The sequence below is a fragment of the Megascapheus bottae genome, chromosome 4 (genome assembly GCF_031878675.1).
Source record: "Megascapheus bottae isolate mThoBot1 chromosome 4, mThoBot2.hap1, whole genome shotgun sequence".
Classification (NCBI taxonomy): Eukaryota; Metazoa; Chordata; class Mammalia; order Rodentia; family Geomyidae; genus Megascapheus; species Megascapheus bottae.
The window spans coordinates 86,238,670-86,309,090 of record NC_143512.1 but is presented as its reverse complement, the minus strand read 5'-3'; the positions used below and the strand labels follow the sequence as shown (position 1 = coordinate 86,309,090).

At 46.3% G+C, this 70,421-nt stretch overlaps 4 protein-coding genes and 1 non-coding gene across 6 annotated transcripts; 3 read left to right on the top strand and 2 right to left on the bottom strand.

Moving 5' to 3' along the window:
* Positions 1-2,569: 2,569 nt before the first annotated feature.
* On the bottom strand, positions 2,570-5,552 carry LOC150064739 (DNA-directed RNA polymerase III subunit RPC10-like). The gene is made up of 4 exons (XM_090331066.1): positions 5,438-5,552; positions 4,383-4,387; positions 3,803-3,910; positions 2,570-2,853 (listed from the first exon to the last, which is right to left on the bottom strand). The coding sequence occupies exons 1-4, from the start codon at positions 5,550-5,552 to the stop codon at positions 2,728-2,730; spliced, it is 354 nt and encodes a 117-aa protein (XP_090187192.1). The 3' UTR covers positions 2,570-2,727.
* Positions 5,553-12,279: 6,727 nt separating this feature from the next.
* On the top strand, positions 12,280-12,389 carry LOC150064738 (U6 spliceosomal RNA). Its single transcript, XR_016535354.1, has one exon. It is a non-coding gene; the product is annotated as a U6 spliceosomal RNA (small nuclear RNA).
* Positions 12,390-20,933: 8,544 nt separating this feature from the next.
* Prdm9 (PR/SET domain 9) lies at positions 20,934-37,784 on the top strand. Its single transcript, XM_090332181.1, has 10 exons — positions 20,934-21,490; positions 21,838-21,961; positions 22,257-22,364; positions 27,190-27,239; positions 29,973-30,129; positions 31,028-31,129; positions 31,343-31,614; positions 31,956-32,023; positions 33,800-33,993; positions 36,006-37,784. Exons 1-10 carry the CDS (start codon positions 21,380-21,382, stop codon positions 37,685-37,687), a joined length of 2,868 nt encoding a protein of 955 aa, XP_090188307.1. The 5' UTR covers positions 20,934-21,379; the 3' UTR covers positions 37,688-37,784.
* Positions 37,785-50,882: 13,098 nt separating this feature from the next.
* Positions 50,883-54,366, top strand: Lrrc14b (leucine rich repeat containing 14B). Its single transcript, XM_090332180.1, has 2 exons — positions 50,883-51,784; positions 53,656-54,366. The coding sequence occupies exons 1-2, from the start codon at positions 50,898-50,900 to the stop codon at positions 54,299-54,301; spliced, it is 1,533 nt and encodes a 510-aa protein (XP_090188306.1). The 5' UTR covers positions 50,883-50,897; the 3' UTR covers positions 54,302-54,366.
* A 5,830-nt stretch (positions 54,367-60,196) lies between these two features.
* Positions 60,197-69,356, bottom strand: Ccdc127 (coiled-coil domain containing 127). 2 transcript variants are annotated; one of them, XM_090332183.1, is made up of 3 exons: positions 69,025-69,356; positions 65,795-65,925; positions 60,197-61,483 (listed from the first exon to the last, which is right to left on the bottom strand). In XM_090332183.1, the coding sequence occupies exons 2-3, from the start codon at positions 65,913-65,915 to the stop codon at positions 60,822-60,824; spliced, it is 783 nt and encodes a 260-aa protein (XP_090188309.1). In that variant the 5' UTR covers positions 65,916-65,925; positions 69,025-69,356; the 3' UTR covers positions 60,197-60,821. The 2 variants fall into 2 exon arrangements, with proteins under 2 accessions (XP_090188309.1, XP_090188308.1); XM_090332182.1 differs by lacking the exon at positions 69,025-69,356 and adding an exon at positions 67,887-68,010.
* Between the last annotated feature and the right edge of the window lie 1,065 nt (positions 69,357-70,421).

Sequence of the window (70,421 nt, the reverse complement as noted above, 5' to 3'; positions counted from 1 at the left end):
GCACAGTAGAGAAGGCCATGATTATGAAAGCACAAGGAGGCGTTTGCCCAGAGGTTGAATTAGGACGAGGTAATAGAGGCCAGACACCACATGGGCATAGTTATAGAAGATACTTATACCTGAGCACTGCTGAAGCCTTCATTCTCAGAGAAGTATGGTGCAATGGGATGACTGTTGAAAGATGGACAGAATGGTTTAGTAACTAGGGAATGCTCAGAAGAAAGGCAATAATTCATCCATGCAACTTTCATAAAGCTCTGAGAACCCAACGCACCCCGTCACGCATGTGCTTCTCTTACCAGCGGGAGTGATTACTCCCGTACGTGCACTGGATGTCTTCCCAGGACACCTGGAAGAACACACACAGACGACAGCAGCAGCTAGTTGGTAGCTAGGAAGTATTCAGAGAATACAGGGCTCTGTAATCTTCCCATTAGACTCCTATAAAGAAGCCCACTGTGATGACAGCTGGTGACACGATGCCCTGTATAACAATGTCCTCTGTAATGTCCTCACTCATCTTTAAACTCTTACACTTACCCCCTAGAGTTTTATCTTGCATCTTTCTAATTTCTGGTTTCATACATTTCCTATAGAGCATAAAACATCAAGGCACTGGACCCACAGGACCAGAAACCTAAACACTGAAGCAAGCAGACTTTTAGAAAGCAATAAACCAGCTGGGCACTGGTGGCTCAGGCCTGTAATCCTAGCTACTCAGGAGGCTGTGGTTCAGAGCCAGCCCAAGCAGGAAAGTCAGTGGGACTCCAACACACTACTCAGAAGAAGCTGGAAATGGCACTGTGGCTCAAGTGCTACAGTGCTAACCTTGAACACAAAGAGGTTTAGGGATAGTACCTAGGCCCTGAGTTCAAGGTCCGGGACTAGAAAAAAAGCAATAAATCTAGACAGAGGAACAGCTTTGAACCACAGAACTCCCCAGCTCCTACACACAAAATAGAAGGCCATACTGTGTCTTCAACTCTGTTGAGGATTTACTAGCGATGGCTAATTCAGAACAAGAGAATGCATGGATGATAAGCCTCACCCAGCCAACATTGGAGTCGCTGAAGCAGAACCATTTTCCATCCACTGCATTCCGGATATAAGCACAGTAGTGACCAAAGTCGGCCATCCCGACATGGGCGATCACAGCAAAGCGTACATACTGCCCTTCAGGCAGGAAGAAGACAAGGCTCTCAGTGATTTATCCCACCTTCCCCAGCCCTAGTCTTGAAGGAAGCATGTTTTGCCATGCATTTGTTACTGCTCTGTGCTAGGCACTGGTACTTCAAAGGTACTGGAGAAAGTCCTTGACCTGGAGAATCTCATAGCTACTTAAAAGGAAACATTATAAACCAGAACTGTAATGTCTTGCTTTATATTGCATACATGCATATAGTAAGTTGGGACTGGTCAATCTTTTTCCCCTGAGGAAAGTGGAAACCCCCAGGAAAAGACTTGTTTTAACCCCCAAGAAAAGAAGAGTAGATAACATTGGCAGACCAGTTATCCAAAGGGAATTTGTTTTGGTTTGGTTTTGTTTGGGGAAGGGCTTAGGGAGGGGATTTTGGAGCCTTTGTTTCATCTTGGTTTCTTCTTTTTTTTGCCAGTCCTGGGGTTTGAACTCAGGGCCTGAGCACTGTCCTTGGGTTTTCTCAAGGCTAGAGCTCTAACACTTGAGCCACAGCACCACTTCCAGCCTTTTCTATGGAGGTGGAACCAATGAATCAAACCAGGGTCTTTGTGCATGATGGGCCAGCACTCCACCACTAGACCACACTTCTGGCCACTTTCTTTCTGCTCTTGTGAGACAAGGTCTTACCATGTAACCCAAGCTGGCCTTGAACCAATGATCCTCTGGCCTGTGTCTCCCCACTGCAAAGACTATAGGCAGTGCCACTATAAATAAATAAACAAATACTCTGCCTGAAATACACCTTCGCTCCTGTGACTCACAACAACCTGAGGACCACCTGTCTTCCTCGGTACACCCTTGGCCTGACCAGCAAACAGCGTACATTCTCAGATGAGCGAGGTGCTCAGAGGAGGCAGACCTCACTGCATGAGACGCTGCCCTTCCTCAGCCAGTGTGCACCCAGCACAGCTGCTCACCTCACCCCACAGTGGAAGCCAGCAAGAGACCCAATCACTGGCCTTGGCTGGTAAGAACGTGGAACTGGAGAATTCTTGAGTAGGTGCCATCTAACAGCTGAAGGTTCAGTGACTAATGATGGCTAAGGCTGGGAGGACGGGGATTTGAAGCCAACCCTAGCAAAAAGTTCACACAATACGTTTTGATTACAGTTGAATCAGCTTTAGTTTTTTAATGTAGTAACCAGTGCAGACATTAGAGTGTGGGGTGGTGATCAGGAAATGTCAACTGACCAGAAAATGTGAACAATGAATGAATGCAGAGGACTTTAAACTACATGCACTTCCTCATAGCGCTCCTCTCACCAAACACAAAATCCCACCAGGTGCTGGTGGATTACCCTGCAATCCAAGCTACTCAGTGAACACGCTACTCAGTAAACAGGCATGCACACACACCTCTCTGGACCTGTCTGGTAGATGGACTATGTTTCCTGGATCACTGGCCCTCTGCTTTCAGAAGGTTTAGCTTCCCACTACAAAGACTGTCAGGACTCTCATCTATTCTAGAAGCTGGGAGTCGCTGCTGAGAAAGAAGGAAGGAGACCATGAGGCAGCCGGGCCATGCTGGACCTAATCCCAACAGCGATGTCCACTCTGAGCATTGTAGCACTTGTAGAAGGTGGTCATTGGCTCGTCTGCAGAGCGGGTCTGAAGCTGCATGAAGTAAGCACGAGGGTGTTCACTCTTGGGACACGGCTCTGAAAATTAAAAAACAAAAAAAAGACCATGTGATCCACATTACACTAAAACAACGTGCATAATAAAAATCTCTCTTTTTTTTCTTACTCCCAAGCAGTAAAGTCTGAAAGACTCTATCTCTGAGAAAATAGCAAATTAGAGGCACGGTTCGAGTAGTGGAGCCCCAGCTGTGAGCAAGAAAAGCAAAGTAAGAGTGGGAGGCCTAAAGCATGAGGCCCAGTCACAGCTCAAAAAATTAACTGAAGCCAGGGGCGGTGGCTCAGCCTTAATCCTACTACTTAATCCTAGCTTCTCAGGAGGCTGAGATCTGAGGATTAAGGTTCAAAGCCAGCCTGGGCACAAAAGAACCTGAGACTTATCTCCAACTAATCTCCAGAAAATGGGAAGTAGGGCTTGGCTCAAGGGTAGGGTGGTGGCCTTGAACTGAAGAGCTCAGGGACAGTGCCCAGGCCAACTTCAATGCCCATAACTCACAAAAAAAGTCACACAGTTATCTCACCTTTACTTCAATGTTCCCTTTGTTCTGACTGTAATCTATGTAAGAATTAAAGACAAAGGTGTAGCCCAGTAATAAGAAGACTTGCTTAGTAGACAAGAGGCAATGAGTTCAATCCTCAGCACCACAAAAATAAGTAAATAGAAAGCCTTTATTTTTTGGTGGGCTCTGACCTTTATCACTCATCACTGCTGCTGTCATCAGAGCCGCCATCCGCTGAGTGCCTCTGCCACAATGAGCACCATGAAATCCTCAACCCTTGAGTATTACCCAGGCATCAAGAGACACAACCAAAAACCTTTAATACGAGGTCTACCCCAGGCCTGTACAACTCTAATATTGTACCATTCTTTCTGTAATAAATTTTAAATAGCAAACTCCATTTCCCATTTTTAGCAGCATAGACTCTGACATGGACTGGCAAATCTGTGAGTGTCCACAGTGAGTGACAGAAAGGAACTCCCTCTCATCTGCAGTAGAGTCAACATTCTCCCAGGCGGCTGCTCCCCCAAGGACATCACCTACTTCTTTCAGCTTTGGATATTTCCAGTTTGTTAACTAACAATAAAAACAAGTCTTCAGAATCCAAGTCAGCAAACAGTATCAACACAAACTACTAAATCTGGAGGACTGCCCTTAACTGTCCACTCTGCTTCCTCCTCTACACTAAGGGAGGGAAGGGAGGGATGGGTTCCAAATGAAAACAAAGCTCCTGCTCTCACAGAGCAGCACGCTCCATTGGAAAGCGAAGGTTCAGCCCCAAGCAAGAGAGAGGCTGGGCTGTTAGGACCACTATAAAAACCAGAGAAAGCTCCAGAGCTGGAGTGGGAAAGAGGTTAGGTGTGGCCCATGATTTCCTTCTACTTCTAAGATACTTTTAACCCAAAATGAAGTGGGAAGCCCATGTATTATTATATGAGTTCTCAAACAAGTCACACTTAGATTCTTTCTTGGGTTTATCAGACATTCCTGAAATTTTAGAGTCACAGAAAATTCTTCTTCCTATAACCTCGATATTCTAAACTTGCACCACAGCTGTAAGGGCCACCAAGAATGAGGTAGGAGCTGGACATTCCTATAATTGCAGTTGGGCAAGAAGCAGAGGCAAGTTCCACCATCCAAGCCTACCCTAGGCAAAAAGCTTGAGACCTTGGCTGAAAAATAAATAAATAAAGCAAAATGGCTACGGTGCCTCATGGTAGTGCGAAGTCCTTGAGATCAGTCCCTGAAATGCCCCCCACACAAAAAGATACTATCAACTTGCTCAAACTTACGAACAGTAAATTTGAACTGGTAGGAGAAACTGATCCGTGAACACACAGTGCGTGTCGGTCCTCATAGAACACTCTGTGCCAGGGAGTGCCAGGCAGCTGAGGAGGAGGCATGTACTTGTAGGGGTGTTACTAGAGCTGAGGTCACGCAGACACAGAGAGAACACCAGACTCCACCTAGGACTCTCAAGGGGGGGCCAGGAGCCGGCGGCTTTCACCGGTAACCTCAGCTACTCATGCAGGAGCCTGGGGTCTGAGAATCACGGTTCAAAGCCAGTCCTGGCACAAACGTCCATGAGACTCTCAACTCCAACCATCCACCAGAAACCGGGAGTGGCGCTGAGGCTCAAGGGGCAGAGCACTGGCCTTGAGCTGAAGAGCTCGGGTAGCAGTGCCCAGGCCCGGAGCTCAGGCTCTAGGACCGACCAAAATAAATAAAGAAAGATAGACAGACAGACAACAGATTAGATTAGATAGATAGATAGATAGATAGATAGATAGATAGATAGATACATACATACATACATGCATGAATAGATAGATAGATACATACATACATACATGCATGCATGCATACACACATACATACATACATACATACATACATACATACATACATACATACATACATGGATGGATAGATACATGCATGCATACGTACGTACATACATACATACATGGATAGATAGATACATACATTCATACATACATACATACATACATAGATGATAGATAGATAGATAGATAGATAGATAGATAGATAGATAGATAGATGATAGATAGATAGATGGATTCGATAGGTAGAGATATAGACTCATCCAGATGAAAATGTTGTGCACGCAGGGACAAGTTCTGCTGGCGAAGCAGTGGCCACGCGGTCCCTCTTCCACTATCAGCCTGTTCCCACTGCCGGGGCAGAGAAGCAGCATCACTCCAAAGAGGCCAGGCTGGCCGAGGGGCAGCATGATCCCAGCAGGCCCAGCATGGGGTGCTCCCATTGGTCGGTCTTTCCCTAACCTTAACCCCAACTCTCCCAATCCCAAACCCAAACCCTAACTCTGACCCTAACCCCAACCTCAACCCCAACTCTAAACCCCTGACCCTGACCCTAAACCCTAACCTGACCCTAACCCTCTGACCCTTGACCCTGACCTTTAACTCTTGACCTTTTTTTTCTTTTTTTGTGGTCAGGATATTGTACAGAGGGGTTAGAGTTACATTTGCCAGGTAGTAGGTGCATTACTTCTCACACATAAATACCCCTTCTCATGTTTTTGTCCCCATTTCCCTCCCCCATCCCCTCCAAATCATCTTGTTTCCCTCCTTCCCTTTCCTACTTCAAATAAACAAATAAACATATATATATAATATACCAGGTAACAAAGTCAGATACAGTAAGCACATGAGATTAACCATAAGGGGGAAAAAAGAGAAAAGAAATAACATAGTACATTAAGAACAACAATCACCAAGACAAAGCTCTCATCCTATATGACCTTCTGTACATAGGTTTTGATCTATTGTGATCCTCTGCAAGGAGAGTCCTAGATGTATACTAATTATGACAAATGAGGGAAGCCATGGAGCCTATGTTCCTTTGGGTCTGGCTTACTTCACTTAATATGATTTTTTCCACGTCTTTCCATTTCCTTACAAATGGGGCGATGCCATTCTTTCTGATGGCAGCATAGAATTCCCTTGAGTATAAGTACCACATCTTTTTGATCCATTCATCTATTGAGGGGCATCTGGGTTGGTTCTATATCTCTGACCCTTCACCCCAATCTTTCACCCCTGACCCTGACCCTAACCCCAATCCTAAACTCTAACCCCCCCACCCACAACCCCAACCCCAACCCTACTCCCAAATGAACTTCTAACTCTACCCCTACTCCTAAACCTACCCCTATCCCCTAATCCCAACCCCAACCCCAACCCTCTGACCCTAACTCCAACCCCAGCCCTAACCCTTAATTCCTTAACCTACATCCCAAACACAACTTACCTGACACCACTCAGCGTACTGCATCCTTGGAGGTAGACGGCCTTCTTTGATCAAGCCTGCACTAGTTCCCCACCCATACCCTCACATGTGTACCCATGGCAGGAGAGTGAACAGCACAGCTGACTGTTCATCCCAGTCTCCAGTCTCACCCAAAGTTAGGCATAGTGGGAATTATACCATCAATCAAGGTAAAGCAAGGATTCTGAGCAAAACAGCCCCCACAACTGCTGAAGGCCATCAGAGTGGCCCGACACACACTATAAATCATATAAGTATCCAATCATGTACACCAACATGTACCTCAAACATGCCCTAGCTCTAACCAAAATCATAACCCTAAGAAGTACCCTAACAAGTACGCTAACTCTGACACATACCTGAATCCTAACAAGTACCCTAACATGTCCTGTAAACCACACAAGTACCCTTGCATGCATGCTATATCATACCCTAACATGTGCCCTAACACACACCCTAACCCTAACATGTATCCTGACTCATACTCTAACCCTAACACATAACATCATCACTAACACATACAGCAACAATTTCCTGAACACGTACTATAAACCATCCAGGCACCTTTACATGTACCCTAACATGTACCACAAACATATCTGAACACACACTCTAATCCAAAACCCTACCACATACTCTAACAGGTACCCTAATAAGTATCAAAGCCCTAACATGTACTCTAAACACCAATACACAGATCTTTTCTAACTCTTACATGTTCCATGGCAAGTACTCTTACCATAACCCACACCCAATTCTACCATGTAGCCTAACTGTACCCAAATATGTACCCTAACATATCCTCTAAACATTTACATGTATCCTAACGAGTACACTAGCATGTACTCTTAACAATACATGCACCCTAACACAAATCCAAACATGTACTCTAAATACTAACGCACCCTCACAAGAATCCTAAAAAATATCGGAACCATATAGGGACACTTACATACACCCCCAATAAACCCTCATGCCCTTTTAAGTGCCTATCACCTATCATAACACACTAACACAGGCTATAAACACTAGCATGTATGGTGACAAGTACTCTGATAGCCATACAGTACCCTTACATGTGCCCTAACATGCACCCTAAGCCAAACCCTAAACCTAGCTAATATACTAACACATACCCTAACAAACACCCTAAACATGTACCCAAACCATAGCATGTGTTCTATGATGTACTCCAACCCCTAACATCCACCCTAAACACCCAGATATATTTACACATACCCTAATCCCAAACCAACTCCTAACACATGGTCTAACCCCAACACATAGCTTAACCACTACCACACACTCTAAACCTTCCATGCACCCTAACAAGTACCTCAAATGTCCCAAATCCTACCATAAAACATGGCTTAACTATAACCCATACCCTCTCCACACATGCCCTAACACCTAACTTAACCCTCACACATAGCCTAACTCTCAACACAGTATAGTCTATCACACACCCTAACCAATAACACATACAGACAAGCACCTTAACATGTAATCTAAACTTTACATGCACTCTCACATGTCCTCAAACATACCCCAGTGCATACCCTAACATGTGCCCTAACCTTAACCCAACCCCTAACTATGCACCTTAACCCTAACACCTACCCCAGCCCTATCATGTATCCTATACACACCCTAATGTACTCCAAACCCTAACATGTAAGGTAACAAGTATGCTAACACATACTCTAACCCATACAGGTACCCTTACATACACCCTAACATGTACTCTAAACATACCATAATGCATACATAACCTAACCCTAACACGTACTCTAACAACTAACACGTATGTTAACAAGTAACCTAACAAATAGTCTAGACCATATCGATTACCTAACATGTACTCCAAACATACTCAAACACATAAGGTACTCTAATGTGTACCTTAATCCTAACAGATATCCTAATATGATGTTGTGCTCAGAATTGGGAGGGGGGTCCCCAAAGACCACCAAAGAGCAGAATCTGATGTAAGCACATAAGAGTCCTTTATTGCAAACTCGAGCTTGGTCCTCTGCGCACTCGGTTGCCTGGTGATGCTAAGAGGCCCTGAGCTCAGTTTTACAGCAGCTTTTATAATGCCAGGTAAACAAGTCTAGGGGAATTCAAGCTTAACATATACATACCTGGTTGACATTTAGGTTTTGGACATAACAACATAGTTGATGCATTCTGATTGACTCACAATTCAAATTTGAGAGTCAAACTGCATTTCAAAATCAAACTGCGAAAGCTTCCTTCTTGGTGGGTTAGTCAAGGGGTGGATGCCTTCTTGTGACTTTTCCAGGAAGGCACAGGCAATCTGGAGGTTAACATGGCCAGTTGGGTCTCAGATGGCGTTAGTTTGGCTCTACAATGAATCCTAACATGTGCCCTAATATACACCCTAACTAACCCATACATCCTAACATGCCCATCGCCAACACATACTCTCCACTCATCAATCTTAAGCCTTATCCCAAATGATTTGTTAACTCAAATCCATACAAAACTGCCATGCACAATCAGAAATCCTAACTCATAGTGCCTAACCTCTTCCTTAACAAGCCCTCTAATCTTCACCTGTTCCATGATCCACTTCATAGAAATGCTCCTTAAAACATCCATAACCCGGGCCGGAAGTTTGGCCTAGTGGTAGAGTACTTGCCTGGCATGCAGGAAAATCCAGGTTCGATTCCTCGGTACCATGCACATAGAAAAAGCTAGAAGAGGCACTGTGGCTCAAGTAGTAGAGCTCTAGCCTTGAGAAAGCCCAAGGACAGGACAAGAGTGTAGCTTAGTGCTCGCCTAGCATGCACAAAGCCCTGGGTTCAATTCCTTGGTACCACATACACAGAAAAAGCTGGAAGTGGTGCTGCAGCTCAAGTGGCAGAGCAAAGTGGCTCAAGTGGCTAGCCTTGAGCAAAAAGTGTCTAAGGACAGTGCCCAGGCCCTGAGTTCAAGCCTCAGAACCAGCAAAAAAAATTTTTTTAAAAACTCAGTAGACGGTGGGGAGCGTAGCCTAGTGAAAGAGTGCTTGCCTAGCATGCATGAAGACCCAGTTTCAATTCCTCATACATACATAGAAATAAGCCAAAAATGGTGCTGTGGCTCAAATGGTAGAGCTCTAACCTTGAGAAAGCCCAAGGACAGTGCCTCAGGCCCTGAGTTCAAGGCCCAGGACTAGCCAAAAAAACCCAAAAAAACAACAACAAAAAAACCCAGATAGTCTAACATGTACCCTAACCACTACCATGTAGTACTCTGAACCTTACATAAACCTTCACAAGTACCCTAAACTTATCCTAACATATTGCTTAACCCAAACTATAACCATAACCCTAATACATGCCCATATACCCTAAATGTAACACATACTATAAAACTTAACATGTGTCCTAACAAATACTCTAACATGTACTATAAGCCATGTATGTACCATCACATGTACCCTAACACTGGCATCAAACATGTCCTGTGGGACTAAAAAGCACCCCCATTCTGAGGCAGTAACTATCTTGCTGTTTATATAAACTATGAGTGACCCCAAAACGCACATAAATTAAAAAAAAACAGAACTATGGTGCCATTAAGTCCCAGGAACTGACCTGTCTGTGTAAAAATTAACCAGAACTCCCATAAATTCAAGGGATGCCATTTGTTTTCTAAAGCCATAAAACTACCCTCAGACAGCTAATTAGGACTCTACTGGCATGGCCCTGAAGTGTCCCTAACTCCAACCTTATCTCACTCAAATAGTTGATTGCTGTGTTGCTGTAAATCTGTGGTCTTTGCCTTTAAAAGCCCTGTAAAAATTCAGCTCCTGGTCTCCTCCTAAGCTCCTGCTGGGTGCGTAGGACAGGGCCTGGGCGCCTGCCTGAATAAAACCTTGCTTTTGCATTTCGGAACATCTGGCTCTCGGTGGTCTCCTTGGTGGTCGTCCTCAGACTTTGGCATTACAGTCCTAATGTGTTTCCTAATATGTACTGAAAACATTGACTTATATTCTAACAAGTATCTTAACACAAACTCAAAACCAGACAAGGACGCTTACTTGCACGAAACGTGTAACCCGAAGTAACCCTAACAGGCATCCTAACTTTAACATGTATTTCGACTATAACAGGTTTCCCAATAATTTTATACTTTTGTTGTGATTTGATGTGAAGAAAGGGTTACTGATGTACAGTTTTTCATAATTGGTAAGACAAACATTGGCAGGAGAAATTGTATTATTCTCCTTGCTATAAAATAGTTATTTTGGCTGGGCGCAAAAGCTCAGACCTGTAATCCTAGCTACTGAGGGGGCTGAGATCTGAGGATCATGGTTCAAAGCCAGCAGGGCGGGAGGTGGGGGAAGAAGCATGGCCTAGTGGTAGAGTGCTTGCCTAGCATGCGCGAAGATTCAGGTTTGATTCTTCAGTTCCACATACACATTTTTTTTAAAGCCAAAAGTGGTGCTGTGGCTCACATGGTAAAGCTATAGCCTTGAGAAAGCCCCAGGACAGTGCTCAGGCCCTGAGTTTAAGCCCCAGGACAGTGCTCAGGCCCTGAGTTTAAGCCCCAGGACAGTGCTCAGGCCCTGAGTTTAAGCCCCAGGACAGTGCTCAGGCCCTGAGTTTAAGCCCTAGGACTGGCAAAAAAAAAAAAAAGCCAACCGGGCACTAAAGTCCCTGAGACTCTCATCCCCAATTAACCACCAGAAAATCGTAAGTGGAGCTGTGGCTCAAGGGGTAGGGTGGTAACCTTGAGCTGAAGAGCTCAGGGACAGTGCTCAGGCCTGGAGTTCAAAAAAAAAAAAGGTCCTTTTAAAGCCCATTTTAATAACCCAGTTTTCTTTGATTCATGTACACATGGCAGTGAGGGAAAGTAAGGCACATTGGTTGATGTCACAAACAGCTTTGAAGTGCCTTATTCAGCCAAAACCGGGAGAAACAGCGATTGGTTTGGGGGGCACCAGGGGGCCTGTGCCAACAATTGACTGCCCAAGGTATCATTGACAGGGTTTTTATTGATTATCAAACAAGGCAGTATGTTCAGGAAGGAAGTTAGCAATATTTTTGAAGTTACAGATACAGGCAAATGAAACAATCTCAGGATGAGTGACTTCCTTATCTTAGAAGCAGATGTAAACAGCAAACAATCACAATTTGTTTAGTCCTTCACCTGATTCTAAACTCTAAGGAAGTTTGGATTTTGATGAACTCACATTCAGGGCAGATTCTTGAGTCTCCGAAATGCTAAGATGTGTGTGACATATAAGAACTTGAGCACATTTCAGTTGTACATTTAGTAACAGAGTTCACACAAATATGAAGTCTATTCTTATAAAATACTTAATTTCCACGAAGATCAGAAGCATCCCATATAATATATTCATGTCTTTAATTGCATGCTGAAAAACTACTATAAGAAAATAATACACGGGGCCGGGAGTTTGGCCTAGTGGTTAAAGTGCTTGCCTAGCATGCATGAAGACCCGGGTTTGATTCCTCGGTACCCCACATACATAGCAAAAAGCCAGAAGTGGTGCTGAGGCTCAAGTGGTAGAGCTCTAGCCTTGAGAAAGTCCAAGGACAGTGCTCAAGCCCTGAGCTCAAGCCCAGGACTGGCAAAAAAAAAAAAATAATAATACAGTGCTGGCTTCAACAGCACATATACTAAAATTATTGAAATGATACAGAGAAGATTAACATGGCCCCTGTGCAAGTATGACATGCAAATTTTTGAAGGGTTCCATATTAAAAAAAAAATAGGCCAGGAGTTTGGCCTAGTGGTAGAGTGCTTGTCTAGCCTGCATGAAGACCAGGGTTTGATTCCTTGGTACCATATACATAGAAAAACGCCAGAAGTGGTGCTATAGCTCAAGTGGTAGAGCTCTAGCCTTGAGAAAGCCCAAGGTCAGTACTCAGGCTCTGAGTTCAAGGCCTAGGACTGGCAAAAAAAGAAAAGAAAAAGAAAAAGCTGGAAGTGGTGCTGTAGCTCAAATAGTAGAGCACTAGCCTTGAGGAAAGCCCAAGGACAGTGCTCAGGCCCTGAGTTCAAGCCCAGGACTGGCCAAAAAAAAAAGTAATAACACAATGTCTTGAAATGCATTGAGGTTTTCAAGCATTTTGAAAATATAAAAGAAAAGTGAGTGAGATGAATACATCTAGACAGAACACAGGCATATTTTCAGTACTATGAGTTTCTTTGGATGTCTGATGTGTCATCTCTATAATTTCCTCCTAATTCTGACTATTTTTAGATCTTCCTAAAGAGTTTTAAAACATGCTCTAGAAGTTGGGGAAAATAAAACTAACTAAACATATAAAAGAAAATAATACATCCTCAACCACAGAAATAAATAGTAGTAGAAAGAAAAACAGACAGAAAAAAAGAAAGAAAGATAAATTAAACTTGGTACGGTGGTATATTTTCATTATCTCAGCTACATGAGAGGCAGAGGTAGGAGGACAGCAGCCCAATACCAGCGAGGGAAAAAAATAAGACCCTAACTTTAAATTAAAAAATAAAAAAGCTTTCTTGCCCAGCAAACACAAAGCCCTGAGTGTAAAATCCCATTGCATCAAAAACAAAAAATAGCTGGGTGTGGTGGCTCACATATGTAATCCTAGCTACTCTGGAGGCTGAGATCTGAGGATTGTGGTTCAAAGCCAACCTGGGCACTAAAGACCATAAGACTCTAATCGCCAATTAACCAGTAGAAAACCAGAAGTGATGCTGTGGCTCAAGGGGTAGGGCAATAGACTTGAGCTGAAGAACTCAGGGACAGCGCCCAGGCCCAGAGTTTAAGCCCCACGACTGACAAAAAGAAGAAGAAGAAGAAGAAGAAGAAGAAGAAGAAGAAGAAGAAGAAGAAGAAGAAGAAGAAGAAAAAGAAAAGAAAAGAGAGGAAAAGAAAAATCCCACACATCCTAGTCTCAGAAGTTAGAGATATGGCTGCTCAGAAAAACAAACAAACAAAAAACACCCTTTTTTGGGCCGGGAGTTTGGCTAGTGGTAGAGTGCTTGCCTAGCGTGCACAAAGACCTGGGTTCGATTCCCCGGTACCACATACATAGAAAAAAGCCAGAAATGGAGCTGAGGCTCAAGTGGTAGAGCTCTAGCCTTGAGAAAGTCCAAGGACAGTGCTCAGGCCCTGAGTTCAAGCCCAGGACCGGAAGAAAAAAAAACAAAACAAAAACAAAAAACCCTTTTTCCTCATTTTCCTCAGTGAGACCTGATCTCTCCATCTATAAAATGCCAACCACTATGGGAATTGTAAGTCAGTTGAACTGTTAAATGTCTTTATTGAGCCACCAGAGGGCATTAGATCAACTCTTTCTCAAATAAGAAGAGAAACCAGAGTGATTGGGGTGTAATTGAGTGACAGAGATGCCAGGATGCTTTGGCATGCAGCTAGCTCAGTGTTGGAGCAAATGCTTAGCATGCACAAAATCCTGGATTTGATTCAGAAAGGGAGAAAAAAAATAAGGGAGGGAGGGAGGGAGGGAGGGAGAGAGGGAGAGAGGGAGGGAGGGAGGGAGGGAGGGAGGGAGGGAGAGAGGGAGAGAGGGAGGATGGGAGGGAGGAAGGAAGGAAGGAAGGAAGGAAGGAAGGAAGGAGGGCGGGAGGGAGGGAGGGAGGAAAAGAAGGCAGGCAGTAGGGGCCGGGAGTTTGGCCTAGTGGTTAAAGTGCTTGCCTAGCATGCACGAAGACCCGGGTTCGATTCCTCGGTACCACATACATGGAAAAAAGCCAGAACTGGTGCTGAGGCTCAAGTGGTAGAGCTCTAACCTTGAGAAAGTCCAAGGACAGTGCTCAGGCCCTGAGCTCAAGCCCAGGACTGGGAAAAAAAAAAAAAAGAAGAAGGCAGGCAGTAATGTTAGCATTAAATGATAGTGTGTGGATATTAATATTAAAAAGGAATGTGATCTGGGCACGGTGGCTCACACCTGTAATCCTAGCTACTCAGAAGGCTGAGATCTGAGGATCGTGGTTCAAAGCCAGTCTGGGCACTAAAGAATATGACTCTTCTCTCTAATTAATCACTAGAAAATGGGAAGCAGGACTGTGGCTCAGGGGTAGGGTGGTAGCCTTGAGCTGAAGAGCTCAGCGGCAGCGCTCAGGCCCAGAGTTCAAGCCTCATGAGCCCCCCCCCCCCCCGCCCAAAAAAAAAATGTGGGCTGGGAGTTTGGCCTAGTGGTAGAGTGCTTGCCTAGTGTGCACAAAGACCTGGGTTCAATTCCTCAGTACCACATACACAGAAAAGGCAGGAAGTGGTGCTGTGGCTCACGTGGTAGAGCTCTAGGGTTAAGGAAAGTTGAAGGACAATATTCAGGCCCTGAGTTCAAGCCCCGGGACTGGCAAAAAAAAAATGGCCATTGTCTTAGCTTTAACATATTGATATCCACAAAATGGATATAATTACTAAAGGACACTGGGTATATATTATATTAGTATTGGGAGCTACGGTGTGAGCATTAAAGTAGCACTGGAGGTCACTGTGTGGCTGTTATGTTAGTATTAGGACTCCACTGTGTGGAAAGGACATTAGTATCACAATATCTACATTATGAATATTACATTAGTGTTGGGAGTCCACTGTGTGGATTTAATAAACCTCTTCCTACAATTAATTTATACTAAAAATAATTACCTGGCTCTGGTTACTTGTAATCCTAACAGTTAAGAAAGATAAGATCTGGGGATCGCTGTTGAAGCCACATAGGCACAACAGTCTGTAAGACTTTTATCTCCAATTAACCTGCAAAAAGCTGGAAGTGGAGGTGTGGCTCAAGAGCTAGTGCTTTCATCTCGAGCAGAAAGTTAAGGGTTAGTACTCAGGCACTGAGATGAAACTAGGGATTTGAGGGCTGAATTGGATGAAGTAAATGATTTCCCACTCTAAATTCCTTTAAGTCTCTTTTGCAGATACCAGGTCCACCTCTTGTTGAGGGGAGCAGGGACTGGTGCCATCCAGAATGCCTAAGAGTTCCCCCACCCCATTGTGGATGGTACAGCCCAGCCACCTTGACCTCCCCACCCCCCCAATGAGGAGGGATATGTGGTACAGCCCAGCCACCTTTGCCCTTCTAGGGAGGGGCAACCTTGACCTTCTCCCCACCCCCATGAGGAGGGATATCGCTTGGGTGGGGAGGGGCCTGGCTTTGTGTGGAGACCTTTCCAATTTGCACGCCAATTCCAACTAAGGTGATAGATAAATTCAAACACTGGACTGTGACCCTTTTGGCGACCTGTGTGTGGCCAGAGCTGGTAATGGTCCCTCTGTGTATGTGACTATCCCATTGGCCACCTGTGTGACCAGGTTCGACCGCATGGGTTTTGCCCTTAAAAACCCTGCGTGAGAGCCGCTCAGGGTCACAGTGTCAGCTCCCGAGTCTGCACTGTGACCCTGGCCGGTCAGTTCACCACCATCTATTCCCCCTGGCTGGTCAGTTCACCATCTACTTCCCCAATAAATTCACCTTTTTATATGAGACTGTCTCTGTGTGGTGGACTCTGGTGGGAGGTGGAATCCCCTCCTCTTGACCCCATAACACTCTTCTCTGTTAACACTTGTCATCCCTTGCTAAAAGTCCTCAAAAAAGTCACTCCTGGGACAGCTGTGCTTAAGAAGATGTATATTTCCCATAACTGAATTTGCCTTCCCCTACTAGCTCCTAGTCCTATAACAAAATTAAAATCCCACAGGAGAAAGGCAGGCCAGTGGCTGCTCTTGGAAGGCACACAGGTGTACACAAAAGGATTGAAAAACAATGCTGGTTTTCCATGCTATAAGTGACCTTTTTTGGGGGGGCCAGTCCCGGGCTTGCGCTTAGGGCCTGGGCGCTGTCCTGGGCTTTCTCACAGCTGGAGCTCCACCACTTGAGCCTCAGCTCCACCTCCGGCTTTTTCCAGGTGTGTGGTGCGGAGGAGTGGACCCCGGGTCCTCGTGCATGCGGGGCCCTCGTGCATGGGGGTCCTCGCGCATGGGAGGCCCTCGCGCAGGGGGGTCCTCGTGCATGGGGGTCCTCACGCATGGGGGGCCCTCGTGCATGGGGGCTCTGGTGTATGGGGGTCCTCGTGCATGGGAGGCCCTGCATGGGGCCCTCGTGCATGGGGGCCCTCGTGCATGGGGGGGCCCTCGTGCATGGGGGTCCTCGCGCATGGGGGGCCCTTGTGCATGGGGGTCCTCGCGCATGGGGGGGCCCTCGTGCATGGGGGTCCTCGCGCATGGGGGGCCCTTGTGCAGGGGGGTCCTCGCGCATGGGGGGCCCTCGTGCATGGGGGTCCTCGCGCATGGGGGGCCCTCGTGCATGGGGGTCCTCGCACATGGGGGGCCCTCGTGCATGGGGGCCCTCGTGCATGGGGGTCCTCGTGCATGGGGGGCCCTGCATGGGGCCCTCGTGCACGGGGGCGAGTCCTCCCCCACCAGGCCGCTTTTCATCCGGGGCACCTTTGCCCGGTGAGCCCTCCGACAGGGCAGTGTTAGCTGAGCGCAGACGGGTCCTTCTTACCGGGGTGCGCTTCTGGGGTCCGGACAGCCTCCGTCCCCGCTGCGGCGGAAGCACCGCCGCGAGCCGCCGTTCCACTGGCTTTGGACTCGCGGCGGCACCCTCTCCGGTGCTCCTTCTGACGCGCCCTGCAGACAACCAGCAATGGTGCCAGCACACGCGGGAGGCGGGGCCTCGGGGACGCGGTCCACAGCCAGGGAGCCCGGGCGCCGCCGGAGCCCCACCCGGGCGCCAAGAGCCCCAGGTGCCGGGCTCCGGAGCCCCGCGCTCTCCCCCTCTAGGCCACGTGTGCGCTCGAGTTTCTAGGACAGAGGAGCGACGCGTCCCCTTGCTGGAATAGGCGCGCCGAGGGCCCCTGCGCGCTGGGGGCCCAGGGCCGGTGTCCGCGGCCTGAACCGGACCCGCCGCGGACGGCCTCCCTCCGCCCCGCCGCCACCCCCCGCCGCCACCCCCCGCCTCCCCGCCGCGGACGGCCTCCCCTCCGCCCCCCCGCCTCCCCGCCGCCACCCCCCGCCTCCACCCCCCGCCTCCCCGCCTCCCCGCCTCCCCGCCGCGGACGGCCTCCCTCCGCCCCGCCGCCACCCCCCGCCTCCCCGCCGCGGACGGCCTCCCCTCCGCCCCCCCGCCTCCCCGCCGCCACCCCCCCGCCGCCACCCCCCCGCCGCCACCCCCCCGCCGCCACCCCCCGCCGCCACCCCCCGCCGCCACCCCCCGCCGCCACCCCCCGCCGCCACCCCCCGCCTCCCCGCCGCGGACGGCCTCCCCTCCGCCCCCCCGCCTCCCCGCCGCCACCCCCCGCCGCCACCCCCCGCCTCCCCGCCGCGGACGGCCTCCCCTCCGCCCCCCGCCTCCCCGCCGCGGACGGCCTCCCCTCCGCCCCCCGCCTCCCCGCCGCGGACGGCCCCCCCGCCCCCCCCCCGCCGCCCCCCCGCCGCGAACCTCCCCGGCTAACCAGGCGCCGCCCCCCGCCCCTCCTGAGCTCCGATTGGCCAGGCCTGCCCGGGCGCAGCACTGATTGGCGGCCCGGCGGGCGGCCTGGCGCGCGGCTCGGAGCGCGCGGCGCGGGGAGAGCGCTGGCGGCGGAGAGCCCAGTGCCGCCACGCGGCGCGCTGCAAGACCCTCCTAAGCCTGTGAGACCGCCAGCTGCCCTCCACGCCCCGTCACCGAGAAGGGCTCCACGGCCACGGCCCGCCAGGGCCGCGCCCCGGCCTCCACAGGTCAGGGCCGGCCGGGCGGAGGCGGAGCACAGCCGTCCACCTCCGAGACCCAGAGCCGGCGCCCTGGCGCAGCCCCCGGCCGCCGGGGCGCGGGGGAGACCGCCGCCGCCGGAGCTCGCCGCGCCCCGCTCCCAGGCCGGCACCTCGAATCCCAGCCCCTTGTGGGGTGCGGAGGGGAGCAGGGCGGCCAGCCCGGCGGACCCCGACCACCGCCCACTGGCTGTGTCCAGCGGGCCCTTCAGTGAGGGCCCCGGACCGGCCCTGACGTCTGGGCACCGGCGGTCCCTGAGGGGACCCGTCCTCGCTCCCGCTAGGCTGCAGACAGGCCCTGGCCGCGGTGCACACGGAACGCGGTGGGGGCATGGCCTCCACCCCAGAACCTGGCCCACGGAGCCTCCGAGCCCACGAACCTCCTACCCAGGAGCCCCCAGACCTAGAGGAGCCCCCCAGCCCAGCACCTCCTGTTCACTCAGGGCCTACTTCCCCAGAACCTCCTAACCAGGAGCCCCCAGACCTAGAGGAGCCCCCCAGCCCAGCACCTCCTGTTCACTCAGGGCCTACTTCCTCAGAACCTCCTAACCAGGAGCCTCCAGACCTAGAGGAGCCCCCCAGCCCAGCACCTCCTGTTCACTCAGGGCCTACTTCCCCAGAACCTCCTAACCAGGAGCCCCCAGACCTAGAGGAGCCCCCCAGCCCAGCACCTCCTGTTCACTCAGAACCTCCTACCCAGGAGCCCCCAGACCTAGAGGAGCCCCCCAGCCCAGCACCTCCTGCTCACTCAGAACCTCCTAACCAGGAGCCCCCAGACCTAGAGGAGCCCCCCAGCCCAGCACCTCCTGTTCACTCAGGGCCTACTTCCCCAGAACCTCCTAACCAGGAGCCCCCAGACCTAGAGGAGCCCCCCAGCCCAGCACCTCCTGCTCACTCAGGGCCTACTTCCCCAGAACCTCCTAACCAGGAGCCTCCAGACCTAGAGGAGCCCCCCAGCCCAGCACCTCCTGTTCACTCAGGGCCTACTTCCCCAGAACCTCCTAACCAGGAGCCCCCAGACCTAGAGGAGCCCCCCAGCCCAGCACCTCCTGTTCACTCAGAACCTCCTACCCAGGAGCCCCCAGACCTAGAGGAGCCCCCCAGCCCAGCACCTCCTGCTCACTCAGAACCTCCTAACCAGGAGCCCCCAGACCTAGAGGAGCCCCCCAGCCCAGCACCTCCTGTTCACTCAGGGCCTACTTCCCCAGAACCTCCTAACCAGGAGCCCCCAGACCTAGAGGAGCCCCCCAGCCCAGCACCTCCTGCTCACTCAGGGCCTACTTCCTCAGAACCTCCTAACCAGGAGCCCCCAGACCTAGAGGAGCCGCCCAGCCAGCACCTCCTGCTCACTCAGGGCCTCCTACCCCAGAACCTCCTACCCCAAAACCTCCTAACCAGGAGCCCCCAGACCTAGAGGAGCCCCCCAGCCCATCACCTCCGGTTCACTCAGTGCCTCCTACCCCAGAGCCTCCTAACCAGGAGCCCCCAGACTTAGAGGAGCCCCCCAGCCCAGCACCTCCTGTTCACTCAGGGCCCCCTAACCCAGAGCCTCCCAGCTCAGAACCTCCTAACCAGGAGCCCCCAAACCTAGAGGAGCCCCCCCAGCCCAGCACCTCCTGTTGACTCAGGGCCTCCTACCCCAGAACCTCCTACCCCAGAACCACCTAACCAGGAGCCCCTAGACCTAGAGGAGCCCCCCAGCCCAGCACCTCCTGCTCACTCAGGGCCTCCTACCCCAGAACCTCCTAACCAGGAGCCCCCAAACCTAGAGGAGCCCCCCAACCCAGCACCTCCTGTTCACTCAGAGCCTCCCAGTCCAGAACCTCCTAACCAGGAGCCCCCAAACCTAGAGGAGCCCCCCAGCCCAGCACCTCCTGTTCACTCAGGGCCTCCTAACCCAGAGCCTCCCAGCCCAGAACCTCCTAACCAGGAGCCCCCAGACCTAGAGGAGCCCCCCAGCCCAGCACCTCCTGTTCACTCAGGGCCTCCTAACCCAGAACCTCCTACCTCAGGACTTCCTACCCCAGAACCTCCTACCCCAGAACCTCTCCACTCAGAGCCTTCTAACTCAGAACATTCTAGTTTCAGAGCCTCCTAACCCAGAACCTCTCCACTCAGAGCCTCCTAACCTAGAACCTCCTAGTCCAGAACCTCCTAGTCCAGAACATCCTACCCCAGAACCTCCTAACCCAGAACCTCCTAACCCAGAACCTCCCAGCCCAGAACCTCTCCACTCAGAGCCTTCTAACTCAGAACATTCTAGTTCCAGAGCCTCCTAACCCAGAACCTCCCAGCCCAGAACCTCCCAGCCCAGAACCTCTCCACTCAGAGCCTCCTAACCCAGAACCTCCTGCCCCAGAACCTCCCGGCCCAGAACCTCCTACCCCAGAACCTCTCCACTCAGAGCCTTCTAACTCAGAACATTCTAGTTTAAAAGCCTCCTAACCCAGAGCCTCCTAACCCAGAACCTCTCCACTCAGAGCCTTCTAACTCAGAACATTCTAGTTTAAAAGCCTCCTAACCCAGAGCCTCCTAACCCAGAACCTCCCAGCCCAGAACCTCTCCACTCAGAGCCTTCTAACTCAGAACATTCTAATTCCAGGGCCGGGAGTTTGGCCTAGTGGTTAAAGTGCTTGCCTAGCATGCATGAAGACCCGGGTTCGATTCCTCGGTACCACATACATAGAAAAAAAAAAGAACATTCTAATTCCAGAACCTCCTAACTCAGAACCTCCCAGCCCAGAACCTCCTAAGCCAGAACCTCCCGGCCCAGAACCTCTTCACTCAGAGCCTTCTAACTCAGAACATTCTAGTTTCAGAGCCTCCTAACCCCAGGACTTCCTACCCCAGAACCTCCTAACTCAGAATATTCTAATTCCAGAACCCCCTAACCCCAATACCTCTTAACTGAACACTTCCTAACCCCAGTACTCCTAACCCATGCCTGTTTCTGTGCAGTTCGGTGGGCTCATTCTTCAGTTCCTTCTCAGATGGAAGGAGCCCACTCCTTCATAGGTGGCACTGTCCCCACCATGAGCATACCAGACAGTTCCGAAGAGGACAGCCCAGAAGAAGCAGGAAGACCTGGAAGCAAGCCCAAGGTAGACATGTAGAAAAAGGCAAGACCTACCCAGAGCAAGAGAGGGAGATGGGACAGGAGCACATGAGGACCACAGACTCTCGAGAGCACTAGCTTTGAGCACAGAGAGGCTCAGGGACAGAGCCCAAGCCAAGAGGTCAAGTCCCAGGGACAGCAAAAAATAACGTTTTATACAAGTTAATCTGTCTGTAGATGGCTAGGACAACATCCAGTTAGAATTGCTTAAATTGGCACCTGTGGAGGGAGAGAACATTCTCTGCCATAAGATAGAGAAAAGGCCAAGTTCTCTGTTTTTGATCTCTGCTACTAGACTACAAAGAATATTTTGATTTTTAAATTTCTCCCTAGGTCAAAGATGCTTTCAGAGACATTTCCATGTACTTTTGTAAGGAAGAATGGGCAGAGATGGGAGAATGGGAGAAGATCCACTATAGGAATATGAAAAGAAACTACAATATGCTGATTTCTGTAGGTAATGAGATCCTGAGTTAAGAACATACTTGGAAACAAAACACAAGTCTCCAGTCCCCCCATCAGTTTGTATCTCTCTCAGATGGCTACAGGTGTCCACAGGAGACAAAAGAGAGGGATTTTTTTTTTCTTTTGTGTTGGTAGGGGGCTGAATATTTACACTGGCCAGCCTGAAATCACATCCTCACTCTCCCGGTTTGCCTGGTATTGTGGTACCTTCCTCTACAATTATTACCCTTTGTTCCTCCTCACACTGCTTGATTCCCTTCTAGAAGGAAAGTTTTGCTTCTTTCCAGGTCTCAAAGCCCCACGGCCAGTTTTCATGTGTCATCGAAGGCAAGCCATAAAGCTCCAGGTGGATGACACTGACGACTCTGATGAAGAATGGACACCCAGACGGCAAGGTGAGGGGACAGGATGATTTAGAAAGTATCCCCTGAAATGACACAAGGTTTGGATTTCAGAAATTCCTCAGAAATTGACAAGGAAAGTGTTCCTTCAAACACAGAAATGTCAAGAAACAAGCAAGATACAAGACTATAAATACAGTAAGAGGCTATTCCTATAAAGCTTAAAAAGTGAAAATAACATTTCATTTATAGTATAATCATAAAATGAATTATTATAAGAATAATAGTATAATAATACAATCTGAATGTAAACAAGAAAGATCTAATCCAGAATAGTTACTACCACAAAAAAAAGGAGGAAAGGCTGGGAGTGTTGCTTAGTAGTAGAGTGCTTACCTAGCATGCATGAAGCCCTGGGTCAATTCCTTAGTACCACATATACAGAAAAGCCAGAAGTGGTCCTGTGGCTCAAGTGCTAGAGCGCCAACGCTATCGCTCTACCACTGGGGCCACAGCGCCATTTTCAGTTTTCTAGTGGTTAATAGGACACGAGTCTCACAGACCTTTGTGCCAGGGCTGGCTTTGAACCACAATCCTCAGATCTCAGCCTCCTGAGTAAGTAGGATAATAGGCATGAGCCACTGACACCTGGCAGTTTTATATTTTTAAAATTTTGAAGTAGAAACCATAAGATCGAAGCAGTGATGGCTGAATGCTGAGATACATTAACTGAGTGATGAAAGATATAAAGGTTTTCTGATTTCATTTTCCATGCTTTTCTATAAACTATCATTTAAAAATCATTTATCAAACATTGTTATCCAGGTAGTATATTGTTTTCATTTTTATTTTATTTTCATTTTACAGAATCTCACTATGTAGCCCAGGTTGGCCTTGAACTCAAGATCTTCTTATCTCAGCTTTCTGAATACTGAGATTACAGGTGTTCACCTCTGTGCCAGAATTAAACGGAATAAAGGAACCTTAATTAAAGTACAAAATTTCCCCAAAACTTCCAAACATTAATACCATAATAATTTGATTATTGGAGTAAATGTCTTAAAAGAGGAAATGATTAACATTATATAAAGATAGAAAATTCATTCATTTATCTTTACATTACATAGTTATCTTTCCCCAAAATGAACCTGATTCAATTCTTTTGAATCTGGGAGAGTGTTCAAGAAAGTAATTTAATTTCCTGGGTCTTTCCCACACATCTTGAATTATAGATGGCATCAGGTTAATAAGGCAAAACATACTCATAGAAATGAGATGCTTATTTCCTCTTCTACTACTTTAACAGGAGAGTTTAGGTGAAAAGAATCAATATACCTAAACTGGACATTATCATCTTTGATTATGCCTGTGATTCTTCATCTATGTATTTCAGTTGTACATGGATTTGAAAGCCCAATATCTGGTTCTGACATTAAGACAGTTTTCATGAAAATGTATCTCACATGGTTTACTACATCAATACATCTTTATCTCATAATACAATCTCCAGTGATAGTTGATGTATTGTTTTTGTACGTGGTGGCAGGAAATCATATAACATAATTCTCTTAATAGTTCAAGTTAAAGCATACAATACTGATAAATACATTCACATTATTGAGTAACAGGTCTCTATCCATGAAATAACACTCTATATTCTCTTCTCCCTGGAAAGCATGGTTCCAATTTCTGTATGAATTCAATTGCTTCAGCTGCTTCAGAGCAGGGGAATAGTGCCACATTTGTCTTTGAGTAACTGGCATGTTTCATTTAGCCAATTGTCACCTGCATCAGAATTCTGAATATGACAGGATTTTTTTTCTTCTTTAGGACTGACTAATGTTCCATTGCATGTATAAGACACCTTTTTTTAATTTCAGTTTTTTATTCTGGAACTTGAACTCAGGTCCTGGGCACAGTCCTTGGCTTTTTTTTGCTCAAGGCTAGTTCTGCCACCTGAGCCACAGCTTCACTTTTGCCAAATTAGTGCTTAATTAAAGATAACACAGACTTCCCTGCCTGGGCTGACGAACCACAATCTCAGATCTCAGACTTCTGAGTAGCTAGGATTACAGGCATGAATCATCAGCGCCTGGCTAGCCCATAGTTTCTCTATCCATTAATTGGTAGTATTTACATTGTTTCCACCTCTTGGCTATTCTACCCCTTTACAACTCAATTGTATTCATAATGCTTCAGTGGCAATGAATGTGCCAATATCTTTTAGGACCGACCTTCCTCCCTCCCTCCCTCCCTCCCTCCCTCCCTTCATTCCTCTTTCTATGTATACTAGGAAGTTGGACTGCTAGATCATAAGCTACTAGTTATAATTTTTTTTGCCAGTCCTGGGCCTTCGATTCAGGGCCTGGGCACCATCCTTGGACCACAGCACCACTTCTGTTTTTTTCTGTGTATGTGGTACTGACAAATTGAACCTAGGCCTTTGTGTATGCTAGGCAAGCACTCTACCATTAGGCTATACTCCCAGCCCCTTGCTTTTAATTTTTTGAGTGCTTCTCATACTATTTCCCACAGCAACTGCACTATTTTATATTTCTACCAATAGTGAGCAAAGGTTTCATTTTTTTCCCAGTTCTGGGGCTTGAACTCAGGGCCTGGGCACTGTCCCTGAGCTTCTTTTGCTTAAGGCTAGCACTCTACCACTTGGGCCACAGTGCCATGTACAGCCTTTTCTGTTTCTGTAGTACTGAGGAATCAAACCCAGGGCTTCATGCATGATAGGCAAGCATTCTACACTAAGCCACATTCCCAGCCCCCATTTTTTTGCCAGGCATGGGACTTGAACTCAGGGCTTGAGTACTGTCCTTGGGCTTCCCTCAAGGCTAGTGCTCTACCACTTGAACCACAGCCCCACTTCCAGCTTTTTCCATGTATGTGGTACCGAGGAATTGAACCCAAGTCTTGGTGCATGCTAGGCAAGCACTCTACCATTAGGCCAAACTCCCGGCCCCCAGCTGGGAGTTTTAATAGTAAGCATCTTAAGGAGTATAAATGATGCCATGGAGATTTTTTCATAACTCATAAATTTATTTTAACGAGAAAAAAATCAGAAACAAATCTTAGTCTCATCCAAAGACACTCAAAATCATTTTTCCTTCGGACAGCCCTTCAAACTGCAATTTTGTGACCATGTAATAAAGGCTAGCTTAAGGATTTTTTTAAACTTTCAACCTTAAAAAGAAAGATTAAACAATTAGGCTAGCACAAAAGGTACTCAATACATACTTCCCTTTTATCAAACAAGCTAGTATTTCAGGACAGTGTAACTATGCAGAATACATATAATACATATGTTTACAAAGCAAACACTATTAGGAATATTAGGATTGAATTTTCTATTTTAGTGAAGAATGAGATTAATGTTTTAAGTAAATCACATTAAATGTTTAGATTGCTTTCCATAGTAAAACCATTTTCACAATACTGATTTACCAATCCATGAACATGAGGCTCTTTCCATCTTCTCACATTATCTCAATTCTTTTCTCTGAGGTTTTATAGTTTTCATTATAGAAGTCTATTATCTCCTTAGTTAAATACATACCTAAGTTGATTTTTAAGACTATTATAACTGTTTTCTGATTTTGTTTTCAGCCTATTCATTTTCGGTAGAAAAGCTACTGGTTTTTATATGTTAATCATATACCCTGGCACATTTCCATTAGTGTTTATCAAATCTTAGAAGTTTTCTGTTGAATTTTTTTTTGCTAGTCCTGGGCTTAGGCTCAGAGCATGAGCACTGTCCTTGGGTTTTCTTAAGGCTAGAGCTCTACCACTTGAGCCACAGCACCACTTCCAGCTTTTTTTCTATGTATGTGGTACTGGGGAATCGAACCCAGGTCTTTGTGCATTCTAGGCAAGCACTCTACCACTAGGCCAAACTCCCAGCCCATTCTGTGGAAATATTTAGGATCTTTTAAGTATAGGATCATGTTATCTGTGCATAAGGATAATTTAAGTTTTTCCTTCACCATTTTGACCTAGTTTCTTTCTTTCTCTAGGTTTACTCCTGTGACTAGAGTACAATATTGAAAAAGAGTGAAAAGAACAGACATATTTGTCTCATTCTTAATGTTAGCAGAAATGATTTCAGTTTTCATATATAGCCTTTATCATATAGTTCCCACTATTCCTAGTTCCTTCAGAGCTTTTTTTTTTTGGGTGGGGGGGACAATCCTGGCTTGGACTCAGGTCCTGAGCACTGTCCTTGGGCTTTCTCAAGGATAGAGCTCTACCCCCTTGAGCCACAATAACCTACTCCAGCTTTTTTCTATGTATGAGGTACCGAGGAATGGAACCCTGGTCTTCCTGCACGCTAGGCAAGCACTCTACCACTAGGCCATACTCCTGGGCCCTCTTCAGGGCTTTATCATAAAAAGATGTTGAATTTTGCCAAGTGTTTTTTCTATACCCATTGAATTGATTGTGATTTTTGTCATTTATCTTGTTTAAGTGCTGCTTTCTATTTATTGATTTATGTATGTTGAGCCACCTTCATCACTGAAATGAAAGTAAATTGACCATGATGTGTGTTATTTTAACTATATAACTTTTTCTTCTTGTTCCTAACAAACTCTGAGCCAGAGAAAAAAGATTCCAAAGATGACCCAACGGTGATAGGAAAATGCTTTCTGAACTGTCATTAAGGCTTATCCTTCTACTTTGAGAGCAGTTCTACTTTTCCTTAATTTCTTCAAATCATTCATCTCTTTGTTTCACTCTGTGTTCATAAGCTATCTGTTATAATTTAATTAGCATTTGGTGACAAGAAGCACTGAATGGAGTTTGCTGCCAAAAAGGAGAATCCACAGTTTAGAAACATTTTCTAACCAAAGCACTGCTTTCTCATCATTTTTAGACAAATCTCCTTGGGCAACTTTCAGAACAGACCAGAGTAAGCATAGGAAGGTAAGAATCTTCCAAATCCTGTTGAGAAGTAAACTTTCTTCATGGATCCAAACACAGGTATAAGAAGAAGGCCTCCCTTTCCTGATTTCAGCTGCACATGACCCTTGTCATCATCATCATCATCATCATATTAAGATTCAATTAACATCAACAACAATCACTACCATATATTTTATTTTCATAATAGTTTAGACTTTTTTTAAATGTCACATGAATAAACATATTTGAATACCGCAACAATCCAATAAGGCAGGTAGGAAACTATACTCACTTACTAGATGAGAAAATTGAAGTCTAGAAATGTCAGTTAATGTGCCTGAGATTACATTTAGTGGTGGTGAAGTCTACCAAAACACTTCCTGTAAACACACTTACAAATTCATATACACTTGCATAATATTATAAAGTCTGAGTTAGCCACACACCTTCACACCGTTCACTGAGTAATTGTTCCAACCCAAGATCATCTCTGTTATGCCAAAGTGATAGATGCACCAAGATGAATACACACTGCGTGTAAACTCTGAGGAAAGCTTACCAACACCCAGAAAATTTGTACTGTTGGTGGCTCAGACAAAAAATAAGACTATTCTTATAAGAAGCAGCTCCCAGCCCTAAGGAGTTTCAAATTTTATGGATGAGAAATGACAAATAAAACATAGTTACATCTCCTTCTGAGGCTGATTTCAAATGCCAGTTCTGGGAGGAGGAGGAGGAGGACGAGGACGAGGGCGAGGAGGAGGAGGAGGAGGAGGAGGAGGAGGAGGATTGGTCCCTTCTTTTCAGCTCTAATTAAATGACTCTGGCACTTTCTGCTATTGTTTGTTTAGTAGTTGCCTTTCCATGTGAGTCCTTTGAGTGGCTGGACCATACTTAACTTTCTTCAGAAGTCTCAGGTAGTAACAGACTCCCCTCAATGTTTTTGGAATAAATAATGTTATAATTAATAACAAAATTAGAAACCAGAAATTTAGTAACTAAAATTTTAAGTAACTAGAAAGTTAAGTGCAAGTAACAGGCTCAAGAAATACTGAAGATAACAACTTTCAATTCAATTTCAACTAATTTATTTCAACAAGAGATTTAAGAGGAAGTAAATTTATATTGGGGCTGTAAAAGAAATGGTTAGTTTCACATTGATGCTATATTTAATAACTCACAAGATTCTTTAATAGACATTTTTGTGTGTGTTCTGGGCCTGGTACTTGAACTAAGGACCTAGACACTGTCCCTGATCTTTCCTTTTTGGGGGGGGTGGCGGGGAGGGCTGTTGGGAGCCAGAGTGGAATCAAACTGTACCTTGACTTGCATCAGACAATGGCTTTATTGTCTTATTGTTTTCTGGCCCTATTCTATGTAAATGACCTGAGAATTACCATATGAATGTAACACCTGGAGGTTCCTGGTCCGGAGGAGGGAAGAAAGGGGAGTGAAAAATAAACGCGGCAGTCTTTACCTGGACTGCGGACATCCCGGACCCGGTGTGTCTGTCTCTCTTCTATTTCTTCCTAGTCCTTGCCCCCTATTTCAGGAACCCCAATCTGTGAACCCTGGTTTGCTGCCGGTTGGCCCCGGCAGAGGGCTAGCACTCTACAGTTTGAGTCACAGCTATTTTGGTGGCTCATTAAATATAAGAGTCTTACTTCTGCTTGGACTAGCTTTAAACCTTGATCCTCAGATCTCAGCCTAATGAGTAGCTAGTATTATAGACATGAGCCACTAGGGCCTGGCTAGTGAACATTTTTTTGCCAGTCCTGGAGCTTAAACTCAGGACTTGAGCACTGTCCTTAGGCTCTCTCAAGGCTAGAGCTCTCCTTCTTGAACCACAGCACCTCTTCCAACTTTTGCTATGTATGTGGTACTACGGAATTGAACCCAGGTCTTTGCTCATGCTAGGCAAGCAGTCTACCTCTAGGCCAAATTACTGGCCCTGATGAACATTTTTTACTTTATACTCTCACATCAAAAACTGGCATGTATACCAAGTTATAGAATTATTAAATGGTACCTACTTATTCAAGCAAAATTACATAGAAACAAGTTAATCTAATTTCAAAGTCAGCTATTTTTTTTTCAAGTTGCAATTTGAGACTTCTAGCTTCATATATTTAATTGTCCATATTGATCTCGACCAACAGTATCTTCCTAGTCTCACTATTCTGGCATCTCATTTTCCAGATAAGTTATGTACTTCTCTACTTTTCCATGTGTTCTCTTTTATTAAGTATCTCCTCATTCAAGCTTTAGTTCCTTCATTCACAGACCTTGTATGCTCTTCGGTTTGTATTCTCAGGTGCTCTCACTCAGTCTCATTCATATAGATTTAAGAGGAACCTCATAGGAGACTACAGCCTTAGAAAATGGGTTCTTTTTTTTGTCAGTCCTGGGGCTTGAACTCAAGACCTGAGCACTGTCCTTGGGCTTTGTCAAGGCTAGTGCTCTACCACTAGAGCCACAGCACCACTTCCAGCTTTTTTCTCTGTATGTGGTACCAAGGAATGGAACCCTTCGTGTGTGCTAAGCAAGCACTCTACCACTAGGCCAAACTCCTGGCCCCAGAAAATGGATTCTAATTCAAGATTCACAATCCATTTAGTCTCTTCCTTTTTTCTTCCTGCATTCAAACAACTCAGGATTTTTCAAGAGCTGTTGAAACATTAGCTAAAGTATGCGTATAAAATATGTTATAAACTATAAATGAATGTTATGTTTTATATGTGGCTTTCATTGAAGGGAATGCCCAAGACATCATTAGGTGAGGAATCTAGTTTGAAGAAGTTCTCAGGAATTACAAATTTGCCGAAGACAAGTGGATTAGAACAGGTCCAGAAACCAGTGTCTGCTCCTAGAAAAACTAGTACTTATGGACAGCACTATAAACCAAAATTGGGTAAGAGAAAATAATTTGGAAACTTTGGTGATTTTTGAGGTTCTAGAAATGTTGACGAGGGTACTCTAACTATGTGAGCCAGAAATAGGCTGAACTAAATTGTGGAACTAGTAATTAGGTTGCCATGGAGCAGCATGTAAGAACTTTGACTATGAAATTACACATGAGTCATTATCCACATGGAGGCTCACAGGCTATGGTACATTTTACAATCTCCCTGAGCTTCTGAATGTTAATCTGAAGATCAAAGGTAAAGATGTACAGCCAGGCACCAGTGTCTCACACCTGTCATCTTGCTACTCAGGAGGCTGAGATCGGAGCATTGTGGTTCAAATCCAGCCGGAGCACAAAAGTCCTGAGATTCTTATCTCCAATTAACCACCAGAAAACCGGAAGTGGTACTGTGAAGCAGTAGCTTTGAGCTAAAGAGCTTAGGGACAGTACCCAGGCTCTGAGTTCAAGCTCAATGACTGAAAGAGAAGGGGAAAAAAAGTACAGCCTGTATGTTGTCTGAAAGCAGTAAATAAAACATAAAATAATAGATACATACAAAGTGTCCAATAAATCTGAGACCACACATTTTCAATCCTGTATGTCCAGGCCTTTGCTCAATACTTTACAGGCCCTCAAATATTCTGAATGAATACATACATGAATGAACCATTTGATCAAGTAGAAACTAAATCTGAAAATGGGAATAGCCAAAATTTAAAATTGAATTAGGCACATGTAGTCAGTGTTAACGTGAAGTCTTTGTCTCTCTGAGTTATAGGTTAGTGAGGGAACACTATATAAGAAGAATAGATGATAATTTGATAGCAAAATATTTCACATTGCTGAAGAAATAGGGACAAACACTCTAGATTTCCAACTTTACTAATTGTTGTTCTTCAACTAGGACCCAGGACAAATGAAGTAGCAATGAGGATGTACAGCCTGCGGGAAAGAAAGGGTTATGCTTACGAGGAAGTCAGTGAGCCTCAGGATGATGATTACCTCTGTAAGTGACCCTCTGAGCCTGTTCATGCAGAAGTCTGAAATGTGCTTGTATAATAATTCATCATGTAATTGTGCCCCCAAGTTGCTCTCTTACTCTAGTAACTTCAAATGAAGACTTAAGGGGGAAACGATGTGCGTTCTGGGCTCTTTCTGATGATGGTGAAATATGGGAAAGTACATATTCCTTGACTAATCCTCACTGCTCTTGCCTCAGATTGTGAGCTGTGTCAGAACTTCTTCATCAACAGCTGCACTGTTCATGGGCTACCTATATTTGTAAAAGACAATGTGGTGGACAAGAAGCATTATGACCGTTCAGTCCTCAGTCTGCCCCCAGGGCTGAGAATTCAACAATCCAGTATTCCTGAGGCTGGGCTAGGAGTATGGAATGAGGAACGTGATCTGCCGGTGGGTCTGCACTTTGGCCCCTATGAGGGCCAGATCACAGAAGATGAAGATGCAGCCAATAGTGGATACTCCTGGATGGTAAGAAATGCCTCCTTTATCCCTTTCTTCTGATTCCATATATCCCTCTCTGCCTCCAATGAAACACTACTAGGACATGGACAACATAGTTCAGTATATTTGTGGTATCTGCATAAACATGTTACTCCTGATTTAAAATCAAAGGGTAGTAAATAAGAAGAGTATGGGAAAGGCAAAATGTATCCATACCTTGAAGAGCCTCTGTTATGACCAAGATAAATTCCCTCAGATATGTAGACAGCATCCTATGTGTTCAGGCTCAAAGAGCATCACTGAAATTGAGTAATGTGATTGTACTGATTATTACTCGAAAGCATTTAACTTATCTTTTTGAAACTCAGATCACAAAGGGGAGAAATAGCTATGTGTATGTAGATGGAAAGGATAAATCCCAGGCCAACTGGATGAGGTAAGTCCAGCAGTAATCGTCAAAGTTCTTGAGCAGCTTCTTATCCTTAAAAGACGTGTTTCCTTTCTTCTATATCACACCTTCCTCAGTGGATCCCCAAATATCTGTTTCTCTTTTTTTTCCCAGTCCTGGGAACTGAGTTCAGGGCCTGGGCACTGTCTTTGGACTTTCTCAAACCTTGAGCTCTACCACTTGAGCCACAGCACCACTTCCAGTTTTTTCTATGTATGTGGTACTGAGGAATCAAACCCAGGTCTTCATGCATGCTAGGCAAGCACTCTACCACTAGGCCAAACTCCTGGCCCGTCTTTTCTCTTTTGCTCTACACAGTTCCTTTTAAATCATGAATAATTTGGAGAAACTAAATAAAAATATAAATACTACAGCTGGGTGCCATAGCTCAAACCTGTAATTGGGACTTGTGAGGTAGAGGTACTGAGATCTACATCTGAGGCCATTCTTAGCATAAAAGTTTGTAAGACCCACTTTGCAACCAATGGCTGAGTACATTGGTACACACTTGTTCTCCCAGCTAAAGTGGAAGTACAAGGGCTGGATGAAGTGATATATCTCCAGCAACACAGGGAAGCACAAGCAGGATGACAACACAAGCCAGCCAGGGCATAAAAATACCTCAAAAATAAACAACCCAAAAAAGGGCTAGTGGCTCAAGTGGTAAAGTGCCTGCCTTGCAAGAGGTAAGTTCAGTCACCCCTAGTTCCACTATGCATGTACGTATGTATGTATGTATGTATGTATGTATGTATGTATGTATGTAGATATGTGTGTATTTAATCGCATCAAGACATAAATTTTCATGAAAGACAAAACTGAGACATCAGAGTAAACACTGGAGGCCTAACTTCATTGGGTACCCCAAATTGTAGCTAGATTCAGCATCTATAAAGCACATACTGTGTGCTAGCTCAGAAAATTGGCTTCAGTAGTTGAACAAATCATATAGTCTGTTATTGTGAAGAACATAGGAAGACAAAAGTGAGACATTTCATTGTAGGAATATTTCACTATAATTTTTCCTATTTTTTGAGAAGTACGCAGTACCCTAATAACCTACAATAAAGGGGCCTTTAGTCCATGAGGGTAGAAACTCTCCCAAGCCTCAGGCATATTAGCTCTCCATTCTGAGACAGACGAGAAGTGAGCTTCAGGAAACAGTGGGTTTATGATGTATGCTATAACCCTATGTCAGGGGGAACCCTTTTCTTCTTCGTTTTTTTGCCAGTCCTGGGCTTGAGCTCACGGCCTAAGACTTTTTTTCTATGTATGTGTACCAAGGAATCAAATCCGGGTCTTCGTGCATGCTAGGCAAGCACTCTACCACTAGACCAAACTCCCAGCCCAGGGAACCCTTTTTTTTTTTTTTAAATCAAGAACAAACACTATAAATAAACTACAATTTCTCTCTATTATGTTTATTAAACAAAGAGGTCTCTGAATTTCTGTGTGGACTTAATGGAGACAGTAATGAGTAATGAGTAAGGCCAATCTAAAGAAAATTCCTTGGGCCAAATGTTAGACGATGTCTAGAAGCAGAGTACATGTCCCAACCCAAATCAATGATACAACCAAAACTCATTTTAGGTAATTGGGAAATCACTGTGTTTTATGTGCAACCAAGATGGGGAGAAGTCTGGAACTGGGCTTTGAAAACAGTGCACTTAGCATTCCAGAGCGGATTACTACTAGGAGCAGATTCATCAGGGAGCAGAAACTTGCCATCTTACTTTTCCTTCCCTGTGCCTGCTTCAACCTTAGGTATGTGAACTGTGCCCGGTATGATGAGGAGCAGAATCTGGTGGCCTTTCAGTACCACAGACAGATCTTCTACCGAACCTGCCGTGTCATCAAGGCAGGCTGTGAGCTGCTGGTCTGGTATGGGGATGAGTATGGACAGGAACTGGGCATCAAGTGGGGCAGCAAGTGGAAGAAAGAGCTCACAGCAGAAACAGGTGGGCCTCACTGTGATTCCTTAAACAGGAGGGGAAAATATGGAATCTTTTTTCGATTGTGGAACTTTTGAACTCTGGGTTTGGGCACTGTTTCCTGAGCTCTTCAGCTCAAGTCTGCTGCCCTACCCCTTGAGCCACAGCACCACTTCTGATTTTCTGGTGAATGAATGGAGATAAGACTTTTTAGTGCCTGGGATGGCTTTGAACTGAGATCCTCAGATCTCAGTCTTCTGAGTAACTAGGATTACAGGTGTGAGCCATTGCACCTGGCTAAAAACAGAATTTTCTTTGGGAATTTTCAGGTATCATCACTTAAGTAAAGCAAAATGCAGCTTAAAGTCTTTAGCAAAATTTCAAATTAGGTACCTCTGAAATTAAAAATGCATTTTGTGTGACTTTATTAGGAAAATGTTTACATTTTTAAATATTTGTCCTGGTTTTAAATTTAAAATGTAATGCAAAATACTGTGATAGAAGGCTTAGAGGTCAAACAAAGAACCTCCTGGCCATTTCAGTTACTTCTGGCCATTTCAGTTTCTTCTTAATTTCTTCTGTATTCCTTGCATATGTCATTGTTCATTCATTACATCAAATAGTTATCCTGTGAATTTTCACTCTATGCTAGTAGGAAGAAAAATCAGTTAGAATGAGGATTCCCATATAGACCTGTGCATAATGTGAGACAGTGACTCCTGCCTTGAAGAAAATGAATCCAGGAATTGTGTGCCGTAAGAACCTTAGTGATGTGAGGTTGAGTGTGGCATATATGGTCAAGGAAACTTTCTCCTCAGAGGTAACATTTGAGAGGGAAGGATAGGCAAGAGCAGGAAATTCCAGGCAGAAGGAGCAGCTGGTACAGCTTCCCTGAGGCAGAAAAAGTAGGGTATTTTAAGACTGGCTGAGACCACTCAGAAGAAGGAAGCCTGGAAATGTGGAACCTATAACTAAAACACTAGAGATGAAGCAATGGTAGAATTTTCAGTTACCTGTTCTAAGACATTTATTAGGTTAATTTTTGGAAAATAGGCATTAGTGCACAATCCCCTCAGAGGTAGCATCTGTCTCCAACTTAGAAAGGGTGGTAGTTTCTATAAAAGTGAATAGGAGAAGACAGAAATTTGTTCAGGGATATGTTTAAAAATGAGGCTTCCTGTAGTATTACACCGAGTGAAATAGATCAAGAGCAAACAGTTGGTTTGAGGCCCGAGGAAGGATATATTTTCATTTTATCATCTATGGAACACTGAGAGAGAAGCAATTTATTGTCAAGTCAAGGCAGCAGGAGCCAGAGTTCTTTAGTCAATGGGACCTGGGCTACACTGCTTGTCCAAGCCTGAGTTCTACTTTTCATGGAAAATCCAAATATTTAAGGGTCCACAATCCTTCATCCCTTTTTGAATGGGGTGACTCAAAATTAAATTTATTCACATATTCTGTATATTGCCATAATGCTTCCCAAATTCTGACATTTGTAGATCTTCAGACTGGATAGATCCCAATTTAGTAGATCCTTTTTTCCTCTTAGGGAGATAATAGTAATAGCAACATCACTATCACTAATGACAACCCTACTGAAACCATAAAATGTTGGCATTTCTCAGTAGAATGATATCCCTTCTGAGAGTATTTCAGGAAAGGTGCTCAGGAATCTGAATGAGGTAAAATGAGGGAAAGGATAGGGGAAACAGGATATGGCTTAGCAGATACTTACATTTATGGGCCACAGCCCCTAAAGCTCTGTCTATACCAGGAGTAAAACGGCTTCTGACGACAGTGGTAGGTCGCATGTCTGGCTGACAGGCAGTAAGGATTCCTGGTGTGAGCTTTATGAATTCCTACTGAGGATGAAGTGAATAAAAATGAATGGAAAAAATGAACAATAGGGGAGAACTTGATGGAAGTCAGCTTGTGTTAATATGTAAAACTGAATGTGGTAGAGTCACCATGCAGCAAAGCAGATACCAGATAGCATGTCCACATCCATCCTGACCAAAATCTCCTTCTTTTATCAGAACACAAACTGGAGATCCATCCTTGCCCCTTGTGCTCTTTGGCCTTCTCCAGCCAGAAATTCCTCAGTCGACACATGGTGTGCAGTCACTACTCACAGACCTTTCCAAGAATAGCTTTCAGAAAAAACTTCCAACCATGGGATCCCTATCCAAGGGATCAGCTTCAGGAGCAACAACAAAAATGCAACCAGAATGACAAAGTTGCGGGTCAAGAGATCAAAGGAAGCTCCAAACCCACACAACAAAAGACAAGACACGGAGTTATTTCAAGGGCCTTTTCCAGCCCATTCAAAAGACAAATGGGGAGATCCGGAGAGAATGAGAAAATGGTGGAGGAAGTACTCAGAACAGTCCAGAAAGTGAATCCAGATGCTACAAGCAAATTATTTGTGAAAGCAGGAACCTCAAGAATTGTACGAGTACATAATGAAAAATGTGGCCAAGATTTCAGTGAGGAGTCAAATATCACCCAGCACCAAAGGACACACACAGGGGAGAAGCCCTATGTCTGCAGGGAGTGTGGGCGGGGCTTTAGTGTGCAGTCACACCTCACCAGGCACCAGAGGACACACACAGGGGAGAAGCCCTATGTCTGCAGGGAGTGTGGGCGGGGCTTTAGTGTGCAGTCACACCTCACCAGGCACCAGAGGACACACACAGGGGAGAAGCCCTATGTCTGCAGGGAGTGTGGGCGGGGCTTTAGTGTGAAGTCACACCTCACCAGGCACCAGAGGACACACACAGGGGAGAAGCCCTATGTCTGCAGGGAGTGTGGGCGGGGCTTTAGTGTGCAGTCACACCTCACCAGGCACCAGAGGACACACACAGGGGAGAAGCCCTATGTCTGCAGGGAGTGTGGGCGGGGCTTTAGTGTGAAGTCACACCTCACCAGGCACCAGAGGACACACTCAGGGGAGAAGCCCTATGTCTGCAGGGAGTGTGGGCGGGGCTTTAGTGTGAAGTCACACCTCACCCAGCACCAGAGGACACACACAGGGCAGAAGCCCTATGTCTGCAGGGAGTGTGGGCGGCGCTTTAGTAAGAAGTCAAACCTCACCCAGCACCAGAGGACACACACAGGGGAGAAGCCCTATGTCTGCAGGGAGTGTGGGCGGCGCTTTAGTGTGAAGTCACACCTCACCCAGCACCAGAGGACACACACAGGGGAGAAGCCCTATGTCTGCAGGGAGTGTGGGCGGGGCTTTAGTGATAAGTCAACACTCACCCAGCACCAGAGGACACACACAGGGGAGAAGCCCTATGTCTGCAGGGAGTGTGGGCGGCGCTTTAGTAAGAAGTCAAACCTCACCCAGCACCAGAGGACACACACAGGGGAGAAGCCCTATGTCTGCAGGGAGTGTGGGCGGGGCTTTAGTGTGAAGTCACACCTCACCCAGCACCAGAGGACACACACAGGGGAGAAGCCCTATGTCTGCAGGGAGTGTGGGCGGGGCTTTAGTGTGAAGTCAACACTCACCCAGCACCAGAGGACACACACAGGGGAGAAGCCCTATGTCTGCAGGGAGTGTGGGCGGGGCTTTAGTGTGAAGTCAAACCTCACCCAGCACCAGAGGACACACTCAGGGGAGAAGCCCTATGTCTGCAGGGAGTGTGGGCGGCGCTTTAGTAAGAAGTCAACACTCACCCAGCACCAGAGGACACACACAGGGGAGAAGCCCTAGGTCTGCAGGGAGTGTGGGCGGGGCTTTAGTGTGAAGTCAAACCTCACCAGGCACCAGAGGACACACGGAGTCCAAGCCACATCACAATAATCATAGAAATGACCAATGTAGCCACTGCACATTCCACACCCTTACCTGATGAGGCTTCAGAGAAGTCTATTGGTCCTTTTCAGTCAGTCCCCAAGAGTTCAATGTGTTCAGAAATAATGGATTAAATAAGTCCTCCACTTGTATGTTAAGACATGAAATTGAAAAACAGAAATATCTTAAGTACTCAAAGGATGTTGACACACTATTGCCAAACTCTTCCTCTCCTTATGTTCTTAATTCATGTCCTAATAAATGCTCTGTTTCTACAAATCCAAAGACAATGCCATTGATCTCATTCTCTCTGTATTATTGAAAAAGAAGAGTGCATGAGGGGATCAGGAAACTCACACTGGAGATGAGGGCTTCATAAAAACTCAACCTCTGAGCTGGATGCAGTGGCTCATGCCTGTAATTCTAGCTACTCATGAGGCAGAGATCTGAGGATCAAAGTTCAAAGCCAGCACAACCTCTAGAAAATGGGAAGGGCTGCTTGGCTCAAGGATAGGGCAGTAGCCTTGAGCTGAAGAGCTCAGGGATAACACCCAGGCCCAAGGGTAGGGTGATAGCCTTGAACTGAAGGGCTCAGGGACAGTGCCTAGGCCAAGTTCAAGCCCTGAGAGCCACAAAAAAAAAAAAAAAAACAACCCTCAAACTTTGGAAATGTGTATGCCTTAGGTCATTCTAGTTAACGATTTGGAGGGTCAGTTCCAGGACCCAGAGAGAAATATGGAATCTAGAACAGACTTGGGTCAGAAAATGGGCTTCCCTGGTATCCTGAGAAGTGCGGCTTCTCTCCCTGTCCTTTGCTGCTGTGCTCCTTCTTTAGCTTCTCTTGGCTCCTCTTCTGGTTTCCTTCAATCTCTAGAACCTTAGAAGTAAAAGTTAGAGATGTGTGAGTATGCGAGTTCGTCCATGTGTTACGTATGGGGTGCATGAGTGTGGGAGGTTATGAAGGTGTTGGGAAGCCTGCACATATGTGAATAGGCACATGTGTATATGCATTTGTGCTATACATGTGGTCTGTGCCCATTTAGGTTGCCAATCAGGGAGGAAATGTCCTCCAGAGGAACCTCGAATCCTTCTGCAGAGAAACAAATAAAATCAGGCAGTTTGAACAATGGAATTAAGTAAGAATGAACTCATATCATTTGTTTAAAAAAACAGATTATGAAAAGATTCAATGATGCTATTTTGTTGTTGATGTTGGTTGTGGGACTTGAACTCTGGCTCTTCAGCTCAAGGCTACTGCACTATTCCTTGAGCCATAGCGCCACTTCTGGTTTTCTTGTGGTTAATTGGAGATAACAGTCTCACAGATTTTAGGGACTTTAATGCTCAGGCTGGGTTTGAACCATGATCCTCAGGTCTCAGCCTCCTGAGTAGCAAGGACTACAGGTATGAGCTACCATGCCCAGTGCCATAGTTCTTATTAAAGCCCATACATGCTGACAAGACTCAGCTCAGCTCAGGGAAGGTTAATGGCCATCTTGTCTCAGGGGCTCTTTCTCCAGCCATGGCTATAACTAGGCCTCATTTTACTTCCCTATCAGAAACAACTAAAATGTTTTTAGGAAGAAGAAAGGTCTGGGAGCCGGGAGTTTGGCTTAGTGGTACAGTGCTTGCCTATCATGCACGAAGACCAGAGTTTGATTTCTTGGCACCATATACACAGAGAAAAAGCTGGAAGTGGTACTGTGGAGAAAGTGGTAGAGTCCTAGCCTTGAGGAAAGCCCAAGGAGAATGCTTAGGCCCTGAGTCCAAGTCTCAGGACTGGTGGAGAATGAGGAGGAGGAGGAAGAGGAGGAGGAGGAGGAAAAGGAGGAGGAGCGAAGGGAGGAACAGGAGGAGAGAAGGAAGAAGAGGAGGAGGAAGAGGAGGAGGAAGAAGAGGAGGAGGAAGAGGAGGAGGAAGAGGAAGAGGAGGAGGAAGAAGAGAAGGAAGAGAAGGAGAAGAGAAGGAAGAAGAAGAGGAGGAGGAGGAGGAGGAGAAGAGAAGGAAGAAAAGGAGGAGGAGGAAGAAGAGGAGGAGGAGGGGAAGAGGAGGAAGAGGAGGAGGAGGAAGAGGAGGAGGAGAGAAGGGAGGAGGAGAGGAGGAGGAAGAGGAAGAGGAGGAAGAGGAGGAGGAGGAAGAGGAGGAAGAGGAAGAGGAGGAGGAGGAGAAGAAAAGGAAGAAGAGGAGGAGGAGAAGTAGGAAGAGGAGGAGGAGGAGAAGAGAAGGAAGAAGAGGAGGAGGAGGAGGAAGAGGAGGAGGAGAAGGAGGAAAAGGAGGAAGAGGAGGAAGAGGAGGAGGAGGAAGAGGAGGAGGAGGAGGGGAAGAGGAGGAAGAGGAGGAGGAGGAGGAGGATCTAAGCCTGCAGTAGCTCACACCTGTAATCCTGCCTACTCAGGAGGCTGAGATTTGAAGATCAAGATTCAAAGCCAACCAGGGCAAAAAGAACCTGAGACGCTTATCTCCAATTAACCTCTAGAAAATGAGAAATGGGGCTTGGCTCAAGGGTAGAGTGGTAGCCTTGAGCTGAAGAGCTCAGGGACACTGCCCAGGCCCAGGGGTAGGGTGGTAGCCTTGAGCTGAAGGTCTCAGGCCGAGTTCAAGCCCCATGACCCACAAAAAAAAAAGAAGAAGAAAGGTCTGAGGGGGAGAGAGGAGGCATATGCATCAGACAGTTATGGAATGGACCTTGCTGCCTAGAAGGAAAACTTACTCTGTGGCCTTGGATCTGAAGATCACTCATGAGGTGGAACAGGGCACTTGGACCAAAATGCGCCCAGGGAAGGATCATGAGGGCCCCTGAGGTGCTAGAGTCATGCCCACATGTCCACTCTTTCTTTGAGTCTCACTTCCCCTGTGGGGCTTCAACTCAGCCTGTTGATCCCTAATTTTTGAAAATATCACCATCAATTAAAGATACTGCCACTGACTCAGAAAAACAGGGAAAGGTGTCCTTTATTTGTCAGAGGACTACACCCAACTAGTCAGATAGTTGATCATAGTTACCTCCTACATGGGGCAAGGGGATTTATACACAGAGACAATAGTAACTAGTCATTTTAAACCAAGCACTTTTTGGAGGGTTCTGGAAAGATAACAGAGCTCAGCTTAACTGAGCTCTCGCCAAGACCATTTGAGCAGTCTAGCAGAAAGTTTATAGCTAAAGTTGACACCAAATAAGCTGAAGTAGCACAGAGATCTCAGTCAGAGAGGAAAAAGTCAGGCAGCCTGCTTAAGAAGACCGCTTTGAGCCCACACCAGCAGCTGCGGTGGCAGAGGCCACGGTGGTGGTGGAGGCTACGGCAATATTGGAGGCCATGGAGTAAGTGGAGGTCACCGTAACTGTGGCACCTGCCACTCCCCAGAGAAGCTGCGTCAAGACAAAGGCACCAGAGCCTGAGTGATCAACAGCCTTCTACCTATTTACCTCAGCAGACCCGGTGACTATGAGCGGAAATCTTCATCTGACCAGCTACAGACAGATGTGCATGGAAAAAGGAGCCAAAAACCAAGGGAAAGTGTGAATACCTCACTAAAGACATTCTCACACCGCACAGACAGGCACTGGGAAGGAAGCCCCTCCCCCGCCAGCTGAGAGCAGACCCTCCAGACCACTGTCACCTCTGGATAGATCAACTAGGTAAAAACTCAACAGAGAAACCTCAGAATTGAACAGCTGCCTAGACCAACTAGACCTAACAGACATCTGAAGATTATTCCACCCAGCAACACCAGAATATACGGGGGTTTTTGTTTTTTGTTTTGTTTTGTTTTTTGCAGCAACACATGGAACATTTCCTAAAATAGAACACATTTAGGGCATAAAGCAAACTTGTGCAAATTCAGAAATACTGAAATTATTCCCTGCATTCTCTCAGACCACAATGGCATAAAATTGGAATTAAACAGAAGTCTCCACCCAGGAAAACCCTGTAACTCATGGAGATTGAACAATACATTGTGGAATCACCAGTGGGTCATTGAGGAGATCAGAACAGAAATTCAACAGTTTATGGTATTTAACAAAAAGGAGCACACAAAATACCAGCTCCTTTGAGACACAGCAAAAGTAGCACTTGGAGGAAAATTTATTGTTCTGCGTGCCTATATTAACAAATTGGAGCAATCTCAAACCAACAATTTAACGGTGCACCTTAAGCTCTTAGAAAAACAGCAACAAACCAATCCCAAATCCAGTAGAAGGGTTATTAAATTTAAAGAAGAATTAAATGAATTGAGAGTCCAGAAAAAAAAAACCCATAGAAAGTATCAACAAAACAAGGAGTTGGTTCTTTGGGGAAAAAAAATAACAAAATTGACAGACCCTTAGCAAATCTAATCAAAACAAGAAGGAAGCACCCAAAATAAACAAAATCATGGATGAGAATGGAGCTATCACAACAGAAATTACCAAGACCCAGAGCATCATAAATACTTTTCAAACATTTATGCCAAAAATTTGAAAATCTATAAGAGATGGACGAATTTCTAGCCAAAATTGACATATCCAAACTGAACCAAGAAGATCTAAACCAACCAAACAGACCTATTTCAACTAATGAAATAAAAATGGCAATAATAGACCTCCTATCCAAGAAAAGCCCAGGACCTGATGGATTCACAGCTGAATTCTATAAGGCCTTCAAAGCAGAGCTCACACCAATATTCCTCAAACTCTTCAATTAAATTGAAAGTGAATGCTCTTTTCCAAACTCATTCTATAAAGCCACCATAACCCCCATCCCAAAACCAAACAGGGACTCATCAAAGAAAGAGAAGTATAGACCCATTTCTTTGATGAACATTGATGCAAAATGTCTCAACAAAATACTGGCCACTCATCTTCAACCACTCATCAAAAAAATTATACATATGATCCAACAGGATTCATCACAGGGATGCAAAGCTGGTTCAATACATGCAATAATTCATCCCATAATATAATTCATCCCATCAACAGGAGCAAAGACAAGAATCACAAAATTATCTCAATAGATGCAGAAAAGGCATTTGACAAGATGCAACACCCCTTTACGCTGAAAGCTCTGGAGAAACTAGGAATCCATGGAAAATTCCTCAGTATAATAAAGGCTGTGTATGACAAACCTACAGCTAGCATTATATTTAATGGTGAAAAGCAAAAGCCATTTCCTCTAAAATCGGGAATAAGACAAGAATGTCCACTCTCTCCACTCCTCTTTAATATAGTACTAGAATTCCTAGCCAGAGCAATAACGCAAGAAGCAAACATAAAGGGGAATCCAAATAGGGAAAGAGGAAGTGAAACTTTCCCTCTTTGCAGATGACAAGATTCTATATTTAAAGAACTCTATAGACTCCATTCCTAAGTTGCTTGAGCTGATTTGAAACTTTGGCAAAGTAGCAGGGTGTAAAATTAGTCCTCAAAAATCAAAGACTTTCCTGTAATGCCAACAACAAGAAGAGCAAGACAGAAATCAAGAAAGCAACTCCTTTCACAGCTCCCTCAAAGAAAATAAAATACATAGGAATTAACTAAGGATGTATAGGGCCTTTATGATGAGAGCTTTAAAAACCTGAAATAAGAAATTAAAGCAGAACTGAGGAAGTGGAAAAAAAAAACTCCCATACTCCTAGATTGGAAGAATTAACATCGTGAATATGACAATCCTGCCAAAGGCTATCTATAAATTCAGTGCAATACCCATCAACATCCCAATGTCATTCTTTAAGGAAATATGAGAAACAATCCAAAAATTCCTATGGAAAAATAAAAGACTTTGTATAGCAAAAACACTCCTTAGCAGAAAGAACAGCACTGGAGGAATATCAATACCAAACTTTAGACTCTATTGCAGAGCTATAATAATCAAAACAACTTGGTACTGGCACAAGGACAGCCCTGCAGACCAATGGAATAGAACTGAAGACCCAGAAATCAACCCACAGACCTATGGCCATCTAATCTTTGATAAAAGAGCCAAAAAAAAAACTAGGATGGAAGAAAGACAGCCTCTTTAACAAGTGGTGCTGGCAGAACTGGTTAAGCACCTGCAGAAAACTAAAGTTGGATCCTTCTATGTCACCCCACACCAGAATTAATTCCAAATCAATCAAAGACCTTGAGGTAAAAGCAGATACCCTAAAAACTTTGCAGGAAGGGATAGGAGATATACCAGGTCTCCTTGGCACAGGTTGAAACTTTCTTAATAAAGACTCAGAAACACAACAAATTAAAGGAAGCTTGGACAAATGGGACTGCATTAAACTTTAGAGCTTCTGTATAGCAGAGGACATAGCTAGCAAGTTAAATAGAAAGCCTATAGAGTGGGAGAAGATCTTCACTAGCCAAAAAAACAGACAAGGGCCTCATATCTAAAATATATCTACATCTCAAAAAATGGAATCTCTCAAAAACCAATCCTCAAAGCAACAACCATCCCATTAAAAGGTGGGCTAAAGACTTAGTGAGAGGCTTCTCTGAAGAGGAAATAAGAATGGCCAATAGACACATGAAGAAATGCTCAACATCTCTGGCCATAAAAGAAATGCAAATGGAAACAACATGAGATTCCACCTCACTCCGATTAGAATGGCCATTATCAAGGAATCTAATAACAGCAGATGCTGGAGGGGATGTGGCCAGGAGGGATCACTACTATACTGTTGGTGGGAGTGTAAACTCATTCAACCACTATGGAAAGCAGTGGTGATTTCTTAAAAGACTAAACATAGAACTCTCCTACGACCCAGCAATCCCATTCCTTGGCATTTACCCAAATGTCCAGAAACAAGGGCATACTAAAGCTACCAGCACAACCATGTTCATTGCAGCACTATTTATCATAGCCAAGATAGGGAACTAACCCAGATGCCCCTCAGTAGATGAGTGGATCAAGAAGATGTGGTACTTATACACAATGGAATTCTATGCTGCCATCAGAAAGAATGGCATCGCCTTATCTGTAAGGAAATGGAAAGACATGGAAAAAATCATATTAAGTGAAGGAAGTCAGACCCAAAGGAACATAGGCTCCATGGCTCCATGGCTTCTCTCATTTGTAATAATTAGTACACACTTAGGACTCTCCTAGTAGAAGATTACAATAGCTCAGAACCTATGCATATAAGGTCATATAGGATGAGAGTAATGAAAGGAACTCTAGGATATGGAAACAAGGTTTATCTTTATGACTATTGTTCTTAATGTACTATTTTATTTCTTTTCTCTTTTTTTTCCTTATGGTTAATCTCATGTGGTTACTGTATCTGACTCTGTTACCTGGTAAATTGTAAATATGTTTATTTGTTTATTTGAAATAGGGAAGGGAAGGGGGAAACAAGATGATTGGGAAGGGTGGGGGGAGGGTAATGGAGACAAAAACATGAGAAGGGGTATCAATGTGTGAGAAGTAATGTGTCCACTATCCAATGAATGTAACTGTAACCCCTCTATACATTAACCAGACAATAAAATAAAATAAAACATTTAAAAACCAGGCATATAAGCAAGTCTCTCATTGGTCCTATTTCGGGCAGGCGGGAAAACACACACAATCATACCACACACTGTGGCCAGTAATTTTACAATACGTAATCATCTAGGCTGTTTTGCAGCTGTACAAAATGGACCTATCATTGTGAGAGTTTACATTTACACAATGCAAGCAGAATTAGCAGTTGATTACAAACGATTACAATTCATCTCCTTGATTGACCTTTCCTTCCACTAGAACTGGTTTGACTTAAATCCTAGAAACTTCCTTTTTTCTGCCTTACAAAGGTCAACCTGCCCTTGGCTATGCCACTTAGGTTCCCGCCAGCCCCATTTCTAGGCTCAGAACATAATGTCTCCATGGTGTATCTTTCACATTCCAATGGGGCTTTCTAAGTGGCTTCACATATTCCCAGAATTTTTATATTATAAAGCTTTCTGGGGGGCAGGCCCCACATTTCCTGGTCCTGCCTGCAAGCATGCTGGCTCACAGAACTGAAAATTGCAGTTTCAGGAACGAGGATGGGGCCAACACAGGGCACATCACACAATTTGGGGAAAAGGGTGAGGGTCTAAAAAACTGTCTCAAGGGACTGGGAGCATGGTACCACACACATAGAAAAGCCAGAAGTGGTGCTGTGGCTCAAATGGTAGAGCTCTAGCCTTGAGAAAGCCCAAGGAGAATGCTCAAGGCCTGAATACAAGCCCCAGGACTGGGGAAAAAAAACTATCTAAAACTTTGTTCTTACAAGCCTTTCAAATACCTTGCCTACTTTCCTTTGCCCTTTCCTTGACGAAAATACATTGTATTTACATTAACTTTCCATTACTTTAACATCTAAATAAAAAGAAAAGGTTTATAGTTTCAGAGGTTTCAATTCATATTCAGTTACCCCTGTTGCTTTGAGCCTGCAGTAGCTCGTACATCATGGCAGGAGTATATAGCAGAGAAGAGTGGCTCACCTCATGGCAAGGGAGAAAGAGAAAACCTCCTGTAAGCGCCATCCCAGAAAACTACACAAACAAACACTAGTCACATAGAAGAAAGGAAAGCTTGCTACCTAAAGGAGCTAGCAAGACTCCTCACACACATAAGTGCTGGCTATTGTCTAGGGGGACCTATAGAACCTGGATCTAGAGGAAGTGGAGAGAAGGCAGAGACCTTGGGTGGACCTGAGGCTTAAGGGCTTCATCATGGCAGATTTATGGCTGGGTGGGAGATAGCTATTCACTGCCCTAATCAACATACCTGGTATTGCTTGTGCAGAGAGAGAACACACTAAAGGCAGGAGGAAGAGGTCCTGGGCCAGCACTTATTACTGTTTATTGCTTTGGCCAAATGAACCTAGTCCTGCATGCTAAGCTACGGGAGAGGAGGGCCCTGGGCCTACACTACCCTACACTATCACCTCCTACTGGAGACACCTTCTATCAGAGAGCACCACCACACCCAATTTGAGCTCCACCTCTTAAAATTTTCTACTTTTTCCCCTACAGCATCTAGCTGAAGAACAAGCCTTTGATGCATGGGCTTTGGTCGGGGTGGGGGGGTGGGGGAACAGGGGCATTTAAGAACCAAATTAAGTGGGGGAGGGAAATGGGTACCAAGACATGTGAAAGGGTATCAATGTATGTGAATTAATGCACCTTCTATCTGGCAAATATCATGTAACCCTTTTACTAATTACAATAAAAAATGCAAAAAAAAAGAACCAAATTAAGACGGGCACAGTGGTTCACACCTGTAATCCTAGCTACTCAGGAGGCTGAGATCTGAGGATGGCAGTTCAAAGCCAGCCTGGGCACAAAAGACCATGAGACTCTTATCTCCAATTAACCACCAGAAAACTGGAAGTGGTGCTGTAGCTCAAAGGGTAGGGTGGTAACCTTAAGTTGAAGAGCTCAGGCACTGCTCCCAGGCCCAGAGTCCACGCCCCATGACCAATCAAAAAAGAAAGAAAGAAAAGAAGAAAAAGAAAAAGAAATTAAGAGCTCAGAGACAGCACCCAGGCCCAGAGTTCAAGTCCCACTACTGACATAAAAAAAAAAGCAACACTTGATGGAAGGCCAGAGCTATACTCTACTGTACACAACTAGTTGGGTGTAGTCCTGTGGAAAATAAGACCTCTTACCCTGCTTTTCTGAGTCAGCAGCAGTACTTTTAATCAGTGATGGTATTTTCAAAACACAATGGCGCTTGTTAAAGCATGGTAAGAAGATTTTACTCAGGACCCTCATGCTGGGTATACCAGCCTCCCAGGTGGGGCTTGAACCTAGGGCAATAAAAGTCGTCAACAGTAGGTCAACTGGGCTAGGAACTGAAGGATTAAGTCCTGTCTTATTTCCCAAGGTCAAGCAAAGTGCCAGGTACATGGTCACTGGCTTGTCTGCTGGCCAGTCACTCTGACCTTGGTCTCCAGGGGATACTAGTCCCTAGCCCCAAGATGGAGTATTCCATTGTGGGCCTGGCCAAGACATTGCCGTGGGTGCCCAAGAGACTGTAACTCATTTTCTAACTTTTGCTTCATTATTAAGTCCTCTATAAACCTACCCCAAAATCCAGTCCCTTGCACAACCTCCAATCCTGCGGGAAGGTCTGTGCCCCTTTGCCATTGTTCTCCATTTTCCCCTTTGCCATTGTCCTCCATTTTCCTTACAGGAATCTCTTTTTTTGGCTGCCAGTGTCTGTTGCTCACTGTCAGGATAGTGGAGACATCCCTGAGCATCAATGGGGCTGCGTTTATAAAGGCAAAAGCCACACACAGGTGGGATCTATCTGCAAAGAAGCAGGCAAGCAGGTTTATAGAATCAGAGTTATCTGTAATCATTGAAGAAGGAAAACCACATTCTAGACCCCCTCTTTGTTCAGTTCCTGATAAGAATATAGTTGCACAATTCAATTTTAATTGACCTATCCAGCAACAAACCAAAACAGGTGACAGGTTCATCTCTACTCCTGGAATTTCCCTTATTCTCCTTTGCAAAGATCAAGCTGCCCTTGGCCATGCTGTTTTTCGTCCTCATTCTCAGTTTCTGGCCACTTGGAATGGCCCATTGCTGAGCTCAGAACGTAATTTGCCCAAGCCAACATTCTGACAGGGCCTTCTGTGGGGTGGGGGTGGGGTGTCCCTACAGCAGAGACCACTGCTTGGGACTTTGCAGGGAGGGAGAAGGGCTGGTCATCATGAAAGCTCCCTGTCATGAGCACGTGAAGTAACTCACCAGAGGCAGGCCATGAGATATAAACAGTTTATTGATTTAACATTGCTTAGCAGAGTTATCGCAGTTACTAAATTCTGGTCCTAGCATACCGCTGGGCTCACTTCAACATCTCTTAGTCCAGAAGTTGAGCAGGGCCTGCCGGTTGGTTGTTGGACGCAGCTCCCAGTCATGCTGTGGTGTAAGCTCTGAGGCCTAATGACAAGTCTCAATCTTCATCAGTCCTCTTGGGCAAGGTGCATCTCCTGCAGGCCAAAGATCCTTGAACCACAGTCCAGGTTAAGGCCAGCAGAAGTGCTCGCCCTCATGCTAGGTCCTTCGCTCCTCCTTGCTGGCTTTGGATTAGTTACACTCAGAAACGTCTCTCTCTGGTTTTGCCCAGGGGTCTGTTGGTGTTTTACTCTAGCCAGTTACTCCGTCCATGGCCAGGTGTCTGGGCTCTTAGCTGTTTTATGATTACTCTATTAAATGTGCCCGGGTTTTGGCCGTTCCCATGGTTACCGTTCTTTGTTGTTTTGTAGCCGTTTTATCTCTTATGACCACAAGCCCATAGAAATTTGCATCGACAATATACTTCTTTAAGTATTTTAGCTGGATTTCACTCCATTATTTTTCATTCTAATCATACTCATTGTTAGTATTTTCACATTATTACCCCCTTCTACCTTCATATCTTTATGCCCATAATATTTCCTTATGCCCACTCTGTCACAACCCACAGTGGCCAGGGGCAGGGCAGTAACAGACACCAGACTGTGGAATTGAGGTTTGGGGCACCAGGAGTCTGAAGTCTTCCTGAAGCTTCAGGTGTTCTGAGTCTGTTTTACAAAGTAAAGAGAAGGGTACTAGGGCGTATGTGCAGAAAAAGTGACTTCACAGCAATCTTGAAGTCACAAACATCAATCATGTGATATACATGTCCCAGAAAATTCCTACACCTAGGGTAGGAATCTGAGGTCTTTCAAGCCAGGACTAATTGACCACTCCTGGAGACTCAGTGTCTGAGAGTTCAGGGAAGAGGCATTCCATCTTCCTGATCCTTTCAGGTCTCACAGGTTGACTTTTGGGGACGTTCTAATTCAGCATCTGAACACATGGAGGAAGTAAGGTGCAAGAGAGAAGCGGCCATCTGGAATCATCAGTCCTTGTGGTGAACATTTTATGTATGTCCTGTCTAGACTAAATCACTGTTTTCCCTTTAACTTTGTTGCACAGTTTCTATGGTATGATATGAAATAAGTGGTTCCTGACACTCTGCTCCTAAAAGCCTTGGAATGTCTTTTTTTCTTTTTTTTTTTTTTTGCCAGTCCTGGGCTTGAGCTCAGGGTCTGAGCACTGTCCTTGGACTTTCTCAAGGCTAGAGCTCTACCACTTGAGCCTCAGCACCACTTCTGGCTTTTTTCTATGCATGTGGTACTGAGGAATTGAACCCAGGTCTTCGTGCATGCTAGGCAAGCTCTCTACAACTAGGCCAAACTCCCAGCCCCCTTGGAATGTCTTCTACATGAGAATGAAATCACTGGTGTTTTCATCACTAAGTAACTTCAGATGGAAAGATGTGAACTCTACCAAATTATAGAACTGAGAGGTGAATTGAAGTCAATCATAGCTAAAGCCAGTTCACGCTAGCCCTGGAGGCCACAGAAGTCTAGACCTACTGAAAAGCACACAGATCTTGTTATATTCCAAGAGTTTAATTCAAGTCACAGCTCTGCTCCAATCTCTCTCCATTCTTAAACAGCATCCAGGTATTCAACACTTACTTAACTTTCACTAGGCCTGGCTGAGAAAAAAACATCCCACAGGACATTTACCTGAGGCACTACCTGATTTGCTCATCCAGCATTCCAGCCTGCAGGGAAACCACTTGCTTTGTTGAAAAGCGAACAGCTGCAGGATACCTGGGGCTATCAGGAAGAAAGAGATGTAGAGAAGGACACATACTGATAGGTTAGCATTCTTTGTATTTTCTGAAATTCAGGACATGGTTGTACCCCATTCCTGGCCCACCACCCCTGATTTCCGAGTGTAAGTGGAAAGGAAGGCTCCTGCCACCAAAGGCTCTGTCCTTATTTTCCATCTTGGACGTGGATGGGGTGGACAGCTAAATTGCTTGGGTGGTATTTAGGCCTCAATCCACCTTTGCCAAAAAATCCTTAAACTCAGTCTCTGAACAGCCTCACACTGAGCACCAGGACCTAAGCTGCTCTGCCTTCACTAGCTGGGTGCCAAGAGATAGAGAGACGCCTCCACAGTCACAGCCAAACAAGCGTACCAGGCCCAAAATAGCAGTCAGTCAGATGACTGAAAGGGCCAGCTCTTTTTGTTGTCCAAAGCCCAGCTACTCTCGGAAAGAGCAACAAAAAGTAGGTTTGAATGGCACACACTTTGGGGAGGATCAACAAGGGCAGTCCAAGTCTGCCTCCTGTCCAGAGTACAATGAGCTCTCTTCGCTTCATTTCTGCTGAAGTCCTTGTGTCCTATCCCCACGTGGCTGTGGAGAGCCTGAAGAATGTGGCCTACAATCTTTACCCACTGCTGTTCAAGGCCAGCTACCTGCGGGAACAAGCAGAAGTAACCCGTGCTGTGCTGGGCTGCTGGCCACTGGAGGAATTCCGGCTAAATGTCCTACTGGGGCCAAGTGCTGACCACCCTGAAGACCTGCGAGACCGGGCCTGCAAGACATGCCTGGAAGCCTGTGTGCGAGGCCTGGCTGACCATGCCCTGCAGGGCAGGAGCCGTCGGCTGCAGAGAGCTGATCTTTCGGGTATCCGGGACGTGCAGGTGCAGCGATGCCCTTGTGGGAAGGCTCTGGGAAGGTGGGGCCGCACTGAGCTCCTGGCTCGGATGTGCTGCCAACTGCAGGCAGAGCTCTGTGCAATCAGGCGACCCATTGAAGTCTGCATTGACCTCTTTGTCACTGAGGGCAACTTTGACATAGTCATGCAGGCCCTGAGGCCAGCAGGTCTGGCTCCTCTGCAGATGCACTGTCCCTCATTGCGGGCAGACAGCTTGAGCCCCGTGCAGCTTCTGCAGGTGTTGGGCCTGGCCAGGCCGGGTGAGCTGCGCAAGTTGGAGGTGGTACACAATGTGCGGCTACACGCTGGCCATGTGCAGCAGTTGTTAACCCAGGTGGGCTTTCCTCATCTGACCTCACTCACCCTCCCCACCAAGGCCTTTGACGCACCCTTCACCTGTGTCCCAACTTCCGAGGGTGAAGACTGCCTCCTTGCTTCCATTGCCAGGGAACTCAGTCGCATGACCCAGCTGGTAGAGCTGAGTGTGGCCTTCTCCACGGTGACAGGGAAGATCCAGACTCTGCTTGGGTGAGTCTCAGAGACTGCACAGAAGAGGGGTGGGGCAAGCCCTCTGGTCCTTGGTATGGTAGGCTGCAGAGGCACTGAGGGATAGGGAGAGGAACTGCTTACTCGCAAAGCCCCCAGCTCACTGCTATCTGGAGCTACACTGGGCAGAGCAGCAGGAGAGAAATGAAGGAGAATGACTGAGTTTGAGCACCAGGAGAGAGTCGGAAAACTAAGGGACCTCAGGAGACTGCTTTTAAGTTAGCAGGAGTATGCTCTAGGTGGGCATAGTAACCTTGCTTGCAAGCCCAGCACTCAGAAGGCTGAGGAAGGAAGATTGTGAGTTCAAGGCCAACCTGGATAACATAGGGAGACTGTTTCCAAAAGCAAGTCAGGGGGATCAGGGCATGGCCTAGTGGTCGCCAAGCATGCATGAAGCCCTAGGTTCGATTCCTCAGCAATACATACATACACAGAAAAAGCCAGAAGTGGTCTTGCGGCTCAAGTGGTGGAATGCTAGCCTTCAGAAAGCTCAAGGACAGTGCCTAGGGCCTGAGTTCAAGCCCAGGACTGGCAAAGACAGAGAGAGGGGGGGGAGGGAGGGAGGGAAGGAGGGAGGGAGGGAGGGAGGGAAGAAGGGAGGGAGGGAGGGAGGAAGGAAGATCACCAAAAAAAACTGAAACCAAGATCTGAGGGTTGGAGATGTAGTTCAAGAGACAGAGTGCCAGCCAATGAGCAAACGTGTCAACTACTGAGTTGGAGTAGAGTCCTGGTCTTGAACAATGAAAGAACAAAGCAAGGGCAAGGGCTACAACATGACTTAATGCTAGTGTTTGACTAGTATGTCTAAAAACCTGGCTCTTGTCCCTAGCTTTGTGGGGATCGGGAAGGAGGAGTGGTGTGTGTAAAAAGAACGTGCTAACAAATGGGTCTATAAGGTAGCTTCTCGGGGCAGAACTAACTACAGTGATTCCTGTGGTTGCCTCGTGTGGTGCAAAAATGTTCCCAACACTGTGTGGTTGGCATTATCTCAGATCAGGAATAGAAACCTGGCTCAGCCAGGTGGCTCAAGGTTGTCAGCTGACTGTGGGGCTGCAGTGTCATCCTGTCTGGGGCAGATGTTAGCACCAGATCACTCAGGCTGACAGTGGGGGCTGGGGAGAGTGCCCAGGCTCCTCCACAAGCAGAGTTCTCATATGGCAGAAGCCAGTGGTTTCACCCTTCTGCAGCTATGCTATCAAGAGAAGCAGGCAAAAACAGACAGGGAGGGACAGAGTCAGAGGCTAGGCCCAGCTGCCCCTTTGCTGAAGCTGGCTGCTAACACCAACTAAATCAGAATTAGTGACTTGGGGATATGGTGTCTCAGTTGGGGATCTCTGGGTTTCCCTTCTTCTGTTGTTAGAGTAATGACACCTTTATTCTTACTAATTCCTCATTTCCCCTGTAGCAAGCTTTCAGTGTGGATGTTCTCTTCAGGACTATGTACATAACTTCTTTCAACATGAAAGCAGTTGTTGGTAAAAAAACAAAAAACAAAACAAAACAAAACAACAAAAAAAACCCTGCCATTTAAGTGAGATGAAGACAAAGGTCTCTTTGGTTCAGGTTAATTCTGGACCACACAGCAGGCCCAGCAGCTGTAGACTGCATAAGAGCAAGGGAACGAGCCTGTGTTCCAATAAACCATATCTATAGACACAGACATTTGCATTTCATGTAGCTTCATGTGTCACAAACTATTCTCACAGACTATATGCAGTCAGGTGAGGACAAGATTTGCCTGGCAGGGTGTGGTCTGTGTGGCCAGTGACAGGCAAGGGGATGGATTCCTCCCATCCACTGTTACAAACGTGGGGACTTCCTTTTACCTGTGCTGCTTTCTGCCTGCTCTACAGCCCCCTCAGAACACCCCTGAGGATGCTGGACCTGGCCAACTGTGCTCTGAACCGTGAAGACATGACCTTCTTGGCAGATTGTACCCATGCTTCCCACCTGGAAGTGTTGGACCTCAGTGGACACAATCTGCTTCACTTATATCCCTCTTCCTTCCTCAAGCTCCTGCGCCAGGCTGCCCAGACCCTGCGGGTACTGACCCTGGAGGAATGTGGCATCACGGATAGCCATGTGGGCATGATGATCCTGGGCCTGGGCTCCTGCCACCAGCTCCAGGAGTTCAAGTTCACTGGCAATCCACTGTCAGCCAGTGCCCTCAAGCGCCTCTTCTCTGCACTCTGTGAGCTCCCTGAGCTGCGCTGTATTGAGTTCCCAGTGCCCAAGGAATGCTACCCGGAGGGTGCTGCTTATCCCCAGGATGAGCTGGCCATGTCCAAATTCGATCAGCAGAAATATGCCATGATTGCAGAAGAACTGCGTGCTGTGCTGCTGCACGCCAACCGGGAAGACATCCGCACCTCCACACCACTCTTCGGGGGTTTTGACCCAGAGGTTTATGAGACCAGCAATGAGCTTGGTGCTTTCTTGCTGCAAGCTTTCAAAACTGCTTTAGAAAACTTTTCCAGAGCACTAAAACAAGTAGAATAGGCCCTTGCATTGTGCCAAGGACAAGTCATGCATTGCAACCCACCCAGTTGCAAGTCAAACCTGTATCAGAGCCTAAGGCCGAGATCTCAGCACCAGTATCCACTGTGAAAAGCATGTTAGTGACAGCTGCAGGTGTACCTGCCAGACAGCATAGAAAGAAACCCACCTTCTAAATGTGACACAGGGGCTCTGGGGTTCAATTCTAGAATCAGGTTAAGCTGCCAAGGCCGAGGTCCAGGCGTTAGAGTGGAGTGGAGAAGTATTCAATTGGACCTCAATTAATATCTACTAGGGCAGCGTGCACTGAGAGCAGGGTTCATCTGACTCCTCAGCAGTGATGGGGTGAGAGTGCTCATCATAGAATACAAATAAAAGAAGAGTCCACAGGAAAAACAAACCAGGAGAAAAACAACTAAATATGAAAAGTAAAAATGGAAAGTGAACCCAATGCCTGGCCTAGCAGAAACTCAGCACATCTGGTAAAAGAAGTTCTGCATAGTGTACCAATGTTTCCTAGACAATGTCGGCAGGGGACAGAAGCAGGGGATGGCCTTTGGTTGTTACCAGTGACTCTGTCCTTGTTTTGCTCTGCATCCAAGCAGTGGTATACCAGCTTAGTGAAAGCCTGAACTGTGGGCACCTCATGTCAAGAACACCATAGTATTTCTTAGTGTGATTTGTATTCCATTTTCTGCAGAGCAGCAAGATTCAAGCTACACCTCAGGCTTCCTTGCTTCTCTGAGTGTTTGAGGTCTGGCATTTGAAAAAGTTGTACATTATTGCCTGAGATTCCTCAGTTTCCACTGGAACTTCACTTCTGCCATGGTCTGCTTTGCAAAAGCTGAATTTTAAGCACAAATAACAAAACAATAGTTTACTCAGGTGCAACATTTGTTCACTGCAATTCTGAATTTTCTTATGCCAGTCCGGAGGCTTGTACTGAAGGGGCTGGACACTGGCCCAGCCTTGGGACTAGTACTGGATACTAGTGGTAGGCTAGTGTTCTACCACGTTAAGCCATTGTCATTTCTGGCTTTTAGGTAGGTAATTGGAGATAAGAGTCTCACAGACTTCCCTGCCAGGCATGGCTTTGAACCGTGATCCTCAGATCTCATTCTCCTGAGTAGCTAGAATTACAGGGGAAAGCCACTGACACCCAGTCATTGTGCTTTCGTGAAAAGCAGATCCTGCTGCAGAAATCAGACTTTCCCCACCCACTGGTCGAAAGTTAAAAAGAAAAATGCATGTGGCCAAAGAATGTGTTGACTAGAGCTAGAGGATCATTTCAGGGGTTTGCACTTGGCCTCGTTACCTTAATGACTGCCACCTATGAGACTGTTTTTTCTCAATTAAACATTTGGAGACCAGGGAGAGATGCACAGGCCCAGCGGACTCTGCAGGGATATCAGCCTGCTGCCCTGGTCACTCCTTTGTCTTTCTTATTACAAGAGCAACACACTATTCAGCTCTCAGCTGCTCAACTCTGCAACCCCAAACCTACTGGCTCCCAAGGTGGCCCTAGGGAAGGTGCTGTGATTGCCATACAGTCTTGGTCATCGAGGGACTGGATCTCTGGGCCTGGATTCTGACCCTGAGCTCTTCAGCTCAAGGCTAGTGCTCTACTACTTCGAGCCAAAGCTCCACTTTGGGTTTTCTAGTGGTTAATTGGAAATAAAGTCTCATGGACTTTCCTGCCTGAGTTGGCTTTGAACTGAAATTGAACAATCGAGTCCTACCTTATTCCCCAGAGTCAAGCAGAGTACCAGGTGCACGTGACATGCAGACACATAATTCTGACCTTGATCTCCAGGGGATAACAGCCAGGGCATTCCACTGTGGGCTTGGCCAGCCTACGACACCACTCTGGGTCCCCAAGAGACCATGCCCCATTTTTAAATTTTTACCTCTTTGTTAAGCCCTATATAAACCTACCTCAAAACCCAGTTGCTATCACAATTTCCAATCCTGTGGAAAGGTCTGTGCCCCTCGTTGTTCCTCACCTGTTGACCGTCCAGTCTGTCCTATTCCTTTTCAATTCTCCTCCATTTTTCTAATAGCAATCTTCAGATCTCAGTCTCCTAAGTAGCTGGCGTATAGGTGTGAGCAACTGGCACTGCGAGGGGAATTTATTTTAAGGCTATCTCAAGTAACCTCAAAGTAAGAATGGAAAACTGGCCGGGCACCAGTAGCACACACATGTACTCCTAGCTACTCAGGAGGCCGAGATCTGAGTATTGTGGTTCAAAGCCAGCCTGGGCACAAAAGATCATGAGACTCTTATCTCCAATTAACCACCAGAAAACCAGAAGTGGTGTTGTGGCTCAAGGGGTAGGGTGGTAGTCTTGAACTGAGTAGTTCAGGGACAGTGCCTAGGCCCAGAGTTCAAGCCCCACAACCAACAAAATAAATAAATACCCCCTCATTAGTGTCTGTTTTGTCCAACTTAGAAAAAAGAGAGAGGCAGCTGGTTGTGATGGCTCATGCCTGTAATCCTAGCTACTCAGGAGGCTGAGATCTGAAGATTAAGGTTCTAAGCCAGCCCACTGAAGAATGTTAGACTCTTATCTCCAATTAATCACTAGAAAATGGGAAATGGGGCTGTGGTTCAAGGGGTATGGTGCTAGCCTTGAGCTGAAGAGCTCAGGACAGCGCCTAGCCCCAGAGCTCAAGTCCCATGACCGACCAAAAAAAAAGAAGAGAGGAGCACTATTGCCACCCAGAACACTCAAAGGGTAAAGGTTAAGGAAGCCCAGAGGTTTATACAGCAGTGATATTCTCACAAAATGTGGTATGAGGCTAATAATAGGAAAAGACGTTTGCCTACCTTGCAGCCCTGGCTGGTGAGTGTGGCGAGTTCAGGTGTTCATTTAGTTAAACTAAGACAGGGGAGAAGCTAGAAAGTGCTCCCCTTGCTTTAAAGAGATCTTAGTAAACTACTAAGCACTGTAATGTGGAAAGTGGAAAATGTATTTTTGTTGTAATGTGGAGAATGTATTGTTGTAATGGAATTGTGAAAATAAGCAAGTGCCGCTTAGAGCCCTTCTCCGCCATTGTTTACCCAGACTAAGTCAACATCTGGTTGACTATACCAGATACATCCAGTTGTGTTGAATATACTGATTACACTAACCCTGTAACCTATACTTAAGTATGGAATCTACAGTTGTGAAACCCCCCAGCATGTTTGCTGGCCTTATACAGTAACTTGTAAGACAAAAGGGCTTGAGGTTTAAGGCTTTAAAAATTGCTGGCTTCCACACAGGGTTGCACTGAGATCCAGACCTTGGGCTGCAGTCCCAGCATGTCTGCTCCTTCCTTGCTCAATAAACTTTTAACTTTCTGCTTGTATTCTGTGTGGTCTCATTGTCCACCTATCTCTGGACCCTATTACATAATCAAGCTTCTTAAATAACCCAACACAAAGTCAGTTGCACTTTTCAATCAGATTAACTTATATTTGTTTAGAAGACCAATCTTTTTGTCTTCTTAAAAAAAAAAATAAAAGGCCTTACTGCCAGGGGAGGAACAGATTTGTTGCTGTAAGGTTCACTGGAAAGGAAAGAGAACCCACCACATGGTTCAGGTAAAAATGTGTCTTGGGGAGAGAGCAAACTGCAGGCCTGCACAAGATGGTGTGTGAAGACAGAGGGGAAGGAGAGAGACGACATGTGTTAAGCTAGATTATCTAGGGAAAGGCAGGAGGTGGGACCACAGTAGATGGGGAAGTGACCTCAGAGCCTAGGGAAGCTCTGTTTGAGGGAGGCATGACTAGGGTAGTTCTGGAGGACCTGCAGGAGGTTACCTCAGAGCCTGGGATCCTTTGCTCACTCAGTCAGGTGATGACAGGCTCCAGGTAGGTGAAGAAGCAGGGAGGGGCTGGTTTCCAGAGCAGCCAGCCGGGAGCAAGGCAGTCACAGATAGGACTGTGGAATTCAAGTCCTACAGGGGACCTGTAGCCTTCTGCCAGCTTCAGATCCCAAGGTTCCACTGGTCATGTACAGGGAAGCATGTGCAGAAAGGTATAAACCTCAACATGTGACAGTATTTTGTAAGGAAGTGGCAGATGACCTCCTTATTCTGGGAAAGAGAGCTAAACAGGAAACAGTGCACAACTTGTATAAACCTTAGTCTACCCCCAGACTCCCTCATAGTATATAGAGTGGCGTTAGCCCATACCCAGGCTTGAAATCTGAATTCCAGTTAAACTAGGACTGACTGACCTTTCCAGGAAACTCTCAGAGTTCTAAGAGTAAGTTGGGAAAAGGCATTCCAATCTCCCAATCCTTTCAGGGGTCTCACAGCTTGGATTTGCGGACTCTCACACTGATTGCTACTTTGAATGGCTGCCCTGACACAGGCCCAGCTGTCTGATCTTTAGACAAGAAGCCTGGACTCTGGGAATTTAATGATGACCTACTATTGAATGTTTTCAGCTCCAACCTCATCCCCAAACTCCAACCCAGCACATAAATTTGCAATGCACATGCTTTGTAAAACTAGAACGCCTAGAAACTATGGTGGTATTTCATTGGAAGCAAGACAAGTAGGTTGTATGTATTCACATGCGTGTGCAAATATAGGGATGTGTGAAACACAAGTGTGTAGGGATCTATATTACATAAACTACAACTGAGCTCTTGCTTCCCTGACTTTCTATTACATACAGTCTCCACATGGTACCTGAGAAAACCTCAACTATCTCAGTAGAAAACATAAGCGCAATTTATGCTGCTCTTCTCAAGCCAGCTGGTTAGCACTAGTGGGAGGAAGGGGGGGAAAGAGGATCATTCAAGGATGTCTTAAAATTGACCCCAGGGTTCTGGGAGAGCTCCCAGCACTTGTAACTAGTAATGTGGTCCACTGCACTTGAGTTGTATACACATCAAATTATGCACCAGGCATTGGTGCTGGGTCTCTCCTGAATTGTCATGAGAAACCGGTCTTCGGTGTGGTCACAGCCTGTTCCTGAATCAGTAAAGCATGTTCCATACCACTCCACTGGGAAGTGACAAGGAAGCTCAAGGCTGATTCTTTCTCACTCCCTCTGCTGACTGTCTTTGTCACAGAGCAGAGCCTTAGGAAATACTCTTTATTGAATCCTGACACCTTGGCAGGCCACAGAGCCCAGAGGGGGTCAGAAACCCTCACCCAAAAGATAGTAATAGTACTTAGCTCATAGGATCAGAGTAAGAATTATATAATATACACAAGAGCTCAACTTATATTAGCTAGGTACAAATGTGTTCTAAGTGCCTGTCTACCTTTTACATTGAGACATGTAAAAGCCTTCTGTAAAAATAAGAGTAAAGAGCCATACAAAACTGTTGCTATCACTCTTAAATGGAAAGTGACTGTATATCGTTTTTGACTGCGTATCATTACACGAATAATTGTTTGCTTACAGCATATATATACAAACTAAATTCCAAAGTACTAACTTGACACAAGAAACGTCTGGTGGTTTCTTTCTTCTGTGGGCGAGAGCTCTTTCATACAAGATAAAATCTTGGGGGCTGGGAATATCTTGGTGGTAGAGTGCTTGCCTTGCATGCATGAAGCCCTGGATTGGATTATTCAGTACCACATAAACAGAAGAAAAACGGATACAGTGCTGTGGCTCAAGGGGTAGAGCGCTAGCCTTGAGCAAAAGTAGCTCAGTGACAATGCTTGGGCCCTGAGTTCAAGTCCCAGAACTGGCAAAAAAAAAAAAAAAGACAAAATCTTGGTGACAGTACTATTAACAATAGTTAAGTCTGTGCAAGGTATCAATTTACAACTTCTGATTAACTTATTGTTAATAAAGGGTACTGTCACCTAAGGATTTTGTCTTTTTTTTTTTTTTTTTTTGGTTGTCATGTCTGGGACTTGAACTCAGGGGCCCAAGGCGCTTGTCACTGAGCTCTTCAGCTCAAGGCTACCACAAACCCCTTGAGCCACAGGGCCACTTCATGTTCTCTAGTGACTAACAGGAGATAAGAGTCTCATGGCACAGACTTAGTAGTGCCCGGGCTGGCTTTGAACCGAAATCCTCAGATCTCAGCCTTCTCTGTAGCTAGGATTATAGGCATGAGCCACCACACCCAGCTTCAGAATTAAGGAGAGAGAAAAACCAACAAGGAAATTACTTATGGTGAGGATATAGTTCATCTTTAAAAGTCAATTTTTACCCAAGGGTTTTGGTGGTTAATTGGAGATTACAGACTTAGGGACTTTAGTGCCTAGGCTGCTTCTGAACCTCGACCCTCAGATCTTAGCCTCCTGAGTAGCTAGAATTACAGGCATGAGCCACCTCACTCGGCTTGTTCTGCTAAATATTAGCAGCTTGAAATGCTTAAACTGAATTTTTCACTGGTGTAGCATACCAGAGGAAGCCTTGCCTGCCAAGGCCTTATTGTACTGTTCAGAAACAGTAGATTCCCTGGACAGGGCTATACCTGGTCACCTACAGGTGGCAGGGCAAAACAAGACAACTGAGATCCAAGAATACAGAAGGTCCACGACAAACAACTGTCTGGTCTTCTTACTTTTCTAGTATGACCTGCTCCACCCGCTTAAACTTTTTCAGTTCAACAACGAGTTCCCAGTATTTGAGATACAACCACATGAGCTTCCCATTTTGGCGTTTGTTGGTATTCCAGACATCCCCACAATGCTTATCATGCTTAAATATGTCAGTTAAGCCAGCTTCCATCTCTAGGTTGGTGGCCACTGGGTCCATGGAGGCACGCGCCAATAGGTTCTTTTCCAGCTGCAGCCGTATACTGCGGGGGAGAATTGGACTACAGTAAATGCTCTGTCTTTCCACAAGAGCCTCTCCTATCTCCTTCAGCATGAGCTGGGCTTTCCTTTGCCAGTCCTGCTCGTCTTCTAGACAGCTTAGATACACACTTCTTAGAGGCTGCAATTGACTTTTTTCTTGCTTTATTTGAGCCCGTTCCTGTTCTAGAAGCTTCCTTTCTTCTACCAACTTGCGTCCCTGAGAGATGAGGGCTTCTCGATAACTAGTTGTTCTGTTTTGCTCCTTTTCAAGTTCCAAAGACAGCTGAGCAACAGCTCGTCGGTGTTCTGAGATGACAGCGTGGTACCTGGCTTCAAGATCCTGTTGGAAAGCAGCTGTTTTTTGGTGATATGCTTCTCTCTCTTTTTCTATTTCTTTCTGGGACTCCCTAGACCAAATCCAACCTGACATAAATAAATCACAGAAAAACACATATAAAGAAAAATCATAGCTATGATTTATACGCAAGTAAAATATGACACAATAAGGATAACATTTTGGCAAAAGACCTCTGAGGTACCAAGAAAATAACATTTGTACAAAACTGCAAAAACAGGAAAGGTTGGGGCTGGGAGTGTGGCCTCGTGGTAGAATGTTTGCCTAGCATGCATGAAGCCCTAGGTTCAATTCCTCGGTACCACATACACAGAAAAAGAGGGAAGTGGCACTGTGGCTTAAGTAGCAGTGCACTAGAGTTGAGAAAAAAGTTTCCAAAGACAGTGCCCAGGCCCTGAGTTCAAGCTGGCCAAAAATAAATAAATAAATAACTAAAGGTTTTCATCCTAAAATTCAACCATGGCTGGGAACCTAAGTCTGCAACATTCTTTTTCTGTCACAAAATTTCCACAGTAACAAAATGTACACTTCTTTTCCTCTAAATGGATCACTGACCTCAAGTGTTGTTAGGAGTTGGTTTTAGCTACCCATCATCAGCAAACAGCTTAAGTCAAGGTATTTCTGTTTGTTTTTGCCAGTCCTGGAGCTTGAGCTTAGGACCTGGGCTCTGTCCTTGAGCACTCTCAAGGCTAGTGCTCAAGCACTTGAGTCACAACTTCACTTCTGGCTTTTTCTGTGTATGTGGTACTGAGGAATCAAACCTGGGTTTTCATGCATGCTAGGCAAGCACTTTAACCACTAGGCCAAACTCCTGGCCCCTCAAACGGAGATTTTTTAATTTATTTTTTTTATTGTAATTAGTAAAAAAGGGTTACATGATATTTGCCAGATAGAAGGTGCATTAATTCACATACATTGATACCCTTTCACATGTCTTGGTACCCATTTCTCTCCCCCCCCCCCACACCCCACACCCGTCTTGGTTTTCCCCCCTTCCCTATCAAATTTCAAATATCCAAATACAAATAAATTCAATGTATCAGGTAACAAAGTGAGATACTATACCAATATGAGATAACCAAGGGACAGCAAAGGAGATGAGAGACAACATAGTACATTAAGGACAACAATCATTCATTATATGGCTTTTGTTTCAATATCCTGGAGGTCCTTTGAATTAGCTTCACATTATATGGCCTTATGTATCAAGATTTTGCTCTATTGCAAATCTCTGCTAGTAGAGCCCAAGGTTTCTACTGATTATGACGAATGACGGAAACCATTGAGCCTAAGTTCCTTTGAGTCTGGCTTACTTCACTTAATATGATTTTTTCTAAGTCTTTCCATTTCCTAACAAATGGGGTGATGTCATTCTTTCTGACAGCAGCATAGAATTCCATTGTGTACAAATACCACAACTTGTTGATCCACTCATCAACTGAGGGACATCTAGGTTGGTTCCATATCTTTGCTATGGTGAATAGTGCTGCAATGAACATTGTTGTGCTAGTGGATTTAGTATGTCCTTGTTTCTGGATGATTGGGTAAATGCCAAGTAGTGGAATTACTGGGTCATAGGGGAGTTCTATGTTTAGCCTTTTGAGGCACTGCCACACTGCTTTCCATAGTCAAACGGAGATTTTTAAGCAGCAATCATGATTTTTAAAAAAAGTTTAAGCAAAGTAATAACAAAAAAGAACTGAATGGGAACTTTAGAAATGAAAACTATGGAAACTGAAAGCCAGCTTAATTACTCAGGAGTTGGGGATCTGAGAATCAAAGTTCAGAGCTAGCTCAAGCAGACAAATCTTCAAGACTTCATCTACAAATAATCAGCAGAAATCCAGAAGCTGAGGTGCTAGTCGCACAATAGAGTGTCAGCAAAAAAGCTGAGCAAGAATGAGCCTCAGTGTAGGGGAGAGAAAAAAAGGAAAATGCATTCAGTAAAAAGGAATGAGAAACTTGAGAATAGATGCGCCAATGTGCTGCGAACACGCTCAATGTATCTCCTATGAACAGACAAGAATCAATAGGTGCAATCTAACATTAGCAGGCTAGAGAAGGCAGGACATGGAATCATAGGTACTGATCAAAATATTTTTTTTATATTTATTTATTTATTTTTATTTATTTATTTATTTATTTTTTGCCGGTCCTGGGCTTAAGCTCAGGGCCTGAGCACTGTCCTTGGACTTTTCTCAAGGCTAGAGCTCTACCACTTGAGCCTCAGCACCACTTTTGGCTTTTTCTAAGTATGTGGTACCAAGGAATCGAACCCGGGTCTTCGTGCATGCTAGGCAAGCACTTTAACCACTAGGCCAAACTCCCGGCCCTTATTTTTATTTTTTTAGGGGTCATGTGGCTTGAACTTGGCCTGGGTGCTGTCCCTGAGCTCTTCAGCTCAATGATGCCACCCTGAGAGCCAAGCTTCACTTCCAAGTCCCATCTCCCATTTTCTAGAGGTTAATTGGTGATAAAGAGTCTCAGGTCCTTTTGTACTTAGGCTGGCTTTAACCAGGTGCCAGTGACTCATGTCTATAATCCTAGCTACTCAGGAGTCTGAGATTGAGGATCACAGTTCAAAGGCAGCCCAGACAGGGAAATCTGTAGACTTTCACCTCTCCTAAACCACCGGTCAGAAGTAGAGCTGTGCCTCAAATGGTAGAGCACTAGCCTTGAGCAAAAGAAGCTTAGGGACAGCATCCGGGGATTGAATTCAAGCTCCGGTTAACAGATTCAATACCAATCATGAATAACTGAAATAGAAACATTGTCCTCTTTACCTGATTTCTGTACATCACCTTTATAACAACATCAAAAAAACCCAAAAATGAATAGAAGTGCCTCTTCTTGACCTGATAAAAGGCCTGTAAAAACCTAATTAATACCATTACCTAGTAGTGGAAGACTGGGTTTTTCCTTATAAGAGCAAAGACTACTCAACAGAGTCCTGGATGCTCCAGCTAGCACATCTACACAACCAGAAATGAAAAAAAAAAAGGTAAACTTTACATGAAGGAAATAAAACTAAAGTCCTATACTCTACAAAGAATTTGCTCAAAATGGATAATCTAAAATGCAAAACTGAAACATTAAAGAAAATCTTCAGAACCTGAAATAGGTAAAAACGAGACTTATCAAAATAAGCTGTAGCCTTGAGAAAGCCCAAGGACAGTGCTCAGGTCCTGAATTCATGCCCCAGGCCTGTCAAAAATAAAAAAGAATAAGAAAAAGAAAAAGGATTGGATACATGCAAAGCTTATATCTAACTAAGGACTAGAATCTAGCTTAAAAAAAAAAAAAAACCCAAAAAACCTCTTAAAAACTTTTTTTTTTTTTAAAGCTGGCCCCAGTGCCTCTACCTATAATCCTAGCTACTTAGGAGGCTGAGATCTGAGAACTGCAGCTCAAAGCTAGCCTGGGTATGAAAGTCCCTGAAACTCATCTCCACCAGAAAACTGGAAGTGGTGCTGTGGCTCAGCATGGTAGAGAACTAGCCTTGAGCTGAAGAGCTCTGGGACAATGCCCAGACCCATATTTCAAGCCCCATAACCGACTTAAAAAAAAAAAAAAAGTGCTAGCCTTAAGAAAGCTGAAAGACTACACCTAGGCTCTTAGTTCAAGTCCCAGGACTGGAAAAACAAAACAATTAAATAGTTGTACAGATATCTGTTTCCCTATCAAGCACAGGGCACTGAGCTCAAACCCTAATAATGAAAAGAAAAAAGAAAAAGAAACCCAAAATTAAAAAAATAAACCTACAAAACTAGTAACTCAGAGAAATAAACTGACTTCCTGGGGTTAGCTGTTTGGCCTAGTGGTAGAGTGCTTGCCTAGCATACACAAAGACCCAGGTTCAATTCTTCGGAACCACACACATAGGAAAAGCTCGAAGTGGTGCTGTGGCTCAAGTTGTAGAGTCCTAGTCTTGAGGAAAACCCAAGGATAGTGCTCAGGCCCTGACTTCAGGCCCCAGGACTGTCAAAAACAAAACAAAAAAACCCTTACTTCCCATATGCCTATTGTAACTAAATTTCATCCCACTTGTTCTTCCTTAGTGGTCTTGAGAATGCAGCTAAGGCGAGAGAGTCCCCTCACAAGAGTCAGCCACAAAAGGAACTAAAGGTTATTAAGCCATTTAATCTCTATAAAACGTGTCTAAACACTCGAGTGTTAGTTAATTCCTACAATGTTTTGAGGTGAGTATGATTAGCTCTCTCTCAAAGATGAGACTCAGAAAAGTTAGGTATCTTGCCCAAGCGTGGCTGTCAGGTTCCAAAGCCATAGTCTCATGAACCTCCCTTTGCCTCAACCTTACTTCCCCTTCAGTGGCCTATCCTTTTAGACTGGAAAGCAGAAATAGCAAAAGCGTGACTTACGAAATGCAGCTAATCCCAGCATTGGTACCAACAGGGCATAATTCCACCTGCTCCCATCACCTTCATCAGCTCTGGAATTAGGCCGGATGTTCCAATTTGGGGGATCATTTAAGTTATTCATGGAGATATACCTGAAAGGAAAGTACATTAACTATAAAAACTTAAGAAAATACAGCTTTGTGACTATATCATCTACACGGCTCCTACTTTTTTGTGCCAGACCTGGGTTTGAACTTAGGGCCAGAATGCTGTCCCTGAGGTTTTGTGCTCAAGGCTAGCACTCTACCTCTTGAGTGATCTTTCTACTTCCAGCTTCTTGGTAGTTGATTATAAATAAGAGTCTCACAGATATTCCTGCCTGGGATGACTTCAAACCTAGTTAGGCAACCTCCTGAGTAGCTAGGATGCCTAGCCTTTAATTTTTTTTATTGTTATAATAATAAAGGTGATATAGAGAGGTTATAGTTACATAAGAGTATATTTCTTTCTGAACATGTCACTCTTCTCTCCCTCCCTGTCTCCCAGTTTTTTCCCTGCCATCCCAACCACAAGTAGTATCATTTTCAGCACAATGTCCAGTGAGCACCACTGCTGCATTTGTTCACCCTTTGCTCCTCCATTCCTGTGCTTCCCCTTAAACCACCAAAGACATATCGTTTTCATCTCCTGGAATCAATTTCAATAAATATTATCTTGTATAATCAGATGCAGATTGTATTTTAATCTAAGAAACTTCTTTTTCAATAGTATGCGATATATAACCTTGTATTCCTACAGGATTTCAACAAGGAAAAATAACAAACAGCCTTTTGAGATGCACCACAAATAACTGAAGCATGGTAAGATATATAAGTTCTCTGGTGTACTAATCTTAGATGTCTGGTAGATGTGAAGGTTAATCTTACATGTCCACCTGAGCCAAGGCATGTCCAGACACTTGGATAAAAGTCACTTTAGGTGTGTCTGAGAGGTAGTTCTAGATAAATGTGCATTTGAATCCTTATTCTATTTCCTTACAATAAACAATACTCTCACCTCCCCCACATACATGTGTATGCATATACGCATACACACACTACCATGTGAAAGGAGAAAGAGGGTGAGAAGGGACGGTGGAGGGTAGAGGGAGGGGCTAGGAAGGGAGAAGAAGGGTAGGTGGAAAAGAAAGGATAGAGGCACAGAGGGACAGATACTAATAACATGGCTAATCATGGAATACATATAGGATGGTAGTTTCGTATGGTACTTCCTAGAATTGTCATAGCTGGGTCAACTTGTATAACATACACAGCATTTACTTCTCAGAATGTGTTTCCATTAAGTGATACATGGTAATTGTTAGGTCTGCCAAGAACAAATGACTCTTTCCCTTGGCTCTCTTCCCAAGCACCCACAACCCTGGCAACTGGCAGGTATGGGGGCAGTGGGAGGTCCCCTAGTCTGAGGTATTCCCCCATCCTCTGAGATCACATCCACTTCCACTGTGGCCACACCCCTCCCCCTATATTATCTCTCACTTCCCTTCTTAAGCCCTCTTGCTCAACCTGATTTCACCTTGGCTGGCAGAAGGCCCGCTCTTTCTGTTACACAATAAACCCTCTTCTCCTGAACTGCATGGAGCTTTCTTTCGGCAGACCTTACAGTAATATGTATATATCTCTCATTAGTTGTATCTGAATGGCCCTAACACAACTAAAAATAAAGACATGGAATCATCTAAAAAAAAAAAGAATTCACATTGGATATACTGCATCCTATGAGCTGCATTTTGATGAATGAATGGTAGCCTAACAGGCAGAATACAAGTTGTTTGTCTATATGTAGACTGCAAATACACTGATCACAAAGTAACCAGGATGCCTGCAAGAAAACAAGGAATTCCTCCATACCCCTATTACCTATGACCCTGAATGTGCCTGATGTTAGAAGCTGAGCATGGTTGGGTTTCCTTAGTACTTGGATGAGAGAAACAAACCCTAGTACTGGCACCGGAATATAAGAGTCCATACTAAGCATATACAGACATTTTTCTTGGTGATAATTCATTTAACAATATTTAAAGAGTATGTTGTTTTAAAAATTCCGTCCTTACTTTGGTGGGGAGGGGCTTGAACGTACGTAGGCCATCCTGCTTGGCTTTTTTTTTTTTTTTTCCGTCCTGGGGCTTGAACTAGGGGCCTGAGCACTGTCTTTAAGCTTCTTTTGCTTTCAAGGCTAGCACTCTATTCCACTTGAGCCACCGCTCAACTTCAGTTTCCTGGAAATTACACTCTAATGTACTTCTCTGCCCAGGCTGGCTTCAAACCAAGGTCCTCAGATCTGTCTCTGAACAGGTAGGATTACAGGGAGAGTCTTGGGCCCCCGCTGTTACTTGTCCATTCTGCCACCTGTTTGAGTTCCACGTGAGCGAACCACCTCCACTAAAGGTTTCTTGCTGATTCAGTGGAGCTAACAGTCTCTAGGATTTGTCTGGCTCAGATCCCCTGGCAGCTCACCCAAGCTCACGCACCGGATCACACCGGGCCGCCGGCGGCGCGGAGCCCGGAGACAGACGCGGCCCGGACAGCGGCCCCGCAAGGCTCCGCACTTCCCGGCTGAAATGGCCCGGGCGGCATCCGCCTTGGCCGGGGACCGAGGGGAAGGGCGGGTCCAGGGCGCCCGAGCGTCCTAGGGGCGGCAAAAGGCTGTCCTGTCCCGGCCCGCCCCGGCCGGCCCCGCCCTTCCCTCCCGCCCGGCCCGGCCTTTCCCTCCGGCCCCGCCCCTCCCTTCCCTCCGGCCGGGCCCCGCCCCGCCCCCCCGCCCCTCCCTTCCCTCCGGCCGGGCCCCGCCCCGCCCCCCCCGCCCGGCCCTTCCCTCCGGCCCCGCCCCTCCTTTCCCTCCGGCCGGGCACCGCCCCGCCCCCCCCGGCCCTTCCCTCCGGCCCCGCCCCCCGCCCGGCCCTTCCCTCCGGCCCCGCCCCTCCCTTCCCTCCGGCCGGGCCCCGCCCCGCCCCCCGCCCCTTCCCTCCGGCCCCGCCCCTCCCTTCCCTCCGGCCGGGCCCCGCCCCGCCCCCCGCCCCTTCCCTCCGGCCCCGCCACTCCCTTCCCTCCGGCCGGGCCCCCCTCCGGCCCGGGTCGGGAACACCTCCAGCCCGCAGTGGCCCGGGAACCACACAGGGCATTCCGAGGCATAGCGAGTCGACCCCGGCCCTGAGTAGGACCCAGCCCGCGGCCTCCCGACGCCAGACCTACCTCAGGGAGCCCTCGGCGGGGAGGGCTCGGAGGGACGCAGGAAGCGCGCCGCGCCAGCTCCTCCGCGACGCTGCGGACGCGACCTGGTGCGCAGGCGCGGAACACCTGCCCGGGTCCCCCGCCCCGAGGCCGCGAGCGCCGCCCAGCCCCGGAGGTGCCGCGCTGGGGCGACGGCTGACCTTTCTCCCACCCCGCGCCTGCACCACGGTACTCCAGCTCCACGTTTCCCACACGCTGGGCCCGGGGCTCCCTTTCCCCCACGCCCTTCGGCGCGCCGCGGCGCAGCGCACAGCCTCAGCTTCACCCACAGACGGGGTGGCTGGGGTGGCGTCGTGCGCAGGCGCGAGAATAAGCCTCTGTTTTTCCCTTTCTCTCCCCCGCCCCGCCCCCGCCCCGCAGCGCAGTGCGCAGGCTCAGCTTTCGCCACGTGACCGGCGCTGCGTAGGGCGCAGGCGCGGCCCGCTGCCGGGGCTGGTGGGACGGTGCAGACATGGCGGGGTTGGGGGCCTTGTTGCGGTTGCTTCGCGCGCGGCGCTTGTCGTTGGCCAGGGTGGTGAGTCGGCGCCGTCAGGCCCTGGGACCCGGGGTGCTTGGCTCACGGCAGGCTGTGGCGGCGCGCACGGTGAACTCCGCAGTCTGGTCGAGGCCGGAAGGCCGGCCCCCTTTCTGAAGGTCACCGGCCCGGGCCGCCCCCGCCGGAGGGCCGCTCGCCCCGCGCCGTGCCTAAGCCGGTGCGGAGGGCGGGCGGGCGGGAGCGGCGGGCGGGCCGGCCTCGACGCCGTGCGGGAGGGCAGGGAGGCGAGCTGGTGGGCTCAAGGTGAGCGAGGTCAGGCCCTCGGCCTCCGCCGCGCCCGGGCCGCGCCCTCGCCTCGCTCCGAGCCCGTCCTGGGTTCCAGAGCTCAGAAGAGACTGGTGGGGACGCGCGGGGCCCAGGGCATCTCCAGGAGTCCTTGACGGTTACATCCAGGGAACCCTGGATGAGGACACCTGCAAACCAACGTTGAATGGTGACGATGCGTGGTTCTTTTAAGTGAATTGGCCCACCTACGAGAGATCTGAGGACCGGGTTCAGAACTAGCCTGGCAGTGGAAATAACCTACCCAGAAGTGGTACTGTGGCTCAAGTAGTAGAGCAACACAGGCTCAAGGGTAGCACCTGGGCTCTGAATTCAAGGTCCAAGACCAGCAAAAAACAAAACAAAAAACAAAATCTTGGTGACAGTACTGTTAACCATGGTAAGTCAGTGCAGGGTGAAGTGATGCTGGCCCCAGGTCTTAGCTTTTTTTTTTTTTGGAGAGTCATGGACTTGAACTCAGCCTGGGTGTTGTCCCTGAGCTCTTCACCTCAAGGCTACCACCCTACCCTTGAGCCCCACTTCCCATTTTCTAAAGATTAGT

Coding starts and splice junctions, on each gene's coding strand:
- LOC150064739 (XM_090331066.1), bottom strand. CDS start 5,552: ATGCTGCTTCTCTGCCCCGGCAGTGGGAACAGGCTGATAGTGGAAGAG. Junction 2,854..3,802: donor ATGAGAGGGAGTTCCTTTCT/GTCACTCACTGT, acceptor TAATTTTCAGAG/CCGTGTCCCAAGAGTGAACA.
- Prdm9 (XM_090332181.1), top strand. CDS start 21,380: ATGGAAGGAGCCCACTCCTTCATAGGTGGCACTGTCCCCACCATGAGC. Junction 21,962..22,256: donor CAATATGCTGATTTCTGTAG/GTAATGAGATCC, acceptor GCTTCTTTCCAG/GTCTCAAAGCCCCACGGCCA. Junction 22,365..27,189: donor ATGGACACCCAGACGGCAAG/GTGAGGGGACAG, acceptor CATCATTTTTAG/ACAAATCTCCTTGGGCAACT.
- Lrrc14b (XM_090332180.1), top strand. CDS start 50,898: ATGAGCTCTCTTCGCTTCATTTCTGCTGAAGTCCTTGTGTCCTATCCC. Junction 51,785..53,655: donor AAGATCCAGACTCTGCTTGG/GTGAGTCTCAGA, acceptor CCTGCTCTACAG/CCCCCTCAGAACACCCCTGA.
- Ccdc127 (XM_090332182.1), bottom strand. CDS start 67,921: ATGGCCTACGTACGTTCAAGCCCCTCCCCACCAAA. Junction 65,926..67,886: donor TCAAGCCCCTCCCCACCAAA/GTAAGGACGGAA, acceptor CTTTCCTTTCAG/GTATATCTCCATGAATAACT. Junction 61,484..65,794: donor GCTGGGATTAGCTGCATTTC/GTAAGTCACGCT, acceptor TATTTATGTCAG/GTTGGATTTGGTCTAGGGAG.